At 43.2% G+C, this 72,089-nt stretch overlaps 2 protein-coding genes across 5 annotated transcripts in view; one reads left to right on the forward strand and one right to left on the reverse strand.

Moving 5' to 3' along the window:
* Positions 1–16,039: 16,039 nt before the first annotated feature.
* On the forward strand, positions 16,040–31,945 carry LOC117883205. Its single transcript, XM_034782298.1, has 7 exons — positions 16,040–16,198; positions 23,687–23,837; positions 25,400–25,493; positions 26,317–26,435; positions 27,747–27,889; positions 29,446–29,643; positions 31,706–31,945. The coding sequence occupies exons 1-7, from the start codon at positions 16,173–16,175 to the stop codon at positions 31,815–31,817; spliced, it is 843 nt and encodes a 280-aa protein (XP_034638189.1). The 5' UTR covers positions 16,040–16,172; the 3' UTR covers positions 31,818–31,945.
* A 37,099-nt stretch (positions 31,946–69,044) lies between these two features.
* The window catches only part of GOLIM4 (golgi integral membrane protein 4), a 64,014-nt gene continuing 60,969 nt past the window's right edge, over positions 69,045–72,089 (reverse strand). For all 4 annotated transcript variants that reach the window (XM_034781484.1, XM_034781483.1, XM_034781482.1 and 1 more), the window contains one exon: positions 69,045–70,983. In XM_034781484.1, coding sequence (XP_034637375.1) covers positions 70,825–70,983 — 159 coding nt within the window. In that variant the 3' untranslated portion in view covers positions 69,045–70,824. The remainder of the gene's footprint in view (positions 70,984–72,089) is intronic.

Here is a 72,089-nt window from a genome sequence, read left to right on the forward strand (position 1 = left end):
AGTAAAAATTAAAAAGGAGCCTCTAGCCAGGGAAGGGATTCTCGGCCACTTGCCCCCACCCCGGCAGTCCTGCCACTGGGCGCGGGGCCCGATTCGGGGGAATTGGTGGAATTGGCCTAAAGCCGGCCCTGGCCATGCTCTCCCCTCCTTGCTGCCTCCTCCTCCCCCTCCCCCCAGCGTGCTGCGTCTCCGCTCCTCCCCCCATCTAGCTCTTCCCGCCGCCTAACAGCTGTTTGGCCGCGCTTAGTGCTTTCCAGGAGGGAGGGGGAGGAGCGGGGACGCGGCACACTCAGGGGAGGAGGTGGAGAAGAGGCAGGCCAGGGGGGGGGACTTGGGGGAAGGGGGTGGGGCGAGGGCAGCTGCTTGGGCAGGAAGAGGCAGGGGGTGGGCAAGCACCCACCCGGCAGAGGGGAAGTCGGCACCGTAGGGTGAGTGCTAGGCGGGGGGGAGGGGGTCAAGAGCCGAGCGAGCGGCGGCTGGGCGGGGTGAGGAGGCGAGCAGTGGGTGGGAGACTGAGGAGGGATGCAGCAAGCCAGCAGGGGGCCAGGGGATGAGGAAGGGTGCAGTAGGGAGAGCGTGAATGGGGACATAGGGCAGAGTGGGGGCAGAACCTGGGAGGAGCGGGGGTGGATTGTGGGCGGGGCTGATGGCACCCCAATGTGTCCCGATATTTTAGTGTTGTGATCTGGTCACCCTAGGTGCAGTCATAACACAAATAGGAAATTCAGACCTATCCTATGCTCTCAAGTGACAAGTCTTCCACCTTCTAACTCCAAGGATAAACAGACATCTGCTTTTGCCTAGGGGAAAGATGTCTCCTGTACTGTTAGAAAGATTGTAGGTGAAGAGCTCTTACAGGCCAACAGTCTGTGTTCATGCAGACGTCTTTGAATTTAAAAAAAAAGGAGGAAAGATATGGAAAAAGAATGTGATAGACTGTAACAGGATTGTTTCTAAACCACATTTTCTAATGGTGCCCGCAAGGGAATAGTAGATTATGATTATACACCTCTACCCCAATATAACGCGACCCAATATAACACGAATTCAGATATAACGCAGTAAAGCAGTGCTCCGGGGAGGGCGAGGCTGCGCACTCCGGCGGATCAAAGCAAGTTCGATATAACGCGGTTTCACCTATAATGCGGTAAGATTTTTTTTGGCTCCCAGGATAGCGTTGTATTGGGGTAGAGATGTACAAATGGCCAAGGATAAAGCTTGCTACACCCCCCCCTTCTTTTTTTAATCCTACATATTTGAGACTAGATGTAATGCTAGTTACTTCTAATTAGAGAGGTCCTCGATCCAAAATCTTGGATCCAAAATTCAGGGGAAATTCAGATCCAACTCAGATCTGAATAGTGTGCCTCTGATCCATTTTTATATCCAACGCTCTTCAAGATACATGTTTTAAAATCAAGATACTCAAAGTGATATAATGAATACAAAGATGGATACGTGTACAGTACTTCAGTGTAGGATGTGATGGCTGTTGCCTATACAACTAAACATCTGTCAAACATGCCAATAAACAGAAGTGATCAGAAAAGCCTACCTTCCCCAGATCCTATTAGGAAAATGCTCAAGGTAGTGCAAAAATAATATCAGGTCAACAAGGATTATCTGCAAAAAGCAAAGCCTATTTACTTAATGCATTTTCCACTGTTGTACACACAATGGAAATATTATCTTTCAAATAGTAACTTACATTTTAGTTTCAATAATTCTGCCTTTGCTCTGGTGCAAACCGGGAGTAACATTCAATGGTTTTACTACAGCTTTACACCAGACTAGAGTAACAATTTGATCCTAAAATTATTTATCTCATGTTCTATCAACAGCTCGCTCTGGGTCATTCTGCCTCCCTCTCCAATGGCACAGCCATACAGGCTCATCATCCCACCTGCCCTGTGCTACCAAGGGAATCCAGTCTCCCAGGGTTCTCTCCTGGGATTCAGTTAAGCCATCTTTGAACAGCCATTAAAGGTCCTCCATGGAGCCCACAAATGGGCCAGTGCATCCAATTCAAATCCAAGCTAGACCAGTTTTACAGCAATGTACTTCCACTGACTAATAGCACTACCCCCAATTAGCCATCGAAAGGAGAAGAGAATCAGGGCTAGTGTGATATTGTACATCTTAATCGTTTTAGCTTATTTTTAAAGAAAGCCTTTGCAAGTATCTACAGCATATTAACATTAGTCATGTAGTCACTATTTAATAGGGTGGGAATGGGGCTGCCTAATCTTGAATCTCCTTTTTATCCATTTATTTTCCAGTTCGCCTCCAATTCTAATGTATATTTATCTACTGAGCAAACTGTACTGAGGAAATGATCTATTGATTACTGACCTTTGTAGTCATGAGACACAAAGGACTCAGAGGTTTGAATCTATGAGCAAAATAGATTACAATTCACCAAGCACTTACAAGAGCCAAGGACATTACCATTGCTCCTCCTTCCCTGGCTAGAAATCTCCGTACCATGATGAGTACAACAAGGCAGGCATAAATCCTCCGAAGGGAGAAAGTGCAATTACAGATGGACACAATTTAGGAATGTCGCCTTCCAAATATTAAATGTTTAGATTAAGCAAATAATCACACAACGTACAAATAAAAATAAATATCACAATAACAATGTCACTTTCAGCCTGAGATTTTTTCATTTAAGGCCTGGTCCAAAGCTCATTGGAATCAATGCAGTCATTCCCATTGACTTCAATGAGCTTTGGAAGCCTCTTCTGCTCTGCCTCTCTTTCTGAAAGAAATGCTATATCCTGGAGCAATGCATTTCCTTTGCATATGATAACACTAGAGCAAGAATTTGGTTAGTAGATTCTGACTAGGTGAAATCCCCATGTGCAGAGGGGATAACATGGGACTGAAGTGGTACATAGGACCTGTTTTGGTCTTCTAGATGGGTGAGAATTTCACCCATAGTGACTGCAGCGCTATTAAACAGATCAAATAGAAATACATACACAAGACACACACACACACACAACCTTTGGGATTTCACACCCCTCAAATTCCATTGGTTAAAATTCGGTCAAGTATCCAAAAATAAACATGCATTATTACTAGCTCAAGTGGGCAAAAGGAAGAGTGTGCGTGTGATGTCTTTATGGCCAAAATGCGTAACAACCTCATTTACCACATGCAAATAGTTGTCCACACAAAACTCCATGCACAAATGTAGAGGCAAGGTTCAAGCCCAATTAAAAATTTTGCCCAAAATTATGTATATATTTTTAAAAAGAGACTGTATCATTAAACTTCTAGATTAACAATATTTGAAATACCGCCAGAAGTTCCAAGTTCTCTATGACTATGAATAGCTGTGATTTTACATCCTGGTTACTGCCATCACATAGGATCATAGGAAATGCATACTAGCTTGGACCACTAGGTTATCTAGTTCGGTATCCTGTTTCTGAGAGTGGTGAGCACCACATGGTTTAGACAGAGTACAAGAAATGGCAGAGTGAGCAATTATGGTATAATCTATATGGAAATTTCTTTATAGCCTGCATCAGGTAGAGCTTGGCTTGTGCCTTGAAGCATGAGAGCTATAAAAATGAGGATGGAAACCAAGTGGATGTCACAGCTGTAGTTTCAGTTTATTAATGAGATCTTTCCTTTCATTCAGTTAGTACAAAATTGGCTTCAAACAACTCACTTACATGCTAATATAAAATGGATCTTCAGCTACAGTGTTTCCAAAGAACTTTTTAGTCCCTACATGTATGAGCCAAGCTGTGGAATCTAGAAAAATAAATTAAAATAAAAAAGGCACATATATATTACTAAATGTAGAGTTGCTGTCAAAATCAAAAGTGCCATTATTATTGTTAATATGTATTAATAAGTGAGCAAAGCCTGAAAGTCCCATGCTAGCATGAAACCATGAGCCAATATCGTGAGAGATGGAAAAGCTTTTAGTACATTCATAATATCATTTAGAAACATAGCTTCTGGCATTGTTAAACAGTCTTTTTAAAAGAAATTCATCTTCCATAAAGTGAAAAAAATGTATAAATCACAAACACAACTGAACACTTACCTCCATAAAATGGAGAAAGGCTGCTCCCAGAAGTGTTGTTATTTCACCAGCCACTCTCACCAGGTCTTCAGGGGTCAAATATGCTTCCTAAATATCAGGAAAATTCCCCTGATATCAGCATGTTTGTTACTGTGCATAATTTTTCACAGTGATATGAATTATATATAAGCTATAACCTTTATGGAAAGAGAGAAAGGCTAGGATCTATTCTTTCTTTCTTTCTTTCTTTCTAACTAAAGCTTTCCTACTTTAGGCTGAGCTCTTGATAGAAGTCATGGGGATTTACATACACATCTTCCATTAAGATGTGTCTAAATTCCCGAGGCTTGATTTGTTTTTCTGCCCTTCCTCTTTTTTCAATCTCTTCCTTTCCCCCACACACTCCAAACTTGTTTCTCTCTGCCCTACCCTCTCTTTCTCTAGGTGAGCAGCAGCTGATCTCTTAGGGTTTATCTTGAGGTTGGCCTCCTCCTCCCAAGGCAAACTGTTTTGTTTAGAGCCCACAGGCCTAATCCTCCTAGTCAGACAGAGCATAACCTTGCTGGTGAGAAGCCCTTTCTCTGGCCTAGAACCAAAGCACGGATGGCCCTGTATCAGTCAGTTTGGTGTGGGCTGCTATGCAATCCCAGCAAATGTCCTCACCTATAGTGGATCACTTTGAGCTCTTACATTAATAGTTAATATTTAGACAAGAGAATTAATGTCAACATTATTTCAAACATTCCCACACTTCAAAAACAATAGAAATCAAAATGTCTTATACTCAGCATTTTTGTCATCATGATGGTTAAGTTTTGACCTCTAAGAACATCTGGCTTTATGGAATGATGCACACAATATACTGTGAATACAAGAGTGTATACAGTATTGAGCACTGTCCAGAAAAGAGAGTATTTGGGACCAAACATTGCCCACTTGTAACGCACTGTTCCTTCAGTGGCATCAATTCCAAAAATTCTTGCATCTTCAACAATAGAGAAGACATAAATGGTGGAGATACTTTTTGTTAAGTGCATTAATGTTTCCAAAGTAAAATTATATGTTTAAATTGCCATCCTTTGTTCCTAGAGAATCATTCTTAAAATAGGATTTAAGGATGAACAATGGCTTTAAAAATGGCATGCTGGGGTTCCATATGAGTCCTACAAACTTCCCCTGGGATCTGAGAATCAAGCTGGGTTCTTTCCCAACTATATATAATTACAAGTAATAAAGATTCTGCAAGCTAAGTTCTGCTTTCAGCTATCTCTGTGCAACACCATTGTCTTGTAATTATACCTACCTTCTTGAAGGATTGTACAGGTGTCTCTGGTGGCTGCAGCAGGCAGAATACAAATCTGATTCTGTGCTCACTTATGCTGGTACAAATCACAAGGAATTCCATTTCTGTTGTAAGGCAGCAGGCCAGGTTCTCCTCTGCATTTGTGCAGCTTTGTATCACCTTGCCTGAGAAAAGTTGTGCTAAAGCAAGCTCAACTGACCCCAGGAAGATCCTCTATGTGGGGCAAGCTTGAGTGGCAAAGAGCTGCCATGATAGCCCCTATATTACATGCTTCTACGCTGTGGCCAGCAAGGGAGTGTGGCCAATAAAAAGCAGGTTTGACTGGGATGCTCTGGTGATCCCTGGCTGCCAGAACGGCCCCTTGGGGATGTTGGTAGCTGACACAATTTAAAATAGGTCTGAAGCTGCTCTTTATTACTCTAGGGTTACCATTCGTCCGGATTCCCCCGGACATGTCTGGCTTTTTTGAGTTAAAAATAGCGTCCGGGGGGAATTTGTCAATGTCCGAACTTCCCCCCCATGCAGAGCGTGCGCGGCTTACAGGGCAGCCGGCCGGATTGTGCCACTCGCACGGGCTCCGGCAGCCAGAGCCCTCTTCCTCCACTTCCCCCTCCTTTCCCCTGAAACTTGAGACCAGTCCCCTCCTCTCTCTCTCTCCCTCCTCCTCCCGCCCTGCATTCGCAGATCACCGGCCGTTCGCCTCGGGCCTCCAGCAGTCTGGAGCACCGACCCTGCTCCCCTCCCCCGCTGCCGAGCGCGCTGCTCTGCAGCACAGTAAGGGGGCCGGGGGTCAGAGAAGCGGCAGGGAGGTTCGGGGGGAGGGGGGTAGTCAAGAGACAGGGAGCAGGGGGGAGGGTTGGATGGGTCAGGAGTTCGGGGGGGCTGTCTGGGGGTTGGGGGGTGTAAGGTTTTGAGCAGTCGGGTACAGGTGGGGGGGTCTCAGGAGGGGGCAGTTAGGGGATAAGGAACAGGGAGACTTAGGTAGGGGCTGGGGTTCTGGAGGGCAGTTAGGAGCAGGGGTCCCAGGAGGGGGCAGTCAGGGGACAGGGAGCAGGGGGGGTTAGAGGGGGCCGGTGAGGATGGGGGGAAGGTCTCAGGAGGGGGCAGTCAGGGGACAAGAGGCAGGGAGGCTTAGGGAGGGGGTGGAGTCCTGGGGGGCAGTTAGGGGCAGGGGTCCCAGGAAGGGGCAGTCAGGGGACAAGGAGTGGGGGGGAGGGTTGGGAGTTCTGAGGGGGCAGGAAGTGGGAGGGAGTGGAAGGGGCAGGGGTGGGGCTAGGACAGGATGGGGGCGGGGCTAGGGCGGGGCTCCTCCCGTCCTCTTTTTTGATTGTTGAAATATGGTAACCCTATATTACTCTGGAAAAAAGTCCAGTGCTCAGTCAGCCACAGGATCAGGGGAGGGCAAATGTGGCATAAATTGGGCTCTGGATTTAGCCCACAATCTTTGCTTGTAGCTACATATGCTAACCTGCTTGTGAGGATGAATCTCAGGAGCAGACCATTGTCTAATTCATAGAACAGTACTGCATTTGTGGCAGCATTTAGTTCTCCTTTTTTGTTTATGAAGCAGTTAATCCTTATTTCAGAGGACTTGTTTTCACTATTGTTAGTGCGAGGCTGCTTTGCTTTTTTGATACCGCTGTTCAAGGAGCACCAGTATTAGGATTTCAGTTATAAATGGTCCTGTCATCGAAAAATTTATTGTTAGCCATTCAACAAGCTCACCAGTGTTACACAGTCAATCATAAAATACACCATAGAAATTACTTACTGCTTTATTCCTGCGGGTGCATAGGACATCTAAAATAGATTGTTTATCATCCCAGGTGTCGACCCCTATTAGCTCATATAAGGCGGATGTCACAGGTTTAAGTGCCCAGTGAACTCATTTATTTTTCTCCATTAAGTACTTAAACATCTGTAATGGGTAAATCTAAGTTCCTAATTTTTTGTTCTCCAGGATTCCCAATGGAACAGTCTCTGTTTACTGCAGATCAAGAAATTGTTGTGCACACGGGCCACAAAAAGTCACAAAAACCCAGAAAAATCAGAATCCAGGCAGAATTCTAGATCTCAGGTGTGGCTTTTTATCCTAATTTTAATTAATCTTAAATATAGACATGAGTCCCCTACCTACTTGTCGTAAGAACAGGGGTGGATTAAGCCTTCTAATCAAGGCATCCTAGCCCAACCCAGCAGGCATCTGGCTGTCAGCAATTCTTCTGCTTCTGATTTGCTGCTTTAGTTGGGCTATCTCTCACTCTGGGTCACAAATCCCAAAGATTTTGCTTTGATTGGTCCCTGAGCAACAGGAGAGATGAAACCGTGCAACACATCTGCCCTATTTCAGCAGCTGGGGCTGGTTGTCAGTGAAGTTATTACTCTGATTATTATTTTTTATTGGTGGTGCTTGGGAGTCCCAATCGTGGATCAGGACCCAACTGTGCAAGGTGCTGTACAAACACAGAACAAAAAGAAAATCCCTGCCCCAAACAGCTTACAATCAAAGTAAAAAAAGAAAAGAGACAACTGGTACAGCTAGAGAGATGGGGAGAACAAGGAAGCAGTGAGACAGTGATGGTCAGCATGATAGGCAGTGGTCAGAGCTCACTAATGGCCTAATTTTTGTCAAGTTGGAGTGCCTAGATGGGAGTCACTAACCTTGTTTAGGGAAGCTGGCAGAACTCATTATCTAGTATGTTACCATGCATTACACAAAATGCATTTTCTAGAACACGTTATATTGCAACTTGTTAGTAGATACATCTGGAACACATTGAAAAATAATATTAGAGTGAGATATTTGGGGGCCTCTCAGCCTCAACAATGCCTATTTAAAAATATGATCACTTACCTGAATTACATGAGTATATGGCCTTGTAGCGGGGCCATCACCCCATGCCACGAAGAGAAAGGGTTAAAGCTGGCCAGAGGGAGCCTGTGCAGAACCCTCCAATTAGAGAAGAGCTCACTAAGCAAGCCAATTGGGAGGTGGCTTGTTGCAGCAGCCAATCAGGGTCAGGAGCGGCCATATATAAAGGACTGCTCAACAAAGCAGGAGGAGACTTTCCCTGACTTGCTAGGGAGAAGGCCTTGCTGCCTACGAGCACCATGGCTAAAGCAGTGCTGGTCAGGGTAGCAGACCAGAATGAGCTTCTGACTGTTGCTAGACGGAGGTCCTGAAGGAAGGGCAGATAAGGTAGTAGGGTTGTCCCCACTTGTCCTGAGGGAAGTGGCCAACACAGACTGCAGTTTGCCCCTGGAGCAAGGGACTACAACAGGCCCTTGAGGCGAGTGGCTGTACTATAGACTGCCGGTTCACCTGAAGGTCGGGGAGACAGCAGAGCAGGGCACAGCTAGAGGGCTCTACCCAGAAGAGGACACCGTGGGCCAGGGAGCGACGCGGGTCCCAAAGTGGTAGAGACAGCAAAACAGGAGTAATGGCGAGTGAGGTCCACCTGCTGGAAGGACTTGAGTTAATTCCAGAATGGCCAGCAGGAGGCACTGTGGTGGGGAGTCTCACTCTGCTACAGGCCTAGATTATGAAAGTGCCAGGACAAGCAATAGCCATCAGACCCACTCACAAAAATAACAGAGAGAGTTATTTTTCAGAAAAATGGGGGTGGGGGGCATTAGCCATATGGCAGTCCATCCGTCTTCTCTGTAAGCTTAAGAGCCTGAACAATAGTCAAGTAAAAGACAGATCAATGTCTCCATTGTTTTCACTGAAAATATATCCTGATGATTGTAAATAAAAGTCTGTATCACAAGCCGAGGAAGTCAAATGGGAAAACTCACAGAAATATAGGGTGACCAGATGTCCCGATTTTATAGGGACAGTCCCGATTTTGGGGTCTTTTTCTTATATAGGATCCTATTACCCCCCACCCCCGTCCCGATGTTTCACACTTGCTGTTTGGTCACCCTACAGAAATATGTTTTAACTTTATGTCTCCTTCATGTGCAGCTAGCTATTTTCAATGGGGCGAAGCCCTGCTTATTCTTCAGATTTTCCAAAAAGGGAACTTTCTCTTTTGGAATAAGGGAAATTAAGAAATCATAAACTTTACAGACCAGTGATTGAATGGGATGTGCAGCACCAGCTTGTGGAAGATAGAATTTCCTAATTTCCATTCTGTCTCTGACAGTGCCATGATTTTGGGTATCATCCCATAAAACATTGTTTTTCTTTAATGACACCAACTTACACTTCTGTAGCATCAACTTTCCTGTAGAAGAATCTGAAATCACATTACAAACTACAGGCCAAAGCCTGAACCAGTCAAAAATGAGAGAATAGCACCCTGGATACAAGGCAATCCACCCTACCCCCCTCCAGCTCGACCAAGGCTAATTCAGGTTTAATTTCTCTCTAACATTGTCAGCAGAAGAGTATAAAGTAAATGTATCCCCCCCCACTCCCAGTCTATCTAGCCCCTCACAAACTTTAGTGTATTTACCCTTACAACAGCCCTGTGAGATAGGGAAGTTGTATTATCCCCATTTCACAGATAGGAAAATGAGGCACAAATACTAAGCTCACACAGGAAGCATGTGGCAGAGCAGAGACTGAGCGAATGTCTACTGAGTCCCAGACTAGGGCCCTAACCACTGAACCTTTTGGGGAGCAAAAGGTGGGCAAAAAAATGATGTTATGTGACCTTCCTGCAAACAATCAAAGCATTTAAAAACAAGCTGATAAATATTATGCAGCATTGGGGAGCAGTAGCTGAGGTCTCACAGAGAGTCAAGAAGTGACATTTACAGTCAGACATGTTTATCTTTGTCTATTCATGAAATAGTTCATATTTTGAATACTTATCTTTTGCCTGGAGCATTAATCATGCGATATCAAACAACAACATGAACTGTTTTGACTGACATTCTGCAAGATAATATAGTTATGAATATTCTAAATGTGTTCTCCAACTGTAGAAAGTGGTACCTCATGATTCAAACTAGCTGCGCAGCAAACTCACAGTATCTGCTTCACTCCATTTCCTGTAGCTGCACAAAACAGTAGAGGCAGCATGTAAAATGAAGAGGAAACGTTACTTTAGCTTATCTTCTGGTTTTTGACAATTCCACTGCAAAACTAATAGGTCAGAGAGGTGTAAGCATCAGTTCAGAAGCAAAACAGGTGCAATTTGATGGACTTACACTAACCATCTCCTTCTAAGCAGTTCATTGTTTTGTTGGGATGCAGCCCCAGTATGCGGGAGGAAGTATTTCCTAATAAAACCAACATGGTTGGTCCCCATGGAGGACATGGAGAAGAGGAAGTATGGCCAGGACATCTCTGTGTCTTGGCAATTCCTAGCTGCTGGAATACCCCTTAGAAGATGTTGGCAGTCAGTGCCAAGTAGAGCAATATAAGGTGGCTCTAATTTATGTTTGAGACCGCTTCAGTGGATAGGTGGCCCCATGACTGGGAACTGTGATGATATAAAAAGTGGCTTATGGGCATCTTATCTCTTCTTGTCCTATCTGCTGCTTTAGGGCTGAGCTGAGGCCAGCTCAGATGCAGCCCAGGATCTGGGTTTGAATGCTAAGAGCTTGGCTCTAATTCACTTTCCCGTTCTTGAAACGCTTTCATAACATCTTTTGTATTACCTCAGTTTTACTACAGTTGAATGCAATGAGAAGGAAGTTAAGCTCTAGTCAGAGAACAGATTTATTTGTGGAGAGGGGTTTGGATGAAAGCAGCCAAAGCCATGAAAAATGCTGAATTAAAATTATTGCAATTCAGGCCTATATTGGACCCTATTCAAAATGAATCAGCTGGTCTATAAACAGTGTATGCTAATGATGCAATCACCTCATCCGTGATTATGAACACATGCTCTGGGACTAACAGGAGAGGTCTTCTGGGGAGAGATAAGGATTCAAATGAATAACAGTAGGATATTATCTAGCATACCAAAACTATCAGCCTGGAGGCAGAGTTGGGATAGGGCAGGGGAAAGATGCACTGCACAAACCATGGTGTCGGGAGGCCTTCCTCTCTTTTATACAGTGCAAATCAGGAATGCCTCAATGGGCCTGATTCTCCACTGCCTTGTCCCTCATGTGGCTATTTACATCTGTGGAAATGTTACCCAATCAGAATTTTCCGTTATTCTGCACATGTATAAATGCTTAGCTGAGGTGTTAATGGAAGCCTCTCCATTGATTGCAATGGACTTTAGATCAGGCCCTACACATAAGTGTATTTGGTTCACTCTGCTGTGAATATCTAGAAAACCCTCGTAGAATCCAACTGTCTTTTGTTTTTAATTGTACGCATGTAGGGTTTGATCCTGCTCTTATTAAGTCAATGGCACTGCTCCTATATGCTTAAAGTTATGTATAAGCTTAAGTGTTTTGCTGGATCAGGCCCTTATTGCCCAATATTTTTTATCAAAGACAAAAAATGTGTTGAACTTTAAATACCAAATGTCTTCCTTTCACCCATATCAATAAGAAATACTCTGGGTGTAATCCTGACTCTACTGAAGTCAGTGGGAGTTTTGCCATTGATTCATTGGGAACAGGATTTCACATTCTATTTTTCATACACCCTCAGACAGTCAAACTAACCTTCAGGCAATTTACATACATTACACTTTCTTTCAGCAAATACACAATGTTAATCAAACAGAAAAACTTTCTAGAACAATTCCCTAAGCAGCATTTGCACATAGTCTCTCTTCAGAGTGTCAGCAAATGTCTGTTTCACCCACCAAACGCTGACACAAATTTTATTAGCGTAGTTAAATCTGAAAGTGAACTAAACCTCTTCTGAATGCTATGAAGATGCCATTCATCTTTCCACCAGCACAAACATCCCTCTTCAGGGCCTAATCCAAAGCTCATTAAAGTGAACGGAAAGACTGACTTCGATAGGCTTTGGATCAGGTCCCTATAGTAGATCTTGGCATTACAAGATGCAGGCAAAGTGTTTTTCCAGCAAAATTACTAAGGCCCTATTCTTTAGTGGTGCGGCATGCATATAACCTCAAGCACGTGCTTGGGTGTTTTGCGGGCTTAGCACCTTTGCACATTAGGCTGTAAATAATTTTCAGTTTAATTATTTATGTGATTGGTGACTGCTTAACTTTTCTTAATCATTATGAAATGCACTTAACCCTGCATTTTTATTATCCTTTATTTGGCCATTCACTGCAGATGTTCTCAAAGCTCTGCCATTGGGATTTGAATCGCGTAATGAGATCCTAAATGTGCTGAAGAAAAAATTCACTGCCTCGGCTCAAAGTGTAGCCTCTTCATTTTGCATGTGTGTGAGAGAGAGTGAATGAGTGTGAGTTGGGGGCTGGAGGGGGAGCAAGGCAGTGACATTGTGTTCCTTTTCCAAGTGCTTTCCTGCAAGCTGCCAGCATCTATGCAAATTACCCAAATTCGAATTCACAGAAAATCTCTCTAACTGTGTAATTTGTGGTGCCATCATCAGAGCTTGCCATGTGTTCCAGAATGCACTCAAACCAGGTAACCTCACCATCACTCCCCAGGAATGGACTCTGCTATTCATAGCCAGTAAGTGATCAGAGCTGACTTTTACTGTTGATGTCAAACTAACGGCTTTCCACGAGGAAAGTCAGATAAAAGCATGAGCTAGTGGCAGCAAACTGATTTTTACTAGCTTCTGTGTTGTGCTGACATCAGAAAATTAACCGAAAACTTTATGTTTATTTTGCTTCAGTAGAGAAGTGCTAAGTGGTGCCATTTAAGTATTTGGTGAACATTCTTAACCAATCATATAAATATCAGAAAAGCTCAGCAGTTGGTATAAATTCATAGACTTTAAACCTAGAATACTCATCTGATCTGACCTTGGGAAAGTCACTTAAACTCTATGCATGAAATCCTGGCCCTATTAAAGTCAATGGACGTTATCCACCTGTAACATTTGGGTAATATTTCCTTCCTTCCGTCCTTTGTCTGTTTTGTATATTTAGACTTTAAGCTCTTCAGGGCAGGAACTGTTTGTCCGGTGCCTAGCACAATGGGTCCTGATCTTGATTGCAGCCTCTCGTACTACTGTAATGATGCTAAAACAGAAATTTGAAGTTTTTCCATCCCTATTCAGAATCAGAGGTTTTCTGTACAGTTAAGGCATGTTCAGTGGTGCACCAGCTGAGTTTGCATTACATGCCAAGTAACATGATAAGTCAAATGCACATCTAAGAAGCAACTGAGAAGGGTACATGCCTTATATTTGCTTCACTTGTATATCTCAGAAATAAAAGTCGTGTTCAATATTTAACAAAATGACAGAAGCTCTTTCTACCTGGCAGACATGTTGTATGTTGCTGAACTTCAAGCAGGAGCAAATTTTTATGGCCAGGTTATAACCCTCTGAATATTAGTGTTTATAATGGAAATGCTGACACCACCTGAAATATGTCATTGCATTGAAATGGCACTTAGATAATTTTTCATACCCTTTGTAAGAAATACTTTTTCCATAAAAGTCTGCAGCCCATTAGCCCATGATGTAGACTAATGCCTTTCATTTTATTTGGAGGAAAAACATAAAGAGAAAAAGCAACCACCTACTGACTTCTTTCATTTAGAAACATAGTTTTTTTGGGGGGAGGGGAGGGCAGGTATAGTAAAGGTCACTTCCCAGGGTGTGATCAAGGTATAGAAAAATTCTGTGTATTGCAGCAGCTATAATAACCCCTGCACTGTCTGCCTTGCGGCAAACTCAGTTTTCTTCTGACCTGAGTGCTCATTAGTAGAATTCATCACATAATAGTCATGAATTCACCTATGCGATTAATTGCACAATTTTATAAGAAAAAGAGAATTGACTATTATTATTATTTCCCATTCAGCTTTTAGAACTGAGTGAAGAATTCATGAATATTTGTAAATTCATACACAGCTTCTGAAATTTTAAGGCCAGCTTTAGGCTCCGATCCTGCACTGGTGCAGATCCCAGCACTTATTTGGAGTTCAATGAGTCGCTGCACAGATGCAGAAATCTATGTATGGAAAAACTATCTTCTTATCAGACACTGTGAGGCATACCACCAGGGTTCCAAGGTCTTTAGAATGACTAGGATGAGTAGGGAAAGATAGGATCGAAAGTGCAAGGGAAGGATTTCTCCTGTGAGGAGGCTAAAATGTAGTAGTCAGTGGCTGTATCGCATTTCCAGTGGATTTTCCCCTGGACACAGAGGATTATAAATGTGTTTCCCCCAATACTGAGCTTGAACCTCCCATTTCTTTCTCCTCAGCATGACTCCCAGGACCCATGGAGAGTCCAAGGGAAGAGGGATGCGGCTCCTGCAGAGGTGGCTGATGTCTCCTTTCCATGTGTCAGAGGAGGCAATCCACACATAGATCAAAAGGGCATAATCTGTCCTGTGTTACTATAACACCATAGTGCCCCCTCACATCAGAGATGCCTCTGCAGTGCCCTGCCCCTGTTTCCCCTTCTTCAGGGCTTGGGGTCTGGTTTCTTTACTGACACAAAATCCCAAAAAGTAACCAACAACAACAACAAAATCCTCCACCCAACCTTGCTGGGCACAATTCCTCCTCCCTTAGGTACTGTCCCTTCCTGCTGTCTGGGCAGCTAGAGAAGGTGCAAGGCCTGGCCTGCCTTCTTTGCCTTCTTCCAATGGACAATAAAACTTTCAGCTCAGTATTCTTTTCCAGCCCCAATTCCCTTTTTCAGGGACCACTGCAGGAGCCCCTCTCTCCCTGCAGTTTCACTCTGCAGTTCCCCTTCTAGCTCTGTCCTCACTGAACTCCTTCTGACCCACGTACAGTCCGGCCCCCTTAACTGGCTCAACTGGGAGCATTTCTCTAGCACAGTGGAGCCGAACCTATTTCAACCACAGGGGGACAGCCACTCTGTGACAGCTGTCATCGTCTGTTTAATCAAACACCCCTTTAGAGACAGGGCCTGATCCCACACCAACTGTCATCAATGGAAAATCTTCCATTGACTTCAATGGACATTGGATCAAGTCCATAGGACATGGCCCTTGATGGCTCATTACAATCCCATCAATTTGAGTGCTTCTTTGGGTCTGTATAAGGATGGGTTTATTGGACTGGCTGTTGAATTTTCTATAAGGGAAATACCATACATAAACAGACACAACACTAGCTGCTGTCATTTTCCACCAAAGAATGTCCATTTGCATTCATACTCAGAAACAAGAGGGGCCTGGAAGATTTGAGTATATGATGGTTGACAGTTTTATGTGAGGTCAGGATGATAAATAGCATTGAAGAGTGGTGCCTACCCCAAACAAAATAAAAATTCTTTGAACAGCAACATAACTTTCCACTCAAAGTATTATTTTTAATTATTATAGTTAGAGTTTTTCAATAACTGGACACCACACACAATGAATTTTTGCATAGGTGACACACTAAGCAAGGCTAAATGAAAATTCAAATTGGCAAAATATGAATGCAATTCAAGAAATTCTAGAAGTGAAGATGAGTGAGAATTTCAGAGATCCATCAGGATGATCACATATCTTGACATGTGTATCACCAACCTATCTTCAGTCAGCTCACTCTCCAGACAACTCTTGGGAAAAGCGTTAATTGTTGCCAGCTAGAGCAGCACAGGAATTCGATTGATGCGCATAAGAGATTGGTAACAATAGCTCCTCACATGTTTGTGCGTTGCGAGGTGACAGCTTGTTTCCTTGGCAACGGTGATTATGGCGTTCCATCCAAGACTCTGAACAGGGCTACAACTTTTCAAAGGATGCAGAACACAGCCCCATTGGGGGGAAGATGGGAAGAAAATATTTCACTGTAGACGAATAGCTTTATGCAAGTCGTGAGAAGTTTATGCAACAGCAAGACATGTCCAAAAGGTAGGAGGAATGAAAGAGGAAAAGTAACTTTAGTCTTTGTACTGTTGTCTTGACACGCTTTGAATAAACAAGATAGTGTTACAAGATTGAATATCTTTTTAAAACATACAGTTACTGTGCCTGAATTGCTGATAGAGTCTATTATGCAATAGAAGCAATCAAGAAATATGTCTCTTTCTTGTTGTTATTTAATTACTGCAAGACACACAGTGTCTTAATATAAATGGATTATTTATGATAAGTACAAAAGTCACATTGATTAAGATGCTAAATTTGCAGTTAAATTCATGGAAAGCTGCATGGAATTTGAGTAATAAATATACCAGTAATGGCTCGTTATGTCTGTTATGGCTAATTATGTTAATTAAATTTCTTTTGCAGGGTAGTTTTATTTTACAGAAAGCAAGATAATTTATGGCACAGTTAAGGGTAGAGATGCATTGTAACAATGAAGTACAGGTGTGTATGTTACCAAATTATTTTCAAAAGCATTACATCAAAATGTAATGCTTTTGATGTAAGGGATGGAGGGTCTCATGAAACCCATTCAAGAAAATAAACAGGAAGTATCAGTCAGTCACCCACTGTACCTAGGGTTTAGACAGCTCTCAGAATAATGCTTGATCTTACCTGTATTGCACTCACCTGTTGCAATACCTAGGCACAGTGCAGTGAACTGAGGAAGGAGGGTTAGTCTCAATTCTGAATTTCCTGGCTTTTACACGACATGTTTACGTTAGATTTGTAGGTTCACGTTACGTTCATTTTTGCATATCTGCTTTGGCATGTGCAACTGACTGATCCAGCAAAGTGACTGGGTCCCCATTTTGTGCATACAAACTGCTATTTGTGGGAGCAGTTTGGGGAGGGAAATGACCAGATATCTGATATTCACTTGCAAAAAATGGCAACTAGAAACTGGTTAAAAATTTGACCTATGCTGTTTTTCTTTTTGGGTTTAACATCCATATTTTGTTTATTTTTCTCTTGATGATGCTAAAAACTCAATTAAATTGAGTATTGCTGTTGAAATTCATCAGTATTTTCGGAGTGGCCTTTTACCACCATTACAATAACTCTGGAGCACTGAGATGTTAAATATGGGCCAGATCATGTTCCCAGTGACGCCAACAGGAGCAGGATGGAAATGCGGAGGGCTCTTGGTGCTCCTGAATGCTGTTCCAGCAGTGTGCAAGGGCTGTAAAGGGGCCCCGGTGGCCCCAGGGAAATTCTCTTAATATAGGAGTTGCATAGGGGCAATATAAACACCCCCTTCCCACCATGGGCAGCACATCTAATAGGCTGGGGAAGGCTGTGCCCCCCGAACAGCCCCACATGGCCCTACCCACACTTCACCCCGAGGCACCCTCCTGCCGCTAGTTGGCCCCAGCCCAGGCAAGCTGCTCCTCTTCCGGGAAGCCTACTGGGGCTAGGGCAGATGGGACCGCCCAGTGCTGGGTGGGCCCCCGGCGCCCTACCCAGCGCTCCAGGGCTGGGGGAAAGGGTGGGCCATGTGCCTCCCGCCAGGCACTCTGGGGCTGGAGGCACTTGGATGACCTGGGGCTAGGGGGTGGGGCTGGTGGCCACAGGGTGGGGGAGGCACTCTGGCCTTCAGGGAAGAAGGGGGCAGGAGGAGTGGGAACTCAGGCAGAAGGAGTGGGCCGGGCCCGGGGCTAGCCTCCCTGAGCCCTTGGTTCACCTACTGCCCAGTGTATGGGTGTGCTGGGGACAGGACTTGGGGCATGAGGAAGCATTTTGGAGTGGCAGGGGGAATAACTGTAGTTCAAAGCACTATGACAATTCTGATCTGCAGAGCAGTCCACAGGTAGTTGGAGTAAGGCTGCTATAAATTAGACCAGACTCCACAGCTACTGTAACTTATAGTCAGAGACATTCCAGCCCCCAAAGCAGCCCAGGATCAAGGCAAGGCAAGGAATGGCATAAAGGCACCTTTGCTCCCATTCCTTTTGTGATGCATGTTCTGTGCTGTGTCTCTCATGAACCAGAACTCAGAATCCGGTGCAAAGCCTGGAATGTTTCCATTTTCATTAGAAGACTTGCAGCAGTGTCAGGGGAAGTGTTTTGAAACACTGCTTTTGACATTGTCAAACATTGCAAATACTGCATAGGAAAAGTTTCCATCCCAAACATCTTCACTGCCATCTTCAGAGATAACACAGGGATAGCTTTTCAAAGCATTGCATTAGGTTTTAATGTTTTCTATCTTTAAAGTCAGTTGGAGTCAGACATATAAAGCCCTGCACTGCAATTGGAAAATGTATGCCATTCTGTTCCCATTGTCTATGGAAATTTTGCCATTGATTTCAATGAGAACGGGAGCAGATCCATTTCACTGATATGCCGTTGACATTGGGCAAGGTTCTGATTCTGTGAGGTATCAGTGAAGTCCATGGGACTACATCATCTGTTCACTGGCATGACTCAGTACCTCATTAAATCATACCCATTGTTTGGAGCATAGGGGGGATATGATAGAGGTATATAAAATCATGAGTGATATGGAGAAAGCGGATAAGGAAAAGTTATTTACTTATTCCCATAATACAAGAACTAGGGGTCACCAAATGAAATTAATAGGCAGCAGGTTTAAAACAAATAAAAGGAAGTTCTTCTTCACGCAGCGCACAGTCAACTTGTGGAACTCCTTACCTGTGGAGGTTGTGAAGGCTAGGACTATAACAGCATTTAAAAGAGAACTGGATAAATTCATGGTGGTTAAGTCCATTAATGGCTATTAGCTGAGATGGGTAAGGAATGGTGTCCCTGGCCTCTGTTTGTCAGAAGGTGGAGATAGATGGCAGGAGAGAGATCACTTGATCATTGCCTGTTAGGTTCACTCCCTCTGGGGCACCTGGTATTGGTCACTGTCGGTAGACAGGATACTGGGCTAGATGGACCTTTGGTCTGACCCGGTATGGCCGTTCTTATGTTCTTATGAAAGGTGCAGTAGCTGTGGTATGTGCACAGCTTCCAGTTTGCAACGTCAAATATTTCAGTTTTATTCCCTACTACCACCACTAAAAAATAAAATCCACAATTCTTCAATCTTCAAGGCTACACAAGCTAAATCTTAGGATCATTCTGCTCTCACTTATATCAGGTAGATAACACCAGTCAAACCATGGAGTCACTCGGGATTTACAATGGTATAACAAAGAGCAGGATTTGTCAGCATGTTTTTTATTTAAATTAAGCAGCTATTTTATATGTATAGCATAAGAAAAACAAAACATAGGGAAACCACCCATAGCACCAAAGCTCTAACTGATTCAAACCATATTTAACCCTTTTAAATCAACATCTAAGCCACTTTTGCTTATTGGATCAGTTTCTGAAATTGTGTTCATGGATTTAATATCAGGTGCACAACTACACTCATGCTATTAGAGACTCAGCTGATGCCCAGCTAAAAGAATCGGAGCCTACACGTGCAAAAGATATGTGCAATATATGTTTTTCACTTGACAATTTTGAGTTTCTCCCTCGACCTTCTTTCATACAATTTCTAAAATACAGGCAACACTGCTTGCTAAAAAGACATTAGAGATCATCACTGAGAAGAGAGAGAATGCAGTGGGGTTATAGCCACAGTGGGTTTCCATTAGAGCATTAGTGAAATTAATTCCCCTCTCATAAGGATTTAGATCTGTGATTTATGGTAACCAGTTTTTCACTGCTGGCAAAGTGAGGGGAAATGACTCAGCCTGGACAGACAACATAAATCTCATTTTTTCCCCTTAATAGTTGACATAATCTAGAGTGCTGCTCCCTGAGGTGTCACTGGAGATTCATAGCCAGCCAAAGGGCCTCGCAATCAAGGCAGAGAGTTTTGGTAGTTTCATACATTGTAAGCGGTAATTGTTTTGAATTGCATCCTGCCTCAGTCATTGTAATTTCCTTTAGATCAACTTTAAAAGGCAGTAGTTAAAAACGAGAGAGAGAGAAAACTGGGCCTGACAAGAGGCAATGGGTTCAAACTACAGCACATCAGATTTAGATTAAATCTCAGGAAAAAACTTCCTAACTGTAAGAACAGGCAGACAATGGAACAGACACCTAGGGAGGTTGTGGAAGCTCCTTCACTGGAGGTTTTCAAAAGGAGGCTGAACAGCCACCTGTCTTGGATAGTTTAGACACAACAAATGCTGCATCTTGACAGGGGTTTAGACTAGGTGACCCTGGTGGTCTCCTCTAATCCTATGTGTGACGTTGTGCAGTCTATATGGTTTTATAAAAACTTGATAAGTCAATATAATGTAACTGAGACAGTTTTAGAGAAAATACGGTAATAAGTGAATGTAAGTAACTGGGATATGCCTCATGCAAAAGGTCTCTTGTAAGGTATCAATACAAAGCTTATAATCTACTGATTGTGATCATCTGATTTGTATAAATGTACCACTCTTGTATCTAAAACTAGAAATATAAAATGTAACTCTGAGGGCCTATTGTAATTGTGTAAAGTGTGGACCATTAATGATGGTTTGGAATCTTGATGACTCCCATTGTCTGCAGATGGCTGTATTTACCTGTGAGTCTTCCTGTATATGTGTGTGCTGGCAAGTGAGTAATGAAGTCTTGCAGTGACATGTGATCATGTCACCTGAACTGGAATCCATCTTTAACCTGGTGCTTTTCCAGTGAGGGGGGGTGGAAACCCAGAGAGACAAAGAGTTCCCGCCTTATGCAAAAGATATATAAAGGGGGGAAGAGAAGAGAGAGGGAGAAGCCATCATGAAGAATCCCCTAGCTACCACCTGAGCTGCAACAAGAGCTGTACCAGGGGAAAGAATTGTGCCCAGGCCTGGAAGGTGTCCAGTCTGAGAAAAACTTACTGAAACATCTCTGAGGGTGAGATTATCTGTATTTAGTTTGATTAGGCATAGATTTGCGCATTTTATTTTATTTTGCTTGGTGACTTACTTTGTTCTGTCTGTTACTACTTTGAACCACTTAAATCCTACTGTCTGTATTTAATAAAATCACTTTCTATTTAGTAATTCACTCAGAGTATGTATTAATACCTGGGGGAGCAAACAACTGTGCATATCTCTCTATCAGTGTTATAGAGGGCGAACAATTTATGAGTTTGCCCTGCATAAGCTTTATGCAGGGTAAAACGGATTTATCTGGGTTTAGACCCCATTGGGAGTTGGGCATCTGAGTGCTAAAGACAAGCGCACTACTGCGAGGTGTTTTCAGGTAAACTTGCAGCTTTGGGACAGGTGATTCAGACCCTGGATCTGTGTCTGAAGCCAGACGGGAGTGTCTGGCTCAGCAAGACAGGGTGCTGGAGTCCTGAGCTGGCAGGGAAAACAGAAGCAGGGGTAGTCTTTGCACATCTGGTGGCAGCTCCCAAGGGGGTTTCTGTGATCCAACCCGTCACACTATGATTCTGTGATTCTCTTTCCTGAGCAAAATCTGTGTTACAATAATGCTAGCTGTCTAGCTGAAACGTACTGAAATCAAACAGTGCAGAGTCCAAAGCTCCATCCTCTGTCTGTCGCTCCTGTTGCAGCCCACCTGACATTCTGAACTTCTCCTTTCAGCTATCATTTCTAGAATTCTGAGTGCTAATTCAATACCCATTTATGCAGTAGGAGAAGACTTTTATAGTAAATTGGAGAGGATTCTGCTGCAGCAATCATGCTGACTGCAGAAAGTCCAAAGTTAGAGGTGGATCTTCAGCATGGGCAGTGCGTGAACCGCAGGCCGGGGGACGTTAGCCCCCAGCCCCACAACTTCTGCCCAAGGCCCTGCCACTTCCACACCACCCCCCCTGTAGCCCAGAGCCTCCCCCCCTCCTCACCGCAGCCAGCAGCCCCCACCCCAGACTAGTGCCTCTAGACCCAGAGTGCCGGCGGTGCAGCCCCAGCCCCAGAGTGCTACTACATGGTTCATCTGCTGATTTTTAACACTATACCTATATAAAAATAGGCCAACATTTTCATATCTGCTTGCCTAAAGACAGAGAGCGTATTAAAGCATCTAAAAAAATAGGCTTCTTTTCAGAAATGGAACACACCACATAGCTCCCAATCAAGTCACCCGCAACTGGATATTTTTTATTGTTGTTCTTTCAATCCCCAAAATAAGACAAAACGAGAAAGATAAGATTGTTACAAATGATATTTCTACTTTGTCGTTTACGAGTTAACATTATGAGCTTCCAGATAAAAATCAGGCAAGATGTTGTGTGTGTTTTTGATGATACTTCAAAAAGGCAAAACAGAATCTTAGGCAAGTAGTAAATCTATTCATGATTATTTTCAAATAGGTATGTAACCTTGATTTTATTCCCTGTTTTACTTAATTTGTCTTTTACACTCTTGTTCACCATGAAACTTTCATTACCATCCCCACGAGAGTCTTTTAAAGCTGCTTTTTATTTTCCACTTCTGATCCCTTGTGTAATTGTTTTAATGATATTTCTTGACCGTTCGAAGAGCTTGTAGAGTAACAGGCAAATTATTATGCTGTATCCAGTTACTAAGTTAAAGTGATTTTTCTAAAGAGTTCCATGGTAGATTTCTAAATTGCAGCCCCAGGCTTGAGAGATGTTCACTTTCTTTGAAGCACAATTGGAGTAATTTTGCCACTTTTGTTAAATAAAATGTACCTTTCAAAATTCTCTTGGGCCCTGGTCTAGCAAAGCACATAAATATGGGAATTCATTTGGACTATACATGTGCTTGAAGTTACATACAAAGTTAAATTCTTCCCTGGAACCTTAAGGGATTGTTAAAAATTACTGCTAGGAGAAAAAAGGAGAAGATTCAGAACACAACAGTAGGGTGTTTTTCATACAAACTGTATAGTGTATCCCCAGATACAGCTAATCTCTGCAGGCCATATCATACCATTGATTAACAGGCACAAGGCAAGCTCCTGTTGATTTCAATTGTGAGTTTGGCTTTCAAAGTGCTAATATGACAAGGCCTGTCCTTACAATGTTAGGGCCCCATCCTGCAAACATCTATGCATGAGTAACTGTATTCAGGTGAGCAGTCCTATTGAAGTCACACCCTGCATATCCCAGAGGATCATGTTGGCACAATCTTGTCACATATGAGGTTTTATTTACATTTTGTGACTTAGGCCTAGTCTACACTTACCGGCTGGTCCGGAGGCACGCCATCGATGTTCTGGGATCGATCCCGGAAGTGCTCACAATCGACGCCGGTACTCCAGCTCGCCGAGAGGAGTACGCGGCGTCGACGGGGGGAGACTTCCGGCCGCGTCTGGACCGCGGTAAGTCCGGACTAAGGTACTTCGAATTCAGCTACGTTATTAACGTAGCTGAATTTGCGTACCTTAGTCCGAAGTCCGGACTAAGTGTAGACCAGCCCTTAGTTAACATGCATTAAAGAGGAATCTTGCTTCTTTGTTTTCCTTGTCCATGAAACAGCCTGCATCACATTCACCAGATTAGGAGCATATTAATGGTGTAAAGTGTTATCTCTTTAGCTCCTCAGGTCTGAATACAAGCAGCCATAGATTCTGTAAATCCTATTCCTCTCACTGTTCTGCTCTAAGTGATACAGATACTACTTTGCCAGTTTTATCAAGACACAGAGGAATACTCCAGCAGAGCGCTGACTCAGGGATATCTTCACCAGTAAGTGTTTTATCAGTCTGGTTATGAGTTTATAGAAAAAAAACACAGATGGAAAGTAACTTTATGAATGGATTCTCTTTCTACAACATGATAATGGATGTGTTCTGCCCACATTTAGCCTCCAGATAGGATTTGATGGGCCAAATTTTGGCTAATCTAGGGAAAGTACTATAAGCAACCTGCAAATGGGTACACATACACACTAAAAAAGCATACTCCATATGCTACAAAAGATCTTATTACAGGTAGTTCTATGTCTAGCAGCATAAAGGCATCATCCATGTGTGGGGCTGTGCATAGGTGCAATTGCTGGGCCAGGAATGGACTAGCATTGCTATGAAGACCAGATTTTGAATCTGAGGCTTGCCCTGAAATTCCTCTCTGCGACTGCTGGTCGGGAGTGCCCACAGAACAGTTTTTGGTGGGAAGACAAAACGTGGCCGATAGCTTCTGCTCCAGACTCCATTTCTGACTCTGGCTGCAGGTTTTCTGTGCTTCCATCTAATGTCCTAAGCTGGATTTTGTTTTTTTATATATAATATACACCTCTACCCTGATATAATGCAACCCGATTCGGATATAATGTGGTAAAGCAGTGCTCCAGGGGAGGGGGGGGGGGGGCTGCGCACACCGGTGGATCAAAGCAAGTTTGATATAACGCGGTTTCACCCATAACACAGTAAGATTTTTTGGCTCCCGAGGACAGCGTTATATCGAGGTAGAGGTGTATATATATACTCTCTTCTCATTCATGTGCTATTTCATAACTGACTTTTATGAAGCATTTAACAAGTCATTGTTAAGGTAACACAACTCACCTATAAACATTCACCTAAAATATATTAGAAAGATATATTAGAACTGCAAAAAGTACAGAGAGGGCAACCAAAATGATTATGGGTATGGAGGAGAGATTAAAAAGACTGGGACTGTTCAGTTTAGAAAAGAGATAACTAAGGAGGAGTATGATAAAGGTCTATAAAATCATGAATGTACGAAGAACATGAATAAGGAAGTGTTATTTACCCCTTCACATAACACAAGAACTAGAGACCCCCATGAAGAAATTAATAGGCAGCAGGTTTAAAACAAAAAAAAGGACATGCTTTTTCACACTGTGCACAATCAACCTGTGGAACTCATTGCCATGGGATGTTGTGAAGGCTAAATCTATACAAAAATAATTAGATAAGTCCATCGAGAATAGGTCCATCAATGACTGTTAGCCAAGACCGTCAGAGATGCAACCCCAGGCTCCAGGTGTCCCTAAACCTCCAAGTGGCCGGAGCTGGGACTGGACGACAAGGGATGAATCACTAGAAAGTGTCCTGTTCTGTTCATTCACTCTGAAACATCTGGCAGTGGCCACTGTCAGAAGACAGATTACTGGGCTAGATGACCCATTGGTCTGACCCAGAATGGCTGTTCTTACGTAAGATTGTGTGTATATTTTTTCTCCTGGAATAATGCCACAGGTTTTTGTATAAATGTGAAGATATTGCCCAATGTTTAAGACCATTAATTAATTCTTTGTTTCTTTTATTTTACATCCTTCCATTAAGCTTCCCTCAGATTCCTTCAAGTATCTCACTTGGCATGAGTTAAAAGAACATGATGTTCGTGGAAATCAGATTCGTTGCCCCCGGGTAAGAGAAGGTAAAGATGAAAATTTGTTCCTTTGAAAAAAAAGACACATTAATTTTAAATCCTAAGTATTCTGTCCTGAACAGAATTAAATACCAGGATGAAATCCTGGCCATTTTGAAGTTAATGGGAATTTTGCCATTGACTTCACCTCTACATTGCAGGAGTTTCATTTTTTTAAATCATTCAGACTATAGCTGTGTAAGATTTAGAGTTAAAAAGCAGGAATGAATGTCAAAACTGTAGTTTCTATATTTTTAAATTAATGCTTGGAGACAACAGATGACAGAGTAAAACCCCAATCCCGAAAATGGTAACACACATGCTTAATTTTAACCATGAGTGGCCTCGCTGAAATAAATGGGACTACTCCAGAGTATGAAATTAGGCATTTGTTTAAAATTAGGTAAGTGTTTACAGGAGTGGGACCTAAATGGAAGAACAATTCCGTAGTGCATTATCTTACTTATATTTATATTCTATGAATATACACACACACGCTTACACATATGCCGGCATTTTCAAATCTGGGGGGTCTAAAGTGAGGCACCTAAATAAAAGCTTTTATTCAGCATTAAGATGAACAGGAAATGTCATTTAATAACAAGCCACCAACTCACAGTGACTGTAAATTGAATGTAAAGAGTTGAATTAGCACCCACAATATAGTGAAAATCTTCAAACTAATTTACTGTCTGGGAACCTACTTTGGTATAATACCATGTATATTATTTCAACTCAAATATCTTCCCAACTACATATATTCTCTTAAAAAGTAACTAACTGCAGACATCATATCACATCAGCTATTGAAAATATATGTTTTTCTGAGCAGGGCCTTCAGAAGAAGAGCTATTTTTCAGAGGAGAAGAAGATGCCTTGCAAGCAAGAAAACAAGTAACAGAAAAAGAGAAATGGCAACAGAGGCTGCAAGAAAACTGGGAAAACTGTGCAGTAAGATCTTACTATTAATTATTGTTATTGATATAGCTCCATAAGCGTATGTTGTACTGTATAATCAATGAGCCAAACAAATAACTGGGCCAACAATTTAAGGGCTCTGACTGGGACAGTATAGTACATTACATTATAGTGCATAGTTCGTACTGTATTATACTGAGATAGATTGGGGCTTGGACTAGGCCCCTGTGCAAGTAGGGAAAGGAAGTAAACACCCACACCACCTTATGGGCCTACATGGGCTACCCAGGTACTTTGGATTTGGGCACATTGAAATAAATGAAGCTATTTGCCTGCTTAGTATCAGAGGGGTAGCCGTGTTAGTTTGGATCTGTACAAAGCGACAAAGAGTCCTGTGACACCTTATAGACTAACAGATGTATTGGAGCATAAGCTTTCATGGGTGAATACCCACTTCATCAGATGCATGTGTCTGACGAAGTGGGTATTCACCCACGAAAGCTTTGCTCCAATACGTCTGTTCGTCTATAAGGTGCCACAGGACTCTTTGTTGCTTCTTGCCTGCTTAGTCACTTTTTGGAACAGATGGGTGAAAAGTGGATCCAAATCCCCCCCACCCCTCCATGCATGCTGGGCAGAATAATTGAGCTGGCACAGATGGGGGGGCTCAGGGCACTAATTTACTGCTGGTCTGGATCAACAGTCAATTGTTACCTCTCTAATAGTGATGAGGTAGCAGACAGGAATTGTGACACTGAGTCACAGTGCCTCATAGGGTTGCTTTTGCGGTGGTACAGCTTAGGTACCTCTCCCTGCCTAAAGGCACAGATAGGCCTTTATAAATGGAAAGTCCAGAGAATAGATGGATTTGGGGAGGGAACTTTACATATAATAATTGGGAGATTGTTTCAGGCATACCGGGGAGTGAGGAAGTAGATACAAATGTGAAAGCGGGTGAAAGAGAACAAAAGGACTCAGGAGAAACTCTTTGAGAGCATAGGGAAAGGTGGAGAGCATAGGGAAAGGAGGGGGTTGTCAGAAGAGAAGAGGGTACAGATGTATGCAGAGTAACTCTTCTGGCTACAGCTACCCTCCAGTAATTTGTTATTCATATAACAAAACATCCGTCCTGTCCACCTCTTGCATGGTAGGTGGACCGAACAAATTTAGCAACATATTTCTATAAATTTGGCATCATAGTTTATTTTAAATTAGGTATAACTCTAGCATACTAAAATAGATTCACATTGCAACAGACCCTATTGTTGCAAAGGATTTTAATAACTAAACTTAAAAAGAAAAAAATAAGCTAAAGAATTTTCTTTGCATTTTTCCCATCCCCAGAATTTGAACCTTTCATTTCAGGACTTGGGAGACCTTTACCAGCTAGAAAACTTTAACAGGATTCTCCGGAGATTAATTCGAGTGGAAAGACTTTGGTTGATGGACAACTCTTTGACAGACCTAAGTGCCATAAGGTTGCCAAGGTAGATGAAAAATCCTGTTGCCAGGTCCTATCCAGTATCATAGAAGTCAAAGGGAGTTTTGCCATTGACTTCAATGGGAGCAGAATCAGGCCTTTAGTGATTAACAGAGCATAATATATGCATGTAATTCTATTGAAAAATCCAGTTAATCTAAGTTCATGATATCCAAGAGAAGTAAAAGCTATTTTGGATCAAATTCTGCCACCTTGTTCATATTGAGAAGAGCATAGCTCCATGAGAAGTTTCATCAAAGTCAATGATATCTTCTGCTAGGAGGAAAAGTTGTTGTATTGGGTCAGTAGGAGGAAATGTACATAGAGATGATGGTACTTGAATCAAGGAGGGAAGCCAGGAGTTTCCATTGAAGTTATTTCCTAATGGTCAGATATAAGGAAAGTTGCGGTTGTGTTAATAGTTGGAGTGGGAAATAATGGTCCAGCCATCCTAAAATGTAAAAGAAAGCTGTAAAGCTAAATTTTCAGCCCCCATTTGCAGCCTTTGTTGAGGCAAAAAATAGCATTGCCCAATAGAGTTATATCAGTGTAAAATTGCGTGACATCAGAATCAGGCCCCTGAAAGATGAACTCCTTTATCCACAGAACAGGTAAAAGCAGAGGCTGTAAACTTTCCCACACTTTGCTTGATGTTCCTCAGCCCTAACAGAGAAGGGCACAGTCAAGGGGTGAGAAGTTAGCTCAATCTGCATATCTATCTCTTTACTAACAAAGTCGGATCTGAAGCTGCATTCAGAGAGGATGTGCACAGTGGTGTAAATTAAACCTTATGCTAACTCTGTCATATTCCCTTAGTTAGTCCTACTTACAACCACTCTATCTACTTGTAAGGTAGTCTAAGCTGGTGTGATTTACACACTGAATTGTCAGAAGAAGGTATCAAAAGGTGTATGTTAAAGTAGCCCACATTCTGCTTTTCCTTTCTGACTGTAAGGGAGTCTAAATTAGCATACTGAGGTCCAGATCACACCCCCTTCCACACCTCTACTGAATATGACCCAGCAAGTGCCAGCTGTAGCTGCTGTGGTTTTTATAACGTGAACAGTTGTCCTCTGGAAACTGATTTGAGGTCACCAAAGTGAGTTCGTGTTGGCCACTGACCCTCCATCGGATGGTAATACCTTTTGGTCGCTGACCTAGACTGGATTTAAACTCAGAGGGGTAGCCATGTTAGTCTGGATCTGTAAAAAGCGACGAAGTGTCCTGTGGCACCTTATAGACTAACAGAAGTATTGGAGCATAAGCTTTCGTGGGTGAATACCCACTTCGTCAGATGTAACATTGAAAGGGGCATTATCACTACCCTACTACAATCTGTTCAGATCCTCCTAAAATTAATTGTAATGAGTTAACAAGAATATACTAGATCTTCAGCCAGTGAAAAATGGCCTATTTCTCTTTAAATCGATAAAGCTAGGCTGGTTTACACCAGCTGAGGATCTGGCCCTATGTGTGTACACTGTATATTTTTTCACAATAACTAAGGATGTATATTCTTCTGTCTATGCGATAAATGATGGCATACATTTTTGTACTTTACAGATGCAAAGAATTAAATGTCAGTAAAAATCATTTTACATCCTTCAAACAGCTGCCAAAGATACCTCAGATTCGTCACTTGTCACTGGCTGATAACAACATTGAGACACTAAGTGGGATATCAGACTTGAGATCTACTCCACTAGAATCCCTTATACTCAAGAGGAACCCCTGTGAGTTCAAAGAAAACTACAGGCAGCTGTAAGTCCGACATTATTGTCAGTAAAAACATGTACAGTGGGAAAATATCTGTTCCTATGAAAGCATAAATGTAATACACTATTGACATGCGATAGCTTTCATGGATTGTAAAGGAAACTGGCTTTGTTCTTGCTGTATTCTCCTGTCATCACAGGATAGTTCAACAAGTTTTGCAAACTTGAGCCAGTTGGCAAGATGACATGTGTCACTATTGTCCACCTGAGGAATAATTTCCTATGGATTTGTAATCTATGTGGAATTTTCAGAAAGTGCTTGGACAACACTGTAATCCAGCAGCTAAGCGAGAATGAATTCTTGAATGCAAGCTCATGAGCTAAACTGAAGTCCATGGGCCAAGTTCAGAGGCAATCTGTAGGTGTAAGCTAGACACCCTTTCACTCAAGCCGCCTTACCCAATTCTCACTATGTTGCTACTGTACTAGAAGTCTAAATTGATTTACATGGCAAGAAGCTGGATGAAGATGTTGGAAGATGTAAGCTAAATTGAAAGGTGGCACAAGTTCTTGCACCTCCGTTAGAGGCTTTTCTTGATGCTCTCCTGTCTTCTGCATCCCAACACTGTGTGAGTTACACTGACTTAGGCTCCCTACACTCAGCAGGTGATTAAAGTTACACGATAGAAAGTGGGGGTGAGTCTAAAGGAGTAAATCTGGGGGAATCTGAGTTGGTGTAAAATGCTGATGGGGAGAGTCAGAAGAAGGTGTAAGTTACACTCCCTGGAGATTCATCTCTGTGATCCATTCTCCCCACTCTCCAAGGACTCTGATAGCCCTTCCACAGGAATAAATGGCAGGTGGGTTGGGAGGGGGTTTTGAGCCAGTCTCTGCAATATGCTCCTTACTGAGCTTCTCAGAGACCTGTGCTGCCAGGAGGTTCCTAGGGAACAACTAATGCGGGACAGTTGTCCCCATTACAGACACAGGATCTATTAGGTTGCTCTCTGGAACCTAAGCCTCCATGAGGTTTCCTGTCCGCCTGCACCAAATCCCTCCAGCATGAGTACAAAAACCCTCTCCCTCGAGGGGAGAAAGGAAAGGAGACTCCTTGCTATGAACCTGGATGAATTTCAAGTAGGCTTTTTCCCTTTGAGTTCTTCTTTGGGAGATGATGTTGATTGTGTTTTTTAAAGCTAATTTTTTCAAAAATATATAAAAAAATTATATTCTATTGTACCCTGAAATCTGAGATCTAACAATGAGACAGTGGGAATCTCATGAAACTTCATTTCATTTTCACAAGATTTATCCAAAAGGGCCAAAAGAGAGGGAAAGTCAATACTTAACTTTAATTACTAATGCTGCCTTATTACATTGATATAGACTAGAGCTTCTCATGCCAAAGGGTTTAAAAGCACATTCCAAAATAGATACATGCCAGGATTCCTTCTCCTCCCACTGGAATACAGTCACCTCTGGCACAGAGAGCAGCAGACATTAATGACAGAAATTAAAGATACTAGGAAGAAACACTATTTGTATGAAATAGTATACCGGGAGCTTTAATGTCCACAGAAGGCCTGATGCATTGATATCAGAAGGTTTGAGATCGGGTCCATAGAGCAGACAGGACACAAGTGTTTACTGTCTTATAATAAAAGAAGCTCACAATCATAAAATGCATAAAACTGAGTTTATCTATCACAGCAGGATGAAAGTTGAGTCAAACACTTTGCAATTTGAACTCTTAGTTTCTAGGTGCCTGGGAATTTCAAACCTAATGCTTACACTAAGCTACAAAGCCCTCCCCTTTGTGATATGTTATACAATGGGCCTGATTCTCTATTCTGCTACAGGTGTTTTGCGCTTGTATAACTCCACTGACTTCGATGTCTTAAAACCAGTATAACACAGTAAACATTCAGATCCTTTGTCAGAGCTGGTCTCAAGTGGCAAACCCAGTTTGGGGTCTGAATCCAGATTTCTAGTTTGTTCAGATACAATGTTTGCTTCTGGCCCATCTCTACTTTTAATCTTTAATTTAATTTAAAAATTATCCAAGTAAATACCTCAAAATACTATTTTTTCTCTGATTTCTCCTGTAGAGTGTTCTCCAATTTGCCAAACTTGAGAATGCTGGATGGGGTCCCAAAGCTGCCAGAGGATTGTCCACCTCCAGAGATCAGTTTTCTTTCAAAAATGTGCACCATATTGTAGCACTGTATTTTGTATCATAATGGAGCTAATGGAATTGCCATACTTAACAGAACTAATAAATCCAGTACATACACTTTTTTTCTGATCAAACAGCTGTAGAGTCCGTCTGGAAATTTGATCCAGTTGAATGTGCAAGAGAGAGAAAACTGAGGAACAGATTTTAAAAGTTAGGCACACATAAGTATACATCTGCCTACACGTAATTAAGCTAATGCGTGCAAATGTACGTACGCTATTGTAAACTTCTAAGTTTGAAAATCTGGTCCTGAGTGCTAGAAATATATCATGTTCCTAGTTCTCATTTCACTGATTTACATTTAAATTAGAGATAAATTGGGCTTATTGAGCCTTGTCTTCTCTTCTTACTGACACCAGCATAACGCCATTGACTTCAGTAGAGTCCTGGGGCCAAGATTTTCAAACATAGGAGCTTAAAGTTAGGCTCCTAAATTCATATTTGGGAGCTGCTGGGAACTCAGCACTTTTGAATGCACTGATAGTTGCCAGACTAGATGGAACAGATGGGTCAAATTCAGATATAATATAGACTCCCCATACTAATTTAAAGTTCCTTATGGTCAGTGAGACTTTTCAGGAATTCTGTTAAAAATATATGGAATGGAATTTGGGACTCTCCTTCTGTGTGGTGCTGCGTGGTTAGCAGGAGTGAAAATGCAGCCAGAACTTCTTTTGCTCACTAACACCAACAGACCTGACTCTGCATACACACAGGGAGCCGATCTGATGAATGAGAAGCTACCAGTTGAATCTAATCACTTTTCAGAGTACAACGGGACTTTAACATATACTTAATAACAGAACTGTAGACATATCTATTTAAATAATAACATGCAATCATCATGGCCTTGGTTTGGTAGCAAATTTTTGAACAGACTGATGAAGATTGTTTTGGCTCTTTCGATTTATATCTATTTTGTTATTATTTTTCCAGTATATTTTTTTCTGTTGTTGGAGAAGGTGGCTGATTACATTACAAAGATTACATTAAAAGATACATTTATAATTGTTTGCTAAGAAGGAGCTCATGGCTGGCTGTGGGATTGAGCAAGGGCTGAGCCCAGAACCCAGCCAGACCAAGTGAGGGTACCATGATGGGCCTAGTTGTACTGTTGTAGAGAGCAGTCTCTCCAGGGATCAAGCCTTGGCAGAAGGTAAAGACTGTATACCCCGGAAGGGGTTTGTTTGTTCTGTTCCATCTACAGACAATGTGTGTGACTTGGCCGCAGGGCTGAGTCACTGAAGACCCACTGAAAAAACCATCAGCTGGCAGCGAGAGGAAGGGGGTGCTTGCGAGAGGTGGGTGCCACCCTGTTCCCCCAAACTAAGAAATAGTAGGCTCACACCTCACCAGAAGGGGGCACTCGTGAGAGGTGGGTGCCACCCTATTCCAAACTGAGAGATTGCAAGCACACATTCAGCCAGAGCGAGCACTTGTGAGAGGCAGGTGCCAATCCCATTACACTCAGGAAGAGCTTGAATGCACCGTAACTGATGTAGGGGGAAAAGTAATGTTAATCTTTGTACGCTTCTTAAATGGTATCACCTTTGATTTGATGCTGTGCATGCTTTGTAGAAAATGTGAATCTAAAATTTAAATTAAGGGTATACATTTTAATTAATGCAAAAGCTACATGAATACAACATTAAGAATCCAAATATAAACACACAGAAGTCAGGAAACCAAGTTCTGTTCCTTCATACACCGTATAAAACACTATAAATCGCCTAATAGTCAGAGGATGATGTGTCTTCACATTAAACTAGTGCCAAAAACTGTCCCGTTAATTTGCATCAGGATTTTCATTAGGCACTCCCAGTTTTCACAGGGACATAACTTCCTCCTTTTGGCCTGAAACTTTAAATGCCTCTTTTCAACCATAAGGAGACCAACTAATTTTGCAAGTCAGAGTGAAATCCTGTCTGCTGCTTGTGAGTTACTAAGGGAGAAAAATACAAGAAGTGCTTTTTGCACTTAAAGAAAGATGTTTGGGGCCATATCTTTAAAGGTGTTTAAGTGCCTAAAGATGCAGGTAAGTGTTTAGTGGGATTTTCAAAAGGGCTTAGATGTGTAGGCCCAGATCCGCAAAAGTACTTCAGCACCTAATCCCCAATAAACAGCCTGGGGCGGGGGAATGAGGAGGCCCTCCTTTATAACCTATAGCCCAGTCATTAGGGTAATCAGCAAGGATGTGGGAGACCACTGTTTCAATTCTCATCTCTGTATGATGAGGAGAAGGGATTTGAACAGAGATCTTCCACCTGTCAAGTGAGTCCATTAAGCACTGGGCTATAGAATTGTTCTCTCTTTTTCTGGCTCAATTAATATTTAATTATTTAATTAAAGCGGAACAATGTCAACAGGGCCGGCTCCAGCCTTTTTGCCGCCCCAAGCGGCGTAGCGAAAAAAAATAAAATCAAGCCGATTTTAAAATCAAACAGCTTGGCGGCAGCTCTACCGTGCCACTTCATTCTTCTGCAGCAATGCGGCAGTGGTTCCTTCGCTCCCTCTCTTCCTTTTTGGCGGCACTTCAGCGGCAGCTCAAAGAGGAAGAGAGGGACTGAGTGACCCGCCGCTGAATTGCTGCCGAAGACCCGTACCTGCCGCCCCTTTCCATTAGCCGCCCCAAGCACCTGCTTCCTTCACTGGTGCCTGGAGCCGGCCCTGAATGTCAATAAGCGAGATTGTGCCCCTCATCAGAATATCCCATAGCCCAGTATTTAGTGCACTCCTCCATACCCCCTGGCTGTTTTGTGTGTGGAGTTAGACTGTGAAGGGCTGATGCACTGGAGACAGTTGGAGGCTAGAGATTTCAGGAAGACTTAGATGGGGCAGGGCAGTGCTTGATACCAAAGCCAGGAAAGGCAGTGGAACCCCAGGAATAGGTTGAGCAGTTGGCTCAGAGGTTAGGTTGATTGGGGGTGTGTGTGGGGGGATTGGACTGCACCTCGACATTTTCCAACCTCTGAAGGGGGTTGTACTAGCAGTTTCTCAGTCATAGGACTAACTGTCACAAAGACAGATGGCCTGCAGGGGGCACCAGAGATGAAAACCCCTGCAACATTGCATGCTGACACTGGGGGTGCTCTGGTGGTGAGTGCATGTCATTGGTTTCCGTTTAAAAAAAAATCTTTCTAATAGAAATAACTATTACCTAAATGTGGCATGAGTTTATAAGATGAGGTATCTGCAAACTGATGAACTCCATGAGGTTTATCCATTCTTCTTGCCTATGTCTGAGGAATTATCAGGATGGTTCTGTAAGATGCAATCTTCATCTGGGGAGATGACTAGTTGCCTGGTTTATTAAAAGAAAGATCAGAAGTCATGTAAGGCTTTATGTTGTGTATGAAGGTGAAGGAGGAGTGCTGAAGGTCTCCATTATCAGTAAAAGGAGATTGTCAGATAAATTCCGCCTATAATGTGGTCCCTATCTTTGTAATACCCCTTTGACTATAATCTTACTAGAATGCACCTGGACTTTCCTTTATGGCTCACTGCATCATGTAGAAGCAGTGTTGTGAGACTCAGAACATTGTGGCTCCTTTACAAAACCATCTTATCGAAAATAAAGTCCTTCAAAAGCTTTCTTGATTGATAATATTCTGAAAAGACTCTGAATGTTTCCACCTGTCTTGATCATATTAGAAATGAAACATATTGGTGGGAGTAACTGAACATGAAGCTAAATATGAAGATGCATAGACAAATGCACTAAAAGCTAAACAAACAAATCAAAACACAACATGCAACTGTTATTATCAGAGGGAGGGGGACCTGCTTCTCTACTATAAGGCTCTGCTCCACTCTGACATAGGGGCATATTTATGGCAACATATATATATATATATATAGGTTTGTGAGGTTGCATATTATGTTGCCTTGTTTGATAAATTGGGGGGTAATTTTCCTCCCAATAATTTTTTAATGGGAAAGTGGGTAATGTGGCCCACTTGTTCCCTAAGAAAGGGTGTCCTTAGCTAAGAGGACTACATTACATTTAGAAGCTCAGATCTGCTCTATGTTTATGTTTCTAGCAATTAGATAATATGGAAACAGGAAAGGGAGACACACCAAAATGGAAAAATGGCTGTAGTGAACACCGTCCATCACTGACCACATACATATTATTGAAACATGACTTGGGATAGAATTTATGTAAATATCACAAAATGTCGCAATAAACACCTATAAGAGGGATCGTATATGTGTCGATCATTTACTGGCTTAGTGAGCTGAGAAGAATACAAAGCCCCTTGTGATAAAGGCACACGGAGTAGGGCTGAGGAGATCTAGGTTCAACAGCCAGCTGCGTGTGACTTCCATGGGCAGGCAAGTCACTCACATCTCTCTCAGCCGCCATTTCCCCATCTACAAGAGGAAATATTCTTATCTCTTCCACCTTTGTCTGACTTGTGTACTTAGATGGCAAGCTCTTTAGGGCAGTGGCTCTCACTTACTACATGTCTGTACAGCACCTAGCCCAATGGGGCTCCAATCTTCTTCTTATAATAAACAGGCGGAAAGTCCAGGTAAAAGTTCCATAACCATTACTAAGGCACATTTATGAATCTAACAACATAAAATTAAAGAGAGGTTGTGAAGAGGAAAAGAGAAGCAGGACTTCTATTTTTCTTGTTATGATCCAAACCCAGGGAGCTTTCCGGAACTCCAGAGCGAGTTTTAAAGCAGCTGGGAGCTTGGCACTTCAGCAAAGAATTGTGAAAGTAACCTAAAGCAATGATACTACTCAGAAATTTCAGAGGCTAACGAACATTGCAACGACAGCTCCATGCTCATATTCTCTGTGTGCATCAGATTGCAGAGCACTAAGCATAAGTGTTGTGTTCATAACAGTCAAACCTACTTAAAGGTTTCAGGAACAAATGGCTTTGGGCCTGATGCTCCTCTCCAGTAATGTGAACTGAAGCTACCGGAAGTAGGCAGAAGTGTGTGGGAGGAAGCAGCAACTCTACAGTCTGACTTTGTGAAAACCTTCTCCCCGAAGTCCACGACTTTGGGCTTCCCAAGATTGAGGGAGGGTGCTACAGCCATGAGCAAGGCAAATCGCTTAAGGCAGAAGGTGCAGAAATCTGGAGGTTGATGACTCAACACCCCAATTTGCATAGTGTATGAATACATTTAATCGCATACTTCAATGACAACAATACTGCATACAACAAATGTTCAGATTATCAGAATTTCAGCCTGACAAGGCTGGATCATGGAATAAGTTTAGGGGCTGCAAAAGTGCTCTGGTCCTGCTTGGCTCTGACATCTCCCTGATCTGGTACCAGCTAACTCTGGGGGCTCCTGGAGGCCCTTCCCCTGTTTCATTTTGGGTATACTGAGTGCACGGCTCTGGTTGAATAGCTAGACCCTGGTGTATGCTGCTGCCCATCCTGTGCTGGGATTGGGTGGGAGAATCTGCCTGCTCCCTGACATCAATTGGAGGGATATTCCAACTGGTTGCTGGCCTCACGAGCTAGATCTAGCTCTTGTGGGGAGAGAGAATATGGCGACTGTTCTCTGGTTACTGCACACATGCCCCTGTAGCCAAGCAGAGGGCTCAGACTTTCTCTCTGGCCCCCATTGGTAGTGTTCATAGTTCATTTGTAGGACTGACTGAACAAAGACATACAAAAATACTTGCTATCAGCGTCTACTCTCATAATCCAGGCTAGTGCCCTGATCCTGCTCACGTTAAAGTCACAGACACACCAACTCTCATGAATTAATCGCGAGAGACATGATTTCTAAGTAAAATTAATCCTGACTCATGATCTTGCAATAGGCCTCTCAAAGGTCAAGATATTTTTTTTTTCAGCTGCAGCTGATCCTGACATTTGAGAGTTCAAGCCCAGGCCCGGATCATGAGTCAGGGGTGAGTACTGGCAGGGTGAACTGACGCCAGTGGGGGTCAATGCAATGGTGATAATGGAGCTGGAGGCCTGAACTGAGGGGAAGCTGAATTGAGGGGGGGTTGGATGGGCCCAGAATTGAGGGGGGACTGGAAGACAGGATTAAGTGATGGGCAAGGGACGGGAAGTTGTGGGGGGCGGGAACAGGAGTGGCAGAAGCTCTCTAAAAGTAGGGAGGGCACTGGTGCCTGAAACATGCCCCCACCCCCCACACTGCCCCTTTCCCCCCAAGGCCCTGCCCCTTCTCCCTGAGGCCCCCACTCACATGCCACCCATTCTCCCTCACGAGACTCTGCCCTCGCATTGCCCCTTCTCCCCAACCCCCTGTCCTTGCACCGCCTCTTTCCCTGAAGCCCCACCCCCACACTGGCTCTTCCCCACAAGACTCCACCCCCTGCTCACTCCTCTCTGCCTTCTCCACCCCGTCACTCCCTTTGCGGACGGTAAAAAGTGGGAGGGCTTTAAAAGTGATGGAGCCATGGCCCCCTGGCCCTCCCTGTTCTGGCACCCCTAGGGGGGAGCTCTAGCAGCTGGGGCCAAAATCACAGTATCCAGTACATGTGGGAGAGTGGGCAATGCTAATTGTCACATGCACACACTCTGGGGATGGGCAGGGGGAGTTCAGAAATCAAGAGACTGACCTAAAAAACCAAAATAAGCTTTTCTACAAATCTCATGATTTTGGGGGTCCGACTCATGATTTTTGATCTCTTGAAGTTGGCAATACTGAAGTCAGTAGCCAAACACCCAGTGGCTTCAATGCTGCAATCACAGCCTAGTTGTGGTAGGGAGGAAGCCTGAATTTAAGCCAGGGATCAAGCTACAAGAAGGTATTAATAGCACGGTTAACCCTTTAAAATCCAAACATTCTACCCCACCCATGTCACTGGAAGGCAGGATATAGCCATTTGTTTTACCATGTCCTTCTCAACTGAATGAAATCAAATTCCTTTTATTACATATAATGCAGCTTTCCAGCACTCTGCCATTTAGATGTGCCAGTCAACAAAATAAAGCACCTGCCACATTTGTGGTGATTTCCTTGCTATCAGCACTAAAGAAAAAAATGAATTTAGTACATATATTGATTGATGTTTGGATCTGTTTGGATATATGTATAAAGAACACAGAGGCACAGTTGCAGGAAGCATAGGTGGAAATAAGCTATTAAATTGTTTCAGAACAATCATTTTTCATTTGCGATTTATCATCCAGGGTATATTTGTTTTTGAAGTGGTGCCCTTTGCTATGTTACATAATTGAAAGCACTGAAGATAAGGAATAGAGGCCATAGACAACAGGTGCTTGGGATCAAAAGAGCTATATAAATAAATGTAATTACTGTAGCAAGAATGCTGCAGGTTGAGACAGTGATAAATTAGCAATGACCATATAGTTCATGATTAGTCACACCACAGGAAGGATGCTGTCAGTCCAAGGGAGTGGAATAAAAGGGATGTTTTTAATTCCACACAGCGTATTGTGTTTATATTACGTAATAAAATATTTCCCATTCGTTATTTTAAATATAGCATGTTACACAGATATGACATTTTCTATGTTAGCTTTAGGCTTGCACGTGTTCTAAGTGCACAGTAGAGTGGAGAAGTGAGTTTTTGCACTGTTTTTCACATGATGGATTACAATTTTGTGTGTCACATTTTGCAGAAAATAACAGAATTTGTATGCAGAAATAATTGCCATATGATGTAAACATATAAGGCCAAATATTTGGCCCCAGCACAACCTCTATGTGCTGCTCCACCAACACAAACTGTCCTAATAAGAAGAAGGACGGTCCTGTGGTTAGGGCACTAACCTAAAACTTGGCAAGCCAAGGTTTGAGTTGCAGTTCCACCAAAGACTTCTTGTGTGACCTTGGGCAAGTTACTTAGCCTAAGATATATTGAATCCTGATAGAACTACCCCCTTAAGGATTTCTCCTGCAGAATTAACAGAGTGACTCCTACAGCATCCCCTCCTGGTTCCTTGAGGTGTGGCCAGGGAAAAGTGTATAGTTAGGGGATGGGATAAAGGAACCAGCTGGGCTCCTCTAAAATTCTACCAACCCACAGGGGCAGTAAATTCATGCTATTACAATCTCAAGGTGTATTAATATGCACTACTTATCCTACTGTGGTGCAGAACCCTTCCCTCCCCTCCCCTCCCGCACAGCATGCACACTTTTAGTGGAGGTTTAGGGAACATTGTTGTCAGGGGAGCCCCATGAAACATGTTTTTGCAGGACCAATGAATCATGGGAGCCAGTGGAAATAAATTGGGCTAGGCAGACAGCAGAGGCAAGGAGCATCTGCGTCAACAGATCTTGCTTTCTGTGGCTCCCCTGGGATCTAAGAGCAGTCCACAGATTCTGGGAACTGAACTCAAAACTTCTGTCAGACAGCCCCTCCCTGCTCCCCAAATTATTACTAGGAATCTCTACAAGCTGGAACTCCTAGTGTTTACTCTCCCCCTTTGTGGCTTTTTCCCATTTAAGGAGATAGGGGCCATAGAGATAGGGCCCATTCCTTTTAATGTTTTGGATAGTCCAAAAATATGCATCTATATTGCAGTGATGGATGAAACATACTGGAGTAGCAGAGGAAACAGAGGAGCTGTGGGTAGCACAGGTATTTAGGGACAGCATGTATGCATAAAGCTTTTTTCTTAGGCAATCAGCATATTCAACACTGAATATCATGTAGATGACATAAATCATTGGTGGAGCAGATGAGTTTGCGGGTATATGTAAATCAATCAAACCCATCATGAATTCCACTATGGTGTACATTTAGCTTATAAAAGGCAAGTACTTTTTCAGGTCTAGTATCTGAAACAGTATATAAAATGCTATCCAGAAATGAAAAAAGTGTATTCTTCCAAATTGGTGGATATTTAAAACATATACTGAATAAAAGACAAAAAATAAAGAGCCTTCAAGCCAAAGGACTGGGAACCAGCTGGGTGTGTTAATGCATTTGTTCCCACAGTTTAGATTTTGCCTATAGTTCTCACCAAAATTATTAGTCCTCTTTTCTTTCTGCTTTTTGTCCTGTTGTCTTTACGATCTTCCTTTGGATGTTATAACACATGCTACCTAAGAATCATCTCTCCAGCAGTGATTGTAAGTCAGACAAGAGACTGGCTGCTAGGTCACTTAGCAGTAGAGAAAAGTTCTCTAAGGCTTTTGCTATGCCAGTGATGCACTCAAGCTATGATATGTCAACCTAGAAGTGTTTAGCAAGTCACTGGGTCAAACTGATTGCCTGGTGTAACTCTATTGATTCCAGTGGAATTACACCACAAATGAATATGGTCCATCACCTATTAAAAAGGCCACAATAAAGTCCACCTTAAATCTATCATAACGGACCATACTTCCCCTTTAAGGGCTCAGCCCAACCCTGCATCCCTGTTATGGTGTCTCAGCAGCTTGAAGACCAGGCATTCTGGGAGTTGTAGTCCCCAGAGATATCATGTGACTGCAGGAAGGGAGCAGGGACTGCTGGGACAAGGGAGCAGGACTATAAAGAAGCAAACTGCCTTTTAATAGGGAACAGGCCAATGATTGGGATAGGATGTGGTGTGGGGACTGTCTGCAGAGGAAGCCCTGGAAGTTGTGGTATTGACAGCTTGCTGGTGGGGTTTTTCAAGAGACCAGTGCCTGGATGAGACTAGCAATGGATCCTTGAGAGGAGGGAGATGGTGCCTGGCAGGAGGTTGGAGGAGGAATGCTGGAGGAAGGCAGGGAAAGGTGTCTCAATTTGAGCATTCAAAATCAATGGCTATTTTAAACAAAAATCCACCCACATGTTGTTATATTCAGTCTGAGCATGTGGAGATGTTGTACAAAAATGCTAGTGATGTTGATGATTCAGATTGTAAATACTATATAAAAGGCATTTCTCCATTGTATTTGCCAGAGGTAAAGCCAATGATGCAGATGAACAGTAAAAAGTACCACTGCACAAGATCTCAAAAAATCATCTACATTTTCAAAAAAGTATAATATGTAGCACAAAAAACATAATGTTATAATTGTTTTTGGTGCAGTTTCTACAAACACAAAGCTTAGGGCAACTAATAAAGCAAAACAATGGAAAAACACATCAAATAACTTTAATTTTTAATAAACTCACTAGTAAATGTACAGCCAGCCATGCACTAAAAATGGTGGGTGCTTTAACAAAAATAACTGCAATCAAAATTATAATATAAAGAGTTGACCATAAAAATCTGTTACTTCTAATTACCAACATAGTAGTGTGTAAACAGGAGTTTATGAGCCTTTATGATGACATCTTCCCCTTGTGCCTGGTTCTTTTGGAACGGTATGTTTCAATATTTGTGCTAATATCTGTTATTGGGTGAGGTGGGTTTTTAAGGGGCTTAGTTTCCAGTTCTGACTTATGTTTGGCTTTTCCTTCCCCCAGTATTTCATGAGAGGTGAATTAGAACTAGGCCTGCTGGGAAATATGAGGCAGTCTATCCATTGTAGGAAGAGCTGCTAACAGATATTCTAAGAACTGGGGTCAATGGGAGGATTAGTAGTGGTTCCCTTATGAGAGGGGGTTGACCACAGAGCCCAGGAAGGACTATGGATGAAGTCAGAAAAGAGAAAAAAGGCAGGCCTGACCAGCAACAGGTAGTAGGGGAACTGGCCATGGGAAGGAATGAACCAAGGCAGTGTTTGTTGAGAGCTGACCACTACTAACTACAAGGAGATCCAGAGACACCTCTAGGAATGGGGTGGGCCTGGCCCCCCTCTATGACACTACTTAGGGAGGTGGTGTGAAAATCCCACACTAAGTAGAAAGGAATATTGTGCCTGTGGGGATAGTGGATGAAGGACTATTGAAATTGGGGAGGGCCAAGTTTGGGTTTGGACTCCTTTGATTACCCAGAAGACAAAGGCTTATTGTTAGCGTGGAGTGGTGAATCACAATTGTTGAAGCTTCAACTCACCCTACAAGTCAGAGGGAGACCGGTGACCTGCAAGGGGAAATTAATGCACAGATGACCAGATGCCAGACAAGGTAAATCTACAAACTGTTTAATCTGTTACTGAATTTGTGGAGTAAATAGTCACTAAATGTGACCTTCCTGAAGAAAACTCACAGAAAAATAAGTCCTTTTTCTTAAATACAGAAGAAACTGTTTATTAGTAATTAGCAAAATAGTAAAGTCAAATGAAATATCACTTTAAATAGGCTTTTGGTAAAAATATTTCATAACATCTGGCTGCTTGCAGTATCTAAAATACTGGTCAGCTGAAGTACTTAGGAATATAGCTTGCTATGCTGGGACACATTATTTGACCATTGGGGTGCATTTTCAACTATGTAACTAGTATGTCTTTTGTTTTCTGCATATTGTACCTTTTAAATCTCTAAGGATTCTGACCTTTACAGAAGCAAGCAGCCACTGTAATCTCAGAGTTGCTGCAGCCTGTAGAAATGCATACACCCTGTGCTCTCTCATGCAGCCTTTACTTCTAGTGGTTCTGTGTGTGTTGTTCCTGTTTTCCTTAATCTAAAAAACAAGTCATTGTAGACTGAAATTACATGGTTGCTCTTTGTGTTTGGGAACCACAACAGATGGTAGCCACAAAGAGATTAATTTGTAGAGCCAACTGTTCCCAATGTCTTCTGGGAATGCCCAGCCAATGAGTATTTGGTCTGGTGATGTAGATTGATGTCCTGCTTCAAAGCTCTGGTGGGAATGAAGTTCTAACTGGTCTACACTAATTCTTCTTTGTCCAACTTCTTGTGCAGTTTTAAATGTTATAAATTCATCTCATGCTGAAAGAAAGTTTTTCTCATTTACCTTGTGATAAATATTTTAACTTCAAACACAACATCCACCTAGCCCAGTATCATATCCTTTACAGCAGAACTAGATCTTCTTTTGAAAAACGAATACTAAAATCCATAATTTATGTGTGCACGGGCTGTGCAATGCTCTACCCTTAGGGCAGGGGAAAGGAAAGTCTGTCTGACCCCTCAGCTTGATTACAATTTATTCCTGAAGTATGAGTATTAATAAATCCTTTAATTTTTTATGCTAGCTACAAGCATTGCAGAATATCTTCTTGTTTGTCAGTGTCTATAACAGAAGGATTAAAGGCTATTAAGAACATCCCTTTTAGACAATGTTAATGTCATGTCCAGTATATGATCTTTACCTTCTTTATCATAATTGAAAGCTGCCACAGCATTTTAAGTCTTCTGGCAAAATAGATTGAATTGCACCACCCAATAATCAGAGAGAGGACCAGCTTCCAAATCATGGCCAACGATCTGCAGTTTAACTACCACAAAAATTAAAATGGAATAGATCATCCTAGAAAAATAAATATACTGTTGAATGTCATGTATGTGGGGCTTTGCAATAATAATACAGACTTCACAGAAAAACCCTGAACTAAACTACATAAAAAAAACCTGGCTGTGATCTGCAATTTTTTTTTGTTTTACCTTCGACTGTTCCTGTTGCTGGTTTTTACTTACTTGAAGGGTTTTTTCCCATAACATAAATGCCTTTATTTCAAATGCCAAGACCGTACAAATCTCTTATCTTGAAAATACTGTCCTTACTTGGCTTTTTATTGTTTAACTTTTTAAAATGTCATCTCATAATAAAAGCCACAGTCATTTGGAAACATTTCAGATGGACTTGTTGGGGGCTTAATTGGCTACATTCACCTCTGTTAGCTTCCTTTCATCCCATCCAGTTTCACCAGGAATGAATTTGCCTAGTTATCTTAGCTATAGAAATGCATTTCTCCAAAAAATACAGATATTCGAGATGCCAAAGAATAGCATTTAGTCACATCTGTATCATCTAGTCCTTCCCCAGGAGGTCAAAGCAGGAAAATTCTCCACTCAATTTTCTTCTGACTTGACCAGCCTATTCTATATTTTAATCTTTTAAACAGTTATGCTTTTAATTTGTTATTTAAGCACAAATGCACAGTACAAATATTAACTAAATCCCCCCCCCTTTTTTTTACAAAGAGATCAAGGCTACACTTTTAAAAGCAGATAAGTGACTTTTGAAAATTTTAGCCCAAATGACTTGTCCAAGACCACATAGCCTTGAGTTACTAGCAGAACAAAAATTAGAACTCAGGTGTTCCTAGTTTTGTGTTTGGTCCATTAGGACCTGCTATCTCTCAGTAGATCATACAAAAAAAATGGAGATATACCTATCTCCTAGAACTGGAAGGGACCCTAAAGGGTCATCAAGTCCAGCTCTCTGCCTTCACTAGCAGGACCAAATACTGATTTTGCCCCAGATCCCTAAGTGGCCCCCTCAAGGATTAAACTCACAACCCTGGGTTTAGTAGGCCAATGCTCAAACCACTGAGCTATCCCTACCCCCATAATTACTACTGGAAAGAACTCACATTAGCAGTGTTGCTGGACCTAGGGGTGTGGGGATGCTGCCGCACCCCCTGGCTTGGAGTAGTAATAACAAGCACCAAATACCTGGTTTCCATCATCAGCATCCCAACTACAAAAATTGTTCCAGCATCCCTGCATGTTAGTAAAGGGGAAAATCCTCCCGTAGATGCATGTTCAGTGTTGTGTTTTGGTCCTATTTTCGTGAGAAAAGGAATCTAGAATATAAATGAAACATTAAATGACAACTACTCATTAGTCCCTTGGCTAATGCCCCTTTACTCCACTTACTGTGCCTATGCATTCTATTGATTTTGCAGTGAAATATGTGGAAAGTCAGTCCATACCTGCTGTAATCTGCAGCATGGAGCATGCCTCAGAGTATTACCAAAAGTTCTAGGTAGAAGTCAACTGGTTTAAGGAGATCTTTCTCTTCTTTACAGTGATTTTTTTCTATTGCACAAAGTGGACCTCACTGAAAAGTATTATGGTGGCTCTGAGATTTGTAATTAACTCTCCTGCAAGTCTTAAGAAATCCTCCTTTACGGCATATGATTCCTTAAAAAATAAAATTACCACATTAGTGTGGGTTTTCAAAATTACCTTAACTTTTAACTGTAAAGCTTTTTTTCCCTAGGACTTGCCGACCAAATCCAGCTGCAGCTCTCACTGAAATTGGTGGGAATTGAGGGTGCTCAGCTCTTTGTAGATCTAAAAAATTCCAGTAAAGTCAATGGTGGCTGTGGGTACTCAGTGCCACTGGAAATCAGGCATTTTGTCTATTCTATTGCATTTGTTTCACCAGCCTTTCCCTACAATTTTTGGCTTTCAGCTTTCCGGCACTCTTGTCAGCTTAGATAAAGCCATAGAGAGTGGACTGTCCACCTTCTGTGTATAAACTCCTTACTTTGTGCGTGTGGGTTTCTTCAGACTGAGTCCTGGTCTGTATGTCAATTTTCCATGGGGATTAAAGCCTTACATGTTGCATGAGACACTACCTATGCTAACCTCTAGTATTGGATTTATCTTCGTGGAGAGCCCTCACAAAATTCCAGCAAACCTATGTCTCCTTACTTAAAGCCCTTGGGACTGCTGCATGAAAGACAGTTCCTTTGTCCAGAGGCAGGTGGATGGAGTCCCTGGGGAGAGCCCCTGTCTGTACAACTTTCATTAGTGACTGACCTCAATAGAACATCCCATTTCTTCCTTGGATATTTGTGTCTACCTCCCATAGGTGATCAGAGAAGTCCCCTTTACCTGCATATCTAGCCAGTTTCAAATACCTACCTCCAGGGATTTTTGCCTCCTGAGGGTAATGTTGTCTGAATCTCTTGATGGAATTAATTTTAGTGGTCAGTGCTGACAACTCACAGTAAATATTGCAGGGCAGAGGATGTTGCTGAACATCCAGATCAGGAAATGCTATGCCCAAAAGGTCTCTCTCCATTTCTCATCCAACAATTCCCTCATTTGTGTGGCATCAACAAGTTTACGAACCTGGTAAACATTCAACGGTTGGTGTCATCAATAATACCAGGGACCTCGGTTAAGATTCTGATAGTCTTGGTATTAATGAATCTCTAGGAAGGTAAACTGTACAGAGTGCAGTAACTACTAAGCCACAGTTAGAGATTAAAATGCAAGCAATAATGTCCAAGAAATGGCAAATTCCTTGCACACTATATTTTGCTTAGGAATCAGTTGGGAAGCCATAAAGAAACTTTATACCTGAAAATATTTACTTGAAGTTTTTTTACTGGAAATGATAACGTCTAGTATAGATTTTTCATCTGCCCAACTGTCAATATGGTTCAGGTCATATATACAGTAAGAAAAGCTTCCCATAGTCTGCAGTATACTTTCTTTTGCTTTTGAATGTAGTAGTTAAATATCTGTAATATAAACAGAGATGTGAGGTTCCCTTAATGTTAAGTAATTCAGCATTCATTGTTTCACAACTCTTCCACAGTAAAGCAAATAATCCTGTTAAATAATGAGAGATACCAGGAAGCTCACTTAGAAAAAAAAAAAAAACACACACACACATACACACACAAAAATTCACCTCTTGTAACAAATCAAATTACATACAGAAATATTGCAAAGACATTTCAAGGGCACTGAAGCCTGCACGGAAGAGCAACTCCAGCAGGCAAACCCAGTCTTAAACAACCACTTTAAAATAGTCTCATGTTTTCTGGTGCTCTTTTGTTTGACCTTTAGTTACGCCATCTGTACTAAGCAACTGACTGTTGTTGGTCCCTTGGCTGGATGCCGAAGACAGACCAGTGTACATAATAAGGAACTAAACCTAGTGAAAGAGTAAACTTGTAGTGCCCCAAAAAGTAAAATCCAGTAAAGCAATTTACCTCTTGAAAGAACAAGTTTGTGAGCCCTTAGACTTTATTACATGGGCTGGGAAACCCAGATCCAAGCATGTTTTGGAGCGGGGTGGGCAAACTATGGCCCATAGGCTAGATTCAGTCTACCAGCCATTTTAATCCGGCCCTCGAGCTCCCGCTGGAGAGCAGGGTCTGGGGCTTGCCCCACTCCGGTGCTACAGCTGGGGAGCAGTGTTGGGGGCTGCTCCGTGCGGCTCTCGGAAGCAGCGGCATGTCCCGTCTCCAGCTCCTATGCATAGGGGCAGCCGGGGAGCTCTGCACGCTGCCCCCGCTGCAAGTGCCGCCTCCACAGCTCCCATTGGCCAGGAATCACGGCCAGTGGGAGCTGCAGGGGCAACGCCTGCAGACAGGGCAGCACGCAGCAGAGCCGCCTGGGGACATGCCACTGCTTCCGAGAGTTGCTTGAGGTAAGCGCCACCCGGAGTCTGCACCCCAGGGCCCTCACCCCCATGCCCCAACCTCCTACCACAGCCCTGATCCCCCCTCCCGCCCTCTGAACCCCTGGGTCCTAGCCAGGAGCACCCTCCTGCATCCTAAACCCCTCATCCCCAGCCCCACCCCATAGCCCGCACCCCCAGCTGGAGCCCTCACCCCCGCCCCACATCCTCCTGCCCCAGACCAGAGGCCCCTCCCTCACCCTAAACCCCTCATTTCTGGCCCCATCCTGGAGCCCGCACCCCCAGCCAGAGCCCTGACCCCCTCCCGCAACCCAACCCCAATTTCGTGAGCATTCATGGCCCCCCATACAATTTCTATACCCAGATGTGGCCCTCATACCAAAAAGTTTGCCCACCCTTGTTTTGGAGGGTAACAAGGAAAACAGTGTTGAGGCAGGGCAGTTGTACGAGCAGGAAGACTGTTGACGGGTTTGACAGGAGTGAATTGAACTGTTTGTCTGGAACATGGGTGCTGGGTGGAATTTGGCAGCTGGCGGGAGGAGCCTGGACAGGGGTTGAAGGAGAGTTAAGGAGCTGAGGTTAAGATCTCAGTTGGAAGGAAGGCTTGCTGCTAGCTGTTCTTGAGCTTTTCTCAGCATAGGGCTTTGAGTCAGGTAGTGGAAAGCATTGATTATTTTGCCTGCCTGCAAGGCCTGTTTTGCTTGCTTCAGCTGTGGGGAGATGAGTTCTTAAATTGGAGCCTATTTTTTTCATTCTTAACTGAGGATTTATATGATTTTTTTATTATTTTCATTTATAGCCCACCTAGCTTTTATTTTTAGGAGCAGACAATGGAAACTGTTAGTATCTCCGGAGTCCCCTCGTGGGTTATACTACTGATAAATCTGGAGGATGGTACTAAAGGTCTTGAATAAACAGCACAACAAATCACAGTATTTGTAATCTAAAGAGAAATCATTTATGGGAGCAGATTTCTGGGATCCAACTGAATGAACATGTTCTGCCAACAAGTTAAGAGTGTAGCAAACTGATGTTTACAGCAGATCTTGTATATATGCTTCCCCTCAAACTCTGCCATCCTGCCACTCAAAGGGGTGTAGCATAGTCACCAAAGCTAAACCCTCTAAAGTTGCAGGAAAAAAACATCCCAATGTGTAGAAAGAATAGTAAATACGGCAGGAGACCAGCTTGGCTTAACAGTGAAATCCTTGCTGATCTTAAACGCAAAAAAGAAGCTTACAAGAAGTAGAAGATTGGACAAATGACCAGGGAGGAGTATAAAACTATTGCTCAGAAATGCAGGAGTGAAATCAGGAAGGCCAAATCACACTTCGAGTTGCAGCTAGCACGAGATGTTAAGAGTAACAAGAAGGGTTTCTTCAGGTATGTTAGCAACAAGAAGAAAGTCAAGGAAAGTGTGGGGCCCTTACTGAATGAAGGAGGCAACCTAGTGACAGAGGATGTGGAAAAAGCTAATGTACTCAATGCTTTTTTTGCCTCTGTCCTCACGAACAAGGTCAGCTCCCAGACTGCTGCACTAGGCAGCACAGTATGGGGAGGAGGTGACCAGCCCTCCGTGGAGAAAGAAGTGGTTTGGGACTATTTAGAAAAACTGGACGAGCACAAGTCCATGGGGCCGGATGCACTGCATCCGAGGGTGCTAAAGGAGTTGGCGGATGTGATTGCAGAGCCATTGGCCATGATCTTTGAAAATTCATGGCGATTTGGGGAGGTCCCTGATGACTGGAAAAAGGCTAATGTAGTGCCCATCTTTAAAAAAGGGAAGAAGGAGGATCCGGGGAACTACAGGCCAGTCAGCCTCACCTCAGTCTCTGGAAAAATCATTGAGCAGGTCCTTAAGGAATCAATTCTGAAGCACTTAGAGGAGAGGAAAGTGATCAGGAACAGTCAGCATGGATTCACCAAGGGCAAGTCATGCCCGACTAACCTAATTGCTTTCTATGAGGAGATAACTGGCTCTGTGGATGAGGGAAAAGCAGTGGATGTGTTATTCCTTGACTTTAGCAAAGCTTTTGATACGGTCTCTCACAGTATTCTTGCCAGCAAGTTAAAGAAGTATGGGCTGGATGAATGGACTATAAGGTGGATAGAAAGCTGGCTAGATCGTTGGGCTCAACGGGTAGTGATCAATGGCTCCATATCTTGTTGGCAGCCGGTTTCAAGTGGAATGCCCCAAGGGTCGGTCCTGGGACCGGTTTTGTTCAATATCTTCATTAATGATCTGGAGGATGGCATGGACTGCACTCTCAGCAAGTTTGCAGATGACGCTAAACTGGGAGGAGTGGTAGATATGCTGGAGGGTAGGGATAGGATACAGAGGGACCTAGACAAATTAGAGGATTGGGCCAAAAGAAACCTGATGAGGTTCAACAAGGACAAGTGCAGAGTCCTGCACTTAGGACAGAAGAATCCCATTCACTGTTACAGACTAGGGACCGAATGGCTAGGAAGCAGTTCTGCAGAAAAGGACCTAAGGGTTACAGTGGACGAGAAGCTGGATATGAGTCAACAGTGTGCCCTTGTTGCCAAGAAGACTAATGGCATTTTGGGCCGTATAAGTAGGGGCATTGCCAGCAGATCGAGGGATGTGATCATTCCCCTCTATTCGACATTGGTGAGGCCTCATCTGGAGTACTGTGTCCAGTTTTGGGCCCCACACTACAAGAAGGGCCCCACACTACAAGAAGGATGTGGAAAAATTGGAAAGAGTCCAGCGAAGGGCAACAAAAATTATTAGGGGTCTGGAGCACATGACTTATGAGGAGAGGCTGAGGGAACTGGGATTGTTTAGTCTGCAGAAGAGAAGAATGAGGGGGGATTTGATAGCTGCTTTCAACTACCTGAAAGGGGGTTCCAAAGAGGATGGATCTAGACTATTCTCAGTGGTACCAGATGCGAGAACAAGGAATAATGGTCTCAAGTTGCAGTGGGGGAGGTTTAGGTTGGATATTAGGGAAAAACTTTTTCACTAGGAGGGTGGTGAAGCACTGGAATGGGTTACCTAAGGAGGTGGTGGCATCTCCTTCCTTAGAGGTTTTTAAGGTCAGGCTTGACAAAGCCCTGGCTGGGATGATTTAATTGGGAATTGGTCCTGCTTTGAGCAGGGGGTTGGATTAGATGACATCCTGAGGTTCCGTCCAACCCTGATATTCTATGATTGTGCAAATGCAGCAGCTACCAGTGTCATTTGCTGGCTGCCATGTTAACCGTTAACAACTGCGACACCAAAACAGCCAGATAATGTATTTTTCCAGTATGGTTGTTAAGATACTGGACTGGAGAGACACAAGAGATCTCATTTCAGTTCCTAACTCTGCCAGAGATTTTCTGTTTGACCTTGGGAAGCCACTTTATCTCTTTGTGTCTCAGTTCCTCAACAGTAAAGTAGATATGATAATACTTCCGTTGCCTGTCTTGTCTGTTTAATAGACTGTAAGCTCCTTGGAACATGGAATGTCTTATACTGTATGAGAGTACTGCACCTGGCACAATGGGGCCCGGATCTTAGTGGCGGTGTCGATACAAAATATAAATAACAATCTCCTAAAGAAGAAAGAGATATCCAGTTATCCATTCTCAGAAAATAGCATAAAGCATAACATTAATAAGCACATTGTAGAGAATAACGTACACAAATGACTGGATGATGTCTCACACACTCCTGTTTCCCCCTCCCCAACCCTGAATGGGGTCAGTCCTTCATTATTTGGGAGACTTTCCACCATCTGGCAACATTTTTGAGAATTGTGATCAAGTCATACATGAAACAGGCAAGCTCCTTATCTGACTGAAATACCAGGATATGGAGCATGGTGTTTCCTATGAAGTAGTAGTCTGTTTGCACTTAGGAGGAGAAGTGAAGTGGAGAGAGGAGCAAAATTATAGAGAATAACCCGCTGGTAAGAATTACAATTCTAATAGCATGTGACTGCAACAGGAGAGGACCAAAACCTCTCAATAGGGATGTAATACCTCAGGCGTAGCCAGCCTGTGGCTCCAGAGCCGCATGCAGCTCTTCAGAAGTTAATATGCGGCTCCTTGTATAGGCACCGACTCCAGGGCTGGAGCTACAGGTGCCAACTTTCCAATGTACCGAGGGATGCTCACTGCTCTGCCACAGGCCCTGCCCCCACTCCACCCCTTCCCACCCCTTCCCCTGAGCCTGCAGTGCCCTCACTCTGCCCCCCCCCCCCAGCCTCCTGCATGCCATGAAACAGCTGATGGGAGGTGCGGGGAGGGAGGTGGGAGGCGCTGATTGGTGGGGCTGCTGGTGGGTGGGAGGCGCTGGGAGCAGGGTGGGGAAGTTGATGGGGGGAGGGCTGCCACGTATTACTGTGGCTCTTTGGCAATGTACATTGGTAAATTCTGGCCTCTTCTCAGGCTCAGGTTGGCCACCCCTGTAATACTGAAAGGATTTAAAACCAGAGTTGTTGCATGCCCATAAGAGACAGCAGCATTTGGGATGACTAGGAAAAATGTAGGAGGAGGCAAGCAGAAGTTTCTTGCAATTCTACCAGCAACCCCAAGGAAATATATTGAATATGTAAACCATAAGTGTCAATGATGTTTGCACCATATCAACCTGATGGGTGAAAAATCTTCAGTTATTTATTTTTCCTGGCCTGAGAAATAGCATTTATGTTTATAAATAGTACAAGGTACATTTTCTAAACAGTACGCTGTTATGTTAACAGCCCCGAGATAATCCCCTCTGAATAGGAACAACAAAATGTCAACAAGTATCGTACCAAATATGCACTCAGGATAAATTCTGACTTAAAATATTATAATGCTAGTCACATGAATAGACTAAGGGTCAAATCCTGATGCTAGGTTAGCAATCTTAGAACAGGGGTTCTTTATGAATGGTGGACAAATGGACTTGCTGCTCTTCAGGTTGCTTGCTAAGATCATCTGGGCATATCTCACTTAATTCCCTGTCACTGCAGGGGCCTGGGGTGTTGGTGCCCCTTGGTCCTGTCTGTTCTCTGCCTGTGGCATACAATAGGGCTGTAAACCTTTGGTCTAATTCTCACCGTTGGGCTTGGTGTGGGTGCTGGGTGGTGTTTAGTGTGCTGTGATATACACCAACTAGATGACCTGCTGGAGTCTTCTGGCCGTAACCACTATGACATTAAAATATCCCCAAGCAAGGTCACAGTACCAGTAGAGCCATTCCGTAGCAACTAGTGCATGGGCTGCAATAATATCTGGAGCCCTTTCTCCTGGTTAGGTCAGCAGATCCCTGCAGTCACAAATACATTGGCTGTCTCCCTGCTTCTGCCTTTACCCACCCTGACCTGCTCCCAAATTCCCTTCACAGTGTTATGGAGAGAGCCATCTAAAACACTGCTCTGCGGAAGGAAGAGAGAGTCAAGCCTTCCTGTATGACTGCTGCTTGGCTCAGAACCCCTGTGCAATGGAATGGTGCTTTGAAACTTTCTGTAGCCTACTACAGTCTGCGAGTTTTGACCTTTAAGACAGCAGATAAATACATAGCAGTGCTGTGCAAAAATCCAGTCTTTGGAGGGACATCAATATAGGGGACTATTGACACCTGCATTACCAGTGTGATGTCTGGCTGCTTCAAGCTCTCTCACTTTGATTATATGACACACCAGTCTAATGTGCACATGCTACAATGTTAAAAGATGTTTGCTCCATGCTGCCTGACAGCACGGTGTCTAGCTGTGTACACCCTTTTTTAAAGCAATAGGAGGATTTTATGGAGACTAAGTGAGAAGAATTGAGAAGCCAGTTAATCCCAGATGTGAACTGTCAAGACTCTTAGAGGGTATCAGAGATAAACTTTACTTTGTGTAGCTAGGAAAGAAAGCCTCTCTCTAATGGTCACGTTCCACCCTGATTTACATCCTTGTCAGCTCACTGACTTTAGTGGAATTGCAGAGAGTTTCATGGCAGAATTCAGCGCTACCTATCTTGGATGTTTCTAATACACCTAATGAAGGACATAAATCCACACCGTGTAGAGGTCAAAGCATAGGGGTTTATTACACACAGCGCTGGCGGAGTGTCACCTGGCTTATTAGGCTCAGAGACACTATCAATCAATTGATTACAATGAAATATATAGATTTTCCATGGGCGGGGGAAGGTGACGGGGTAGGCAGTTCCACACCCCGGGATAGGTTTTGCAGCAAGACAAGATAGCACAATAGCCAATGGTTAAAAGGTTACACAATGTCTCCGCCCATGGTCTCAAGTTAGCAAATTAACATTTGATTAATACTTTGATAAAATGTTATTAGTATAAAATATATATGTTGAATTCTGATTTGGGGTCCATAGGAACGGAGTAACTCCTTTGATTGTCCGACAGGTACATGTCTAGGGGATAAAGCAAAGAAACAGTGAAAGCATATGAAAATAGAGATTGTCTCCTTTATGTCTTAAGGCAGGGCATTGGTCCCTTGGAAGGGAGGTGGAAGGATGCCATATCATTATAGTGACATGTGCCAATATTTCATAAACTCAAGGTTGGATCTGTGGGAAGACTGTTTTCCCTTCAGGAGAAATACAATAGGAACAGGGATCCTTTGTTCAATTTGAAACATTGGATGAAACATAATTATTCAGTTATTGCTTCAACATCTGGCATTTCTACTGACCAAGCAGATCTTAGCAAAGGCAATGTTATTTTGTTTACCCCAGCTTTCTCTTAGCTGATCACTATTAGCTAGGCCTCTGGTCTCCAGACCAAACTCTGGATTTTGGGTCTGGAAAAGAGCTGGCATAATTCATATACCAGGTTGTTATATAACATGCACATGGATTTTAACCCTTCACCTAACACGGTATTATCTAAGGGCCTAATCCAAATCCCATTCAGATCAATCTATCTAAGCTATTTATATAGCTTCCATCACCATAGCATCGGAGTGCCTCACAGTCTTTAACGTATTTATCTTCACAATACCCTGGTGAGGTAGGGAAGTGCTGTTATGCCTATTTACAGACCAGGAACTAAGGCCCAGAAGACAAAATGACTTGCTAAAGGTCTCACAGGAAGTCTGTGTCACAGCAGGGACTGGAACCCAGGTAGCCCTATGCTAATCTGCTAACCACTGAACCATCCTTCCTCTCCTTAAGGGACTCTTTCCATTAATGTCAATGGACTTTGGATCAGGCCCCAGTTACCGATGACTATAATGGCGCTGTATCTTTTATTATTTATATTTTAATATGGGCATTACTGGCTTTTTGTTTGGTTGGTTTTTTGGTAAAACTTAAAACCATTTCCCTTTTTCTCTTGATGTACTGTTTTTTAAAAAAAATCATAAGGGAGCTAAATCACATTCTAGGATCTGAAGAGCTATAAAACTAGTGGCTAATTAATGAAGGTATATTGCTAGTAAGACTACATGAGCATGTAGAAACAACATTTTGGATTCACAAAAAACCTCAAAACAAAGCAGATGTATTGGTTTATACCAGATGTCACTAAGGGTATGTCTTCACTACCCGCCAGATCAACGGGCAGCGATCGATCCAGCGGGGATCAATTTATCGCGTCTAGTCTAAACGCAATAAATCGACCCCCGAGCGCTCTCCCGTCGACTACTGTACTCCAGCACCACAAGAGGTGCAGGCAGAGTCGACGGGGGAGTGGCCACAGTTGACTCACCGCAGTGAAGACACCACGGTAAGTTGATCTAAGTACGTCAACCTCAGCTACATTATTCACATAGCTGAAGTTATGTAACTTAGATCGATCCGCCCCTCCCCGCCTCCAAATGTAGACCAGGGCTACGATTCATTTACTTCTGCGGACATTGTCTTGGGAGGGAGTTAGAAAGGACCTGCAAGTCAATCCGCTATTTCCAATACAATATTAAAATCCTGCCATAGAACTCCTTTTCTACTTAATCCTTTTGTTAGGTATTGGGTTACTTTTTGTTTTCACTGATTTGACAGGTAACATGTTTGTAACCTGTTTGTAAATGAAATGAATACATCTGTCATATCTGTACAGTGGTCTGCATTGAAAGGGACAATAGACTGGTGCTAATGTGAATAAATCATTCAAAAGATAGGACCAAATCTGTAAGGGACTGAACACCTTCAATTTACAGGAGTCAGCCTCTCATAATTCCATCCATATGTTGTATTGAAGAACATGAATGTACTTAGCAGTTCTAATCTAGAGTGAATGGGTTATAGGATACACAAGCAGACATGTTGAGCCCAGTGCTACAAGATACTGGATGTCCTCAGCTCTGAGTGAAATTAGCAGGAATTAAGGGAGCCCAGTCTTGCAAGAGTCTCTGAGCAGCACCACAAAGGGTTGGATCCTTTGTTTCTCAGTGTCTTCATGGTATGCATGCACTGAGATATAGTGGATGGGATTGTTATAAGTAAGGTGCTTGGCAGGGCTGAACTCTGTCATGTTATAAATTCTGCTTTTCCTGCCAGGCTTGCAATGGCAATGCGCAAGGGTATTGAATGGGAGCACAGATGGAGTGTTAATTGGTGGCTGAATGATCTGTAAACAGACACACACATGGAATAAATAAAATAATAATAATAATATATGGAGATATACCTATCTCATAGAACTGGAAGGAACCCCGAAAGGTCGTCGAGTCCAGCCCCCTGCTTTCACTAGCAGGACCTGTAGAATGCTCTACAGAATCTTGTGGAAATTAGAACTGGCCACTGTTTTGGCATTCATCCAAAAGTGCCCCAGGAAACAACAGCAAAGGGGGAAAAAATCATTCCAATTATGCAAATAAATAGCATTTTTAAAAAATTTGGACCTGATTCTGTTACTGTTCTTCAAGTAGATGAGTTCCTGAGTAGTGGAGTATCACAATCAATGTGGCTACTCACGGAGTACGGTATTACTCCGCATGAATAAGGGTGGCAGATTTGGCCCTTTGTGAATATTTTTTGGAAAGGTTATTTTTTGTGTGACAAAGGGGAACTAGAAGTTTATGAAGCTTAAAGCTGTACTGAGGCCCAAACACTGGAGGCTGCATCCTGTATTCCTGAAGTGCTGTACCAACACTACATACTGGTTCTGGGCTGACAAATGACCTGCACAGCCCATCACACTGGAAAGGAACAGGATAGAGTGAGGGATGTCAGGGTTTTTTTGCTCCTGTTTAAATATAACCGAGTTGCAACACAAATCTTCAGCTGTGTACATACAGTACCACTGTATATGATCATAAGCTTACCCACACACACATGGCATGGGAATTAGAACCCGGATCCTTCTCTAAAAAGCCAGGACTCTTTGATCTAAAGGTGAATGTCCAGTAGGCACTTAGGGCAAAGAAAAATTTCTAATAGTTTGTCAGTGTGTTAGGGTTTATGCGAAAAAATTTCAAAAGTGCCCAAGCGAATTAGACTCCTGCGTGTTAATTTCAAAAGTGACTTAAGGCATGTCTACACTACAAAATTAAGTCAACCTAACTTACATTGGTATACAGCTGCCACAGTAATTACATTGCTTGTGCATGTCTACACTTTGCTCCTTGTATCAGCCGTGCGTGTCCTCACTAGGAGTGCTTGTATTGATTTTACTGTCAGCCTGGGGCATTGTGGGACAGCTTCTGAAAGCCAGTAACAGTTGACATAAGCAACATAGTGCCTACAGTGACACTGCATTGACCTAACTACATGAACATTGACTCTACGACTCTCAAGGAGGTGAAGTGATTAAGTCAGCATAGTAGGGCAGTTACATTGGTGGGAATGAAATTTTAGAGTAGTTAAGTCAAGTTAGGTCAAGGTAAATCTATAGTTAGATCAAGGTAAACTGCCTTGCATCAACCTAACTCTGTACTGTTGACTAGGCCTTAGACACTTAGGGTCCTAAACCACTTGAACTTCCAAAAAATTACCTTGTATCTTCCATTAGAAAACACTGTAACAATTAACAGCTGAACAGGTCTGTCTAGTGTAAAAAAAAAAAAAAGTGTAGGTCTATCTGTCTTGATAGTCACCATTTAATTACAACTGTTTCTTAATCAAAGAACTCATATCACAGTAGTGGGGGAGGGGGGGAAGGTGAATTCAGATGATATTCGGTGCAGTACTTACCTAAGGAGCAGGGCCGTCCTTACCCATACGCAAAGTACGCAGCTGCGTAGGGCACCAAATTTCCTGGTGCCCTGCACAGCTGCGTGCTGCTCCAGCCCCTGTCCCGCCTCTTCCCACCCTTTCTCTGCCCCCTCCCCACCTCTTCCCGCCCCTGCTCCGCTCCAGCCCTGCCCCTTCCCACCCCTGAGGACTGCAGCAGGGCTGGGCCTGCAATCACTGGCGGCGGGAAGTGCAGGGACCTAACCCCAGCCACGCCGCCGGTGAGTGCTGGAGGATGGTTCCTCCCTGCGCCCCAAGTCAGCCCTCCCCTCCCCGCAGAGGCCTGCCCCCCCGTGGGAGGCTGTGTAGGGCCCCAGAATAGCTAGGGACGGCCCTGCTAAGGAGTGATATGCTTCCAAAGGTGCATTGTATTCAGTAAGCAGTTTGCTTATTGTGTTGCTTAATTTGCAACACATGCTGCAAAAGACAGTGGAAGCTCCCCTGGGTGAAATAACAAACAAACTGATGAACTAAGCACAATCATAGATAACATTATGTGCAGTCATCTGAATAACAAATATTGTAGGAAGCGGAAGATACTTTTAAAGGAGGGGCTCTGTGTACAAGATACGGGGTATTCAGTTGCAAAATAGCAACTTCTCATTGAATTACTCCACAAGTTAAGGAATGAGTTAAAGCTCTTACGGAAATAACACTGGCACGGTTCTCCAGGTACAAAACAAGTGCCAGAGGTCCTTGCCTTGGCAGCATCAGCACCGTGTCTGACTAATTCTTTAACAGCTGGTAGGTCTTGCTTGAGTATTGCTATGTGGAGAGCAGTTTCATTTACAAAGAATTTGGAAGCTTTTGCTGCCAGAAACACAAACTGTCACTTACAATTTTTCCAAGGAAGGGCATCAACCTGACTTCTAAAGAGGTGCATGCAATATTCCAGGACTGTTTTTCAGGTATACTGTTTATGTCTGCATTTTTGCATGTGAAAAGACCTGACTGTAAGGATATGCATTTGTGTATTGGGGTACAAAGAACTGCCTAGCTCTCAGAAAGCTTTGTGAAAGTGGCTAAGCATTATTGGAACTCTTACAAATGGAGCGCTGAGGCACAGAGAGACTGTGTGATTTGCCAAAGGTCAAATCAATTGCAGATTCAGAAACGGAATCTATCTTGTTGCTTATACCACCCCATCACCACAGTATCTGAGCACGAAGAACCCAATACAGTAACTCCTCACTTAAAGTCGTCCCGGTTAACGTTGTTTCATTGTTGATCAATTAGTGAATATGCGCGTTTAAAGTTGTGCAATGCTCCCTTCTAATGTCGTTTGGCAGCCGCCTGTTTTGTCCACTGCTTGCAGGAATTACAGCCTGCTGCAGCTAGCTGGTGGGGGCTTGGAACCAGGGTGGACCGGCAGCCCCCCTATCAGCTCCCCCATCAGCTCCCCGCTCCCCTAAGTTCCCTGTGCAGCAGCGGCCAGCAGGCTAGCAATTGCAGCTATCCGTCCCCCCACTGCCATGTGCTGCTCCTGTCCTCTGCCTTGGAGCTGCTCCCAGAGACTCCTGCTTGCTGTGCAGGGGGGAGGAGGGAAAGGTGGGGACTAATGTCAGGGTGTCCCCCTCCCCTCTGCTCCTACACTCCGCTTACCCCTTCTTTTCCATATGGAGCAGGGTGGAGACGGAGACAGACAGAGAGAGCTTGGGGCAGCAGCTGCTGTCTCAACTTCCTGATCCACTTAAAAAGACAATACACTTAAGAGTGGGTCAGCTTACTTAACAGGGCAGTGTTCATTTCTCTCTCTCTCTCTCTCTCCCACACACAAGGTGTGTGTCTGTCTCTGTCTGCTATGCTATCTCCCCTCCCTCGTGTTTGTGCTGCCTTGTGTGAGAGGCTACATTAACAACAATGTGTTAACCCTTGGGGGCTCAGCCGAGTGCTAGTTCATCACTTAGCACAGGGGTTCTCAAACTGGGGGTCAGGATCCCTCAGGGGGTCATGAGGTTATTACATAGAGGGTCGCGAGCTGTCAGCCTCCACCCCAAACCCTGCTTTGCCTCCAGCATTTATAATGGTGGTAAATATATAAAAAAGTATTTTAAATTTATATGAGGGGAACGCACTCAGAGGCTTGCTATGTGAATGGGGTCACCAGTACGAACGTTTGAGAACCACTGATTTAGCAGCAAGGTATTCCCTGGGAAATATCCCACCCTCTTCCACCCTCTGACTCCTCCACCTCAACCAAGCTTCACAATCATCATCACCGTGTACCAGTATTAAATTGTTTGTTTAAAACTTATACTGTGTGTGTGTGTGTGTGTGTGTATGTATGTATGTATGTATGTATGTATGTATGTATATATAATATATATATATAATCTTTTGTCTGGTGAAAAAAATTTCCCTGGAACCTAGCCCCCTCATTTTACGTTAATTCTTATGGGGAAATTGGATTCGCTTAACATCGTTTCGCTTAAAGTTGCATTTTTCAGGAACATAACTACAACATTTAGTGAGGAGTTACTGTATATGGGTCTTCACATTTCTGGCTCATCATATAAATGGCTAAAAATGGGCTCACATTAACGTGGTAGAATGGTTCACATTCTGACTAGCAATCTCTCCCATGTCTGTGTAGGTCAATGCTGCTACATCAAGGATAATTTATATCGGGGTGGAAGCCCCCCAAGTCCCTGCCTCAGAACACTGTTTTGCAGCTCCTGCTACAAAAGATCTGTGGGTTCTTCGGTGTATGTGGAGAATTCTGTCTGATACTTGCTGCTGCTCATGGAATACACCTCTACCTTGATATAACGTGACCCAATATAATACGAATTTGGATATAACGCGGTAAAACAGTGCTCCGGGGCGGCGGGGCTGCACGCTCCGGTGGGGCTGCACGCTCCGGTGGATCAAAGCTCGGTGGTTTGAGCATTGGCTTGCTAAACCCAGCATTGTGAGTTCAATCCTTCAGGGGGCCATTTAGGGATCTGGGGCAAAAATCTGTCTGGGGATTGGTCCTGCTTTGAGGTTAGATTCCTGAGGTCCCTTCCAACCCTGATATTCTATGAATACAGCTAGTATTGAAAAGTACCTTTTTTAAAAGCTACTTAAAAAAAATAGCAATTGTTTCCTATTATGCCTGCCAGACAAATGTAAAATGGCCAACATAAAAATGAATATAAAGTTCTGCATTGGCATAAAAGTGTTTTTACATTATTTATTATTTGTATTAGCACCCCAAATTCAGGGGAGGGTTGTACTAGACCCTGTACAGACACAGGGCAAAAGACAGTAACTTCCCTAAAGGGCTTATAGTCTAAGCAGACACAGAGCTGGAGAGTTATCTCCGTTTTACGGTTGGGGAACTGAAGCACCATGATTAAGTGACTTGCTCAAGGTCTCAAATAGAATCTGGGAGAGAGCTGGAATTGAGCCCAGATCTCCTGAATCCCAATCCAATGCCGTAGTCACAAGAGTCTTGCCAACTCTCATGATTTTGTCATGATAATTATTGATTTTTGTCATGATAATTATCTCGTGATAATTATTGTTTTCTTTAAAGCTCCAACTCCTGGAGTCAAGTGGTTATGTGATGATTTGAGCCTGGTAAGTTTCTGGCCCTCCTGGCTATGGAGAAAGCTTCAAAATATGACCCCAGAGCACTCTAAAGATCAAAAAGGAGAAGGCAAATAATAGGAACACACACACACACACACACACACACACACACACACATGATTTTAAAGCCAATCTCATGATTATTGGTGCGCTTGTCTCGTGATTTTTGAACACCTGAGCTTGGCAGTACTGCAAGGCTTTCCTTTTACGGTAATTTTTCAGAAGCAAGTACATTTACATTCTCATGATTGGAACAGAATGAAGCAACACAAGAGTTATGACAGCTTTGCTGCACTCTCACTGAAAAAATCAATATCTTCATTTTACAGCAGTATCCGCCTAGTGAGAAAATCATTCATCCTTACATCTGAGCATCATTCCTAAAACTAATAGAATATTGTAAACAGCTGCTTTTAAAGTGAGACCTGGAAATCATAAAGGGTCAGTAACTGCAGAACCAGACAGATTTGTCTATGCTTTGCGTTGTATAGAATGATTTAATGCATTGTTCAAAACTGGCAAAATCAAAGCATTCACTACTCAGAAAGACTGATAACCATGATAGAAGCCCATTTTCAGATACATGAACAAATGAACTGGTGGGGGGAGGGGAAGAATCTCATGTAGCCATTAAGGGCATTGAATTCTTTCCCTTGACATCTGTAAACTTTGGATCAGGCCTGAAGAGTTACACATTTCCAGAAAGCCAAAGCCAGCACTTAGATTATTTATTCCCAAAACAGATTTCCAGTGAAAAAAGAAATGCAACTGATCAGCAGATAAATACTAAACCTTAATTATTATAGGATGGTGAGCAGCAGAATTGTGACTTGTGAAATTGAATGAATAGCAACTGTCCATCTTGAAAGAGGGTGGTGTAAGCGCCAAAGCAGTTTGGTTACTATGTGTTCTGCAGCATCACGAGTGGCTAAAAGTCCAATTCTTGAGTAACAGTCCATCCATGCCGCAGATAGTGCAGGCGTAAGGTGCAGGGCATGAAGATGAATCCAGCACATGACTCGCGCTTCAGGTCTGCTGCGCTTTTCTCTTCTTTCCTCTTTCTCAGCCAACTCTCTTCAGCCTCTCTAGGTATATCCATTGGCCTGGAGCAGCGAACTGCGGCCAGTGGGAGCCGCGATTGGCCGGACCTGCGGACGCGGCAGGTAACCAAACCGGCCCAGCCCGCAAGCGGTGTCCCAAGTTTGGGAAACACTGATCTAGCGTAAACACCTGGGACACACAAAGTGACAACAAGAATCATAGAATCATAGAATATCAGAGTTGGAAGGGACCTCAAGAGGTCATCTAGTCCAACCCCCTGCTCAAAGCAGGACCAATTCCCAGCTAAATCATCCCAGCCAGGGCTTTGTCAAGCCGGGCCTTAAAAACCTCCAAGGAAGGAGACTCCACCACCTCCCTAGGTAACGCATTCCAGTGTTTCACCACCCTCCTAGTGAAATAGTTTTTCCTGATATCCAACCTGGACCTCCCCCACTGCAACTTGAGACCATTGCTCCTTGTTCTGTCATCTGCCACCACTGAGAACAGCCAAGCTCCATCCTCTTTGGAACCCCCCTTCAGGTAGTTGAAGGCTGCTATCAAATCCCCCCTCATTCTTCTCTTCTGGAGACTAAACAATCCCAGTTCTCTCAGCCTCTCCTCATAAGTCATGTGCTCCAGACCCCTAATCATTTTTGTTGCCCTCCGCTGGACTCTTTCCAATTTTTCCACATCCTTCTTGTAGTGTGGGGCCCAAAACTGGACACAGTATTCCAGATGAGGCCTCACCAATGTCGAATAAAGGGGAACGATCACGTTCCTCGATCTGCTGGCAATGCCCCTACTTATACAGCCCAAAATGCCGTTAGCCTTCTTGGCAACAAGAGCACACTGTTGACTCATATCCAGCTTCTCGTCCACTGTGACCCCTAGGTCCTTTTCAGCAGAACAGCTACCTAGCCATTCGGTCCCTAGTCTGTAGCAGTGCATGGGATTCTTCCGTCCTAAGTGCAGGACTCTGCACTTGTCCTTGTTGAACCTCATCAGGTTTTTTTCTGCCCAATCCTCTAATTTGTCTAGGTCCCTCTGTATCCGATCCCTACCCTCTAGTGTATCTACCACGCCTCCTAGTTTAGTGTCATCTGCAAACTTGCTGAGAGTGCAGTCCACACCATCCTCCAGATCATTAATAAAGATATTAAACAAAACCGGCCCCAGGACCGACCCTTGGGGCACTCCACTTGAAACCGGCTGCCAACTAGACATGGAGCCATTGATCACTACCCGTTGAGCCCGACGATCTAGCCAGCTTTCTATCCACCTTACAGTCCATTCATCCAGCCCATACTTCTTTAACTTGGTGGCAAGAATACTGTGGGAGACAGTATCAAAAGCTTTGCTAAAGTCAAGAAATAACACATCCACTGCTTTCCCCTCATCCACAGAGCCAGTTATCTCATCATAGAAGGCAATTAGGTTAGTCAGGCACGACTTCCCCTTCGTGAATCCATGCTGACTGTTCCTGATCACTTTCCTCTCCTCTAAATGTTTCATAATTGATTCCTTGAGGACCTGCTCCATAATTTTTCCAGGGACTGAGGTGAGTCTGACTGGCCTGTAGTTCCCCGGATCCTCCTCCTTCCCTTTTTTTAAAGATGGGCACTACATTAGCCTTTTTCCAGTCATCTGGGACCTCCCCGGATCGCCATGAGTTTTCAAAAATAATGGCTAATGGCTCTGCAATCTCACCCGCCAACTCCTTTAGCACCCTCGGATGCAGCGCATCCGGCCCCATGGACTTGTGCACGTCCAGTTTTTCTAAATAGTCCCGAACCACTTCTTTCTCCACAGAGGGCTGGTCACCTTCTCCCCATGCTGTACTGCCCAGTGCAGCAATCTGGGAGCTGACCTTGTGCGTGAAGACAGAGGCAAAAAAATCATTGAGTACATTAGCTTTTTCCACATCCTCGGTCACTAGGTTGCCTCCCTCATTCAGTAAGGGGCCCACACTTTCCTTGATTTTCTTCTTGTTGCTAACATACCTGAAGAAACCCTTCTTGTTACTCTTAACATCTCTTGCTAACTGCAACTCCAAGTGTGATTTGGCCTTCCTGATTTCACTCCTGCACGCCTGAGCAATATTTTTATACTCCTCCCTGGTCATTTGTCCAATCTTCCACTTCTTATAAGCCTCTTTTTTGCATTTAAGATCAGCAAGGATTTCACTGTTTAGCCAAGCTGGTCGCCTGCCATATTTACTATTCTTTCTACACATCGGGATGATTTGTTCCTGCAACCTCAATAAGGATTCTTTAAAATACAGCCAGCTCTCCTGGACCCCTTTGCCCTTCATGTTATTCTCCCAGGGGATCCTGCCCATCTGTTCCCTGAGGGAGTTAAAGTCTGCTTTTCTGAAGTCCAGGGTCCATAGTCTGCTGCTCTCCTTTCTTCCTTTTGTCAGGATCCTGAACTCGACCATTTCATGGTCACTGCCTCCCAGGTTCCCATCCACTTTTGCTTCCCCTACTAGTTCTTCCCTGTTTGTGAGCAGCAGGTCAAGAAAAGCTTTGCCCCTAGTTGGTTCCTCCAGCACTTGCACCAGGAAATTGTCCCCTACGCTTTCCAAAAATTTCCTGGATTGCCTGTGCACCGCTGTATTGCTCTCCCAGCAGATATCAGGGTGATTAAAGTCTCCCATGAGAACCAGGGCCTGTGATCTAGCAACTTCTGCTAGTTGCCAGAAGAAAGCCTCGTCCACCTCATCCCCCTGGTCTGGTGGTCTATAGCAGACTCCAACCACGACATCACCCTTGTTGCTCACACTTCTCAACTTTATCCAGAGACTCTCAGGTTTTTCTGCAGTATCATACCGGAGCTCTGAGCAGTCATACTCCTCTCTTACATACAACGCAACTCCCCCACCTTTTCTGCCCTGCCTGTCCTTCCTGAACAGTTTATATCCATCCATGACAGTACTCCAGTCATGTGAGTTATCCCACCAAGTTTCTGTTATTCCAATCACATCATAGTTCCCTGACTGTGCCAGGACTTCCAGTTCTCCCTGCTTGTTTCCCAGGCTTCTTGCATTTGTGTGTAGGCACTTAAGATAACTCAATGATCGTCCCTCTTTCTCAGCATGAGACAGGAGTCCTCCCCTCTTGCGCTCTCCTGCTTGTGCTTCCTCCCAGGATCCCATTTCCCCACTTACCTCAGGGCTTTGGTCTCCTTCCCCCGGTGAACCTAGTTTAAAGCCCTCCTCACTAGGTTAGCCAGCCTGCTGGCGAAGATGCTCTTCCCTCTCTTCGTTAGGTGGAGCCCGTCTCTGCCTAGCACTCCTTCTTCTTGGAACACCATCCCATGGTCGAAGAATCCAAAGCCTTCTCTCCGACACCACCTGCGTAGCCATTCGTTGACTTCCACGATTCGACGGTCTCTACCCCGGCCTTTTCCTTGCACAGGGAGGATGGACGAGAACACCACTTGCGCCTCAAACTCCTTTATCCTTCTTCCCACAGCCACGTAGTCTGCAGTGATCCGCTCAAGGTCATTCTTGGCAGTATCATTGGTGCCCACGTGGAGAAGCAGGAAGGGGTAGCGATCCGAGGGCTTGATGAGTCTCGGCAGTCTCTCCGTCACATCGTGTATCCTAGCTCCTGGCAAGCAGCAGACCTCTCGGTTTTCCCGGTCAGGGCGGCAGATAGATGACTCAGTCCCCCTGAGGAGGGAGTCCCCGACCACCACCACCCTCCTCCTCCTCTTGGGAGTGGTGGTCGTGGAACCCCCATCCCTAGGACAGTGCATCTTTTGCCTTCCAATCGGTGGAGTCTCCTTCTGCTCCCTTCCCTCAGATGGGCCATCTAGTCCACTCTCCGCATTAGCACCTGTAGAGAGAACATGGAAACGATTGCTCACCTGTATCTCCATTGCTGGTGCATGGACACTCCTCTTTCTCCTTCTGGAGGTCACATGCTGCCAAACCTCCTCACAATCCTTCTGTCCCTGCTGCGCCTGCTCTGAATCTTCAGAACATTGTGGCCGTAGAAGCATCTCCTGACGTCTGTCCAGGAAATCTTCATTTCCCCTTATGCAACGCAGAGTCGATACTTGTTTCTCCAGCCCTCGAACCTTCTCCTCCAATATGGAGACCAGCTTGCACTTTGTACAGACAAAGTCGCTTCTGTCCTGCGGAAGAAAGACAAACATGGCACAACCTGTGCAGGTTACAACAGCTGATCGCTCACCTTCCATATCACCGTCCTCTTAGGAGCTTCCTCAACTGTTGCAGGAACTACTCGGAGAAACCTGCAGATGAAAGCCTCAGTGTGCTCTCCCTACGCGAACTCCCAGGCAAACTCCCGCTGTTAGCCTCTGCTGTTCGCCGCTCAGCTGGTTCGCTGCTGACTGCCCTTATATACCAGTCAGGCCCACTCAAGGCCCACCTGGAACAAAGCACTCCCAATTCACACTTTTCAAACAAACAAGCAAGCAATCAACAAGCTCTATGTATGAAAGAGAGAGAAAGAATTTATCAGAAAAAATGCTGGTAATCTCTAGACAGGCATTGAGACAGCGAAAAAAACTAGCCTATATTCAAGAAAATATAATGAATATTATAGGCTTTAATAGCCTCTAAATTACATATGCACATTGTTTGAAATAACTTGCTCACCATGTAATCAGAATTTTTATATACATGTATTTCTTCCTTTACTTCCCTCAAAACCCTCTAGTTATCCTTTCTTCAGCACTCTCTAATACGGGGTGGCCAACCTGAGCCTGAGAAGGAGCCAGAATTTACTAATGTACATTGCCAAAGAGCCACAGCAATATGTCAGCAGCCCCCAATCAGCTCCCTCACCCAGCTCCCAGCACCTTCCACCCACCGATCAGCGCCTCCTCCTCCCTTCCTACACCTCCCAATCATCTGTTTCGTGAAATGCAGGAGGCTCTGAGAGGGAAGGGGGAGGAGCAAGGGCACGGCAGGCTGAGGGGAGGGGCCAGGAAGGGGTGGAGTGGAGGCAGAGCCAGGAGTTGAGCAGTGAGCACCCCCTGGCACATTGGAAAGTTGGCACCTGTAGCTTCAGTCCCGGAGTTGGTGCTATACAAGGAGTTGCATATTAAGTTTTGAAGACTGAATGTGGCTCTGGAGCTGCAGGTTGGCCACCCCTGTTCTGATATTTACTGTGAAGGTTCCCGAAACTGATGGAGGGAAGCCAACACAAATGTATCCTCCTTAAAATCCATTTGACCCAATTCCATAAAACGATCAATTGCAAACTCAATCATGTGAAGCATGGATAGCGCATGAAGCAGAAAGCGGTGAGCACACTAAAATACACAATTGTACATATGTACAGATCAAAAGAAGAAAGAACACACTAATAATTAAGAAAAACTGGAGTGAAGGCACTATATGGCTGAGTGTGCTGGACTGTAAACAAAAAATGGTGGTCTTCCGGCTATTAGCAACTAAGGGGGACGCTTTACATGACGTCACTCCTAGGACGAGTCCCATATGAGTATGAGCTTGGCAGGATTGCTTCACGAAACTGCCATCTCCGACCTCACATTTTTCCTGATTTTATCGGCAGTGAGATTAGTTATTTATTTAAATAAGTTATGAAGGCATGGTCAGAATTTTACCAGTAGCAGCTGGCCAACAAGACACAGCCTTAGGAGACTGATAGTATACTTACTCATAGAAATAATAATTTTACAAGTGCAATTATCGTTTTTTTTCTCAGCACTGGCCTTCTGCCTGTCAATAATGAACAATTAATGAAGGGCAAGAGTAGGTAAGGATATGTGTGTAGCCAGATGTGTATATTTTTATCATAATTGATCAAAAATGTCTGTATTTACAGAGAATCTAATTTTTCCCATATCTCCTTTATTTGAAATGGAGTCAGTTTTTTCTTTTTTAGAGGCCCCTCATATTGCGAGGCCCTAAGATGTAGTTTAATTAGTTTATGCCTTAATCTGGCCCTGCCAGCTACAAACAGTTAAATCAGTCAATGTATTATAATACTTTGGACAATTACAGTGGAATTTCTGAAGAGCTCAAAGCATTGGCCAAACTCTGCTCTGATTGAGTTCAATGGGAATTTTACCACTGACTTCCCTGGAAACTGAATAAAGCCATCATGCAGTGCTTTTGAAAATCCCACCCCTGCTGTACAATGCTGCAGTCCTCTCTCCACCCTCACCCCATGAACACATTCAAATAAGGTAAGAATGGACATGTAGAAAAACAACAATAAAATGTCACCCTGCAAAAAGATTGGTAACCCACATTCTAGCTTTATTGACTGCAGGCAAGTTTTTATTATGCCTCAAATAATTAAGTTCTGCAACAGTGACATTAAAAAAACAACAGACCAATTTATCAAAATAATTGTATTCTGAAGACTATGTACATATTATACATTTTACAGAATTACATAAACAGGCATTTTTATACATAATGTAAATATGGTAACCAGAAAATCCAAAATACACATTGACCAAAATATTCCTATGAAATGTAAGAAATATATAGGGCACTTAAAAAAAATTAGAAATAGTAAAACCATCTTTAAAAAAGTATAATTGAGTTAGTAGAAATTGAATTAAATTACAATCATATTAAAAAGCTAAACTAAAAAAATATTACTTATGTATCATTCAAAAAAAAAATTAAAGAGAAAGAAACACACTTTCCTTTATATATTAACACCTTCACGCTTGTAGCGAGCGATGGTATGCCTCATTTCCAGCAATGGGACATAGCCTAGGAAATCCAGGTCTCCATTCTCCAGGGGTTAATTCAAGAGTACCACAATTGTTAGATTATAGCCGTTAGGCCTAACCCCTTTAATTTAAACAGTAAAGGTGTGTAACAGTACAAATATTGTATATTTTCATGAATCTCAATTACATTAATTGTAGGACTTGGTATACTTAATACTAACTTACTAGTTAGAGGCCCAGTATGTTAACATTTTGGCATGCAGTGCTAAAGGGAAGCAAAACACACTGCAGTGTGCTTACAGAAGTGTTGTCACTGGTTTGCTATTCACCAGCTGAGCACAACAATATATATAGACATCCCTCTGGATGACTGCCGCAAGAAATGTGGGGGCCTAAATTCAGAAGGGGATATCTTGATATCCAGTCCTATTAACTCACTTAAAATGCCTTAAGCCCTTTTACTCTCCAAAATGCATGTTCAACGGGCCTTACACACAAATGATAATTAAAATGTTTTGGTGATAGTGGGCCAGATAAACATTTTATGAACTAGTTTGAGTATCACCCAGTTATTCTTCCTGTAAACCTTCATTCTTCTTGTGCAGAGTATATTTTCAACCGATGGGCCTATTTTGATTTTGGATCTATGATTGTCTGAGTAGTTCTTTACATAATGCATTCTACACGTACTTTACCCGCAGACCATCTTTTATTATCTGCTGTGATTTTGTAACTGAAGCACCTTGATACACATTAAAATTAAGTTTATAATAATTGTACATAAACAGCTGTTAACCTTAACAGCTATTAACAGCACCGTATTCTTAAAGCTTTTATAGCTTGCATGTTTTAAAGTTGCACTGCATCTACACGCTGAGACCTGATCCTGCAAACACATATGCCCATGTTTATCTTTAAGCATGCAAACAGTCCCATTAAAGCCAATGAGACTACTCATTGTGGCCTAAAAGTTAAGCACATAAGCATTTCAGGATTGGGGCTTCAGTGTGTAATTCAGCTAGCCCTTACTCACCCATGAATCACTGAAGGCAATGAAATTGAGTGACTAAGGTTGAGTAGTTTTAGGCACGAGATCACTTCACATATAAGTTACAGTGTAGATGGAATGCTCTTTCCAAACTTGGACAATAGGAAAGTTTAAATTTATACCCAAAATGCTCTTTTAAAACATTACCAGAATTATGACAAGAATGAGACCTATTCCATTGTCTGACTTTGTGTTGCCTTAATATAAAAGAGATGCTAATCTAGAATATCAAAATAGTGTATTCACATATATGTATGAAAGCATCTAATAGAAAAGTAAAAAACATAAAAGGCAAACTTTGAATTATTGTAATTAAATATCCTTAGAAAAAAGTTTGTTTCAAGCAAGAATCTTTTGTTGAACATAGCCCCTAAAACAACAGAGTTACATTTCCCCTCTTCTATGGGCTTTTGCTGCAATGGCGCCGCCTTCCTCCTCATCTTCCTCTTCCTCCTCATAATTTTCTTCATGACCTTCTTTTTGGTTGTTGTCTTCATGATCTCCTTGCTCACGGTCTGCAGCTTCATTGTTTTTTTCATCAGCCTGAAAAGATAAAACAAAAATGGGAAGATTCAGTGAAAGTACTGTGATGCTCTGTACCTCAGGGGAACACCCAGAACCCACATGTTCATCCTTGTAAAATGATTGTGTAGTATCCAATGCAAAGTTTGTCATGTTGAATGTCTTCGGAAGGCTCATGATGCACCGAGCATGTTGTTGTAGTGATGTTATAGTAATTCTTATAGTAATGTTATAGGTTATAATTTCATGTATATAGTTATGAGGCTGGAAATGTATCCTCATGGCTTAAAGCAAGCCCAGGCAAAAACTCTCCAAGAGCAGAGAAGCAGTTCACACCTCATCAGGGCATGTATGGGACAAACCCAGCCCAGTCTCACAGGAACAAAGGATGCTGGCCTAGGCAGCAACAAAAGAATCTGTTGGGCTCCCAAGTGACTCACCCCCCTTCCTTTGGCCACTTTGCAACTGTGATGAGGTAATGCTCACCTGACTCTGAAGGGCAGGACAAAGCCAAGAGGGAAGAAAGGACATGATAAAAGGGAGACACGTTTGCCATGCTCTCCCTCTCTCTTCCACCTACATTTACAGACACCCCATCAAGCGACTGAAGCGCTGATCAAAGCGGAGAGCCTGGCTGAAGAGCAACCAGCCAGCCTGTGGTGAGAAGCATCTACATTTGTAAGGGCATTGAAAGTGTTATGATCAGCTTAGAATGCGTTTTGCTTTTATTTCATTTGATCAAATCTGACTTGTGATGCTTTGACTTTTATTCACTTAAAATCTATCTTTGTGGTTAATAAATCTGTTTGTTTATCCTACCTGAAGCAGTGAGTTTGGTTTGACGCGTGACAGAGATTCCCCTTGGGATAACAAGTCTGGTACATATCCATTTCTTTGTTAAAATGACAATCTCATATAAGCTTGCTGCGTCCAGCAGGCATTACTGGACACTGCAAGACGGAGGTTCCTAGGATTGTGTCTGGGACTGGAGATATTGGCTAGTTTCATTCGGTTGCACAATCCAAGGAGCAGCTTACGTGCCAGAGGCTGTGCGTGAACAGCCCAGGAGTGGGGGAATCTCACCAGGGTAAGGCTGGCTCCCAGAGTCAAGGATTGGAGTGACCTAG

Source organism: Trachemys scripta, chromosome 9, assembly GCF_013100865.1.
Source record: "Trachemys scripta elegans isolate TJP31775 chromosome 9, CAS_Tse_1.0, whole genome shotgun sequence".
Lineage (NCBI taxonomy): Eukaryota > Metazoa > Chordata > Testudines > Emydidae > Trachemys > Trachemys scripta.

Coding starts and splice junctions, on each gene's coding strand:
- LOC117883205 (XM_034782298.1), top strand. CDS start 16,173: ATGCAACAGCAAGACATGTCCAAAAG. Junction 25,494..26,316: donor TTGCCCCCGGGTAAGAGAAG/GTAAAGATGAAA, acceptor TTTTCTGAGCAG/GGCCTTCAGAAGAAGAGCTA. Junction 27,890..29,445: donor AGTGCCATAAGGTTGCCAAG/GTAGATGAAAAA, acceptor TGTACTTTACAG/ATGCAAAGAATTAAATGTCA.